The following is a 64,372-nucleotide window of genomic DNA, read 5'->3' as shown; positions in this document are numbered from 1 at the left end:
GCGAGCCCTGAATTTGACATTTGAATCCAAGCTCAAATTGGCAAAAAATGTTATGCTATCAGATGTTAGAAAAATAGTGAAATTTAAAGACACTGGACACTATTGGTAGTTGTTAAAGACCAGTCTTCTCATTTGCTGTATCTCAACATAAGCACAAAATAACAAACCTGTGAAAATTTGAACTCAATTGGTCATCTAAGTTGCGAGAAAATAATAGAAGAAAAAACAAAGTCAAATTCAAATATTTTAGTGAAAAATTACTTCTTTCTCAAAAACTATGTTAAGAAGGAGCCGTTTCTTTATGTACTAACAACAGCTCTCCATTGCTCGTTACCAAGTCATTATTTTGAGTTAATTACCAATAGTGTCCACTGCCTTGAAGGCTGTTCATATCTAGGAACCTGTGAAGGAAGAGATTTTCTGGCGATATGCTAAATTGTAGTCATGATGTTCTTCATTCACTAGTCTTATTTCAGTTGTGTTTTTATTTGTTGCCCCCAGACATCACAATTGTCAAATGATGCATTGTTTTTTTGCAGCAGATTGTAAAATATTGTCCAAAACTGCAGCATAATACACTGATGTTCCTTCAGATTGGAATGGTTTTTCAAAATGAATGGGCCATTTACCAGTTTTAATTTAAATAGTCTGGAATAATGACTTGATTGGCAGGTATAATGCATTCAAATAGAAGCAATCTTTTGTAACTCAACACGTCCTACTTGTACCAGCAAATCTAACTCACAAACGACTTTATCAAAACTGGACGAATCCCAATATATTATTCAATATATATTTTTTTGAAATTTCAATTTTACTGTCATTTTATGACAGAAGGGTCCAATTTCATAAAGCAGAAAATCCTGCTTAGCAATTTTGTTTTGCCAAGCAAAAAAATCAGGGGAGCACTGTCCAGTCATCACAACATAATAAATTTCATGTAATTTTTGCTGGTGCTTTGTAAGTTTTGGTGCTTACATGCTTTATGAATTTGGGCCCATGTCTTTCCTTCAAATCTTATCCAAAATATAGTTCCAATTGTTTAAGTATACAATTACTGTTTTATCAATATGATAAAAGCACATTGACAAAACCATAATGAACAAAAATAGATATCCTAAGTTATACCTATAACATTTATATATACATACATACACAATGCACCAAAAGCGATAAATTATGAAGAATTAAAGGATAATATATTCCATAAATATTCACAAGTTTAAAAGAAACACAATGTACTGAGTGGAACAACACAATAATGTAGCTAAAGACCGTTATCACAGTGGTGTCATATTGCATGTCTCCCATTCAAACCAGTGGCACCAAAGCGAGGCTGGAAGGGAAAACAGTCGGGTCCCTTACTGGCAAAAACGTAATAATGATAATAATAATACTATTGTTATATCGATAAAAATAAGCATTCTGTTATGTGATAAGTAAATCTAAAAAGATGTTCAAGGCGGCAGAGGAATTAAAGCAGACAATGATAACATTTATCAAGGGTGAACTTAACACTGGAGCCCCTCTTTATTTGAAAAGGCACACAGGGAGCTAGTCTGGTGCAATGATACTTCTACCACAGGGAGCTAGTCTGGTGCAATGATACTTCTAACACAGGGAGCTAGTCTGGTGCAATGATACTTCTAAAGGTGTTGTCAGTATGACGTGACTTCTACATTTTATTGGTTGCAACAAGAGACAATACGACAATGACGGCAACAATTTAGGTCTACACTTGTCCAACACATGAAGATAAATATATTTATTGATAACAAAAATAGTTTGTTGGCAATACAATCTGAGGTCACTATAGAAAATCCTATAGATCTACATTGTCATTTGAATCTAATTAATGGGAAGAATTCACATTAGTGAATACCGTCATTTCAAGTAATAAAACACAAGGGAAACTGACTGGGGGGTAAACTTCAAAATTTACGATAAACTTTGGTGTGATCCCTGGCTTAATTTCCGCTAAATGTGCTGGCTCTCAGTGCTGACACATTTAATTGAAGGTTGCAGATTCAAGTCCCCGCTGTGGTAAATTTATCTCTGTTCAAGCCAAAACTAAATAAAATTTACTAAGTGAATTTCCATCTCAACATATGTTTAAAATAACAAACCTGTGAAAACTTTAGCTTAACTGGTCGTGGAAGTTGCAAGATAATAATGAAAGAAAAAACACCCTTGTCACACGAAGTTGTGTGCTTTTTTAGATGGTTGATTTTGAGACCTCAAATTCGAAATCTGAGGTCTCGAAGTCAAATTCGTGGAAAATTACTTCTTTCTTGAAAACTACGCCACTTCAGAGGGAGCCGTTTCTCACAATGTTTTATACTATCAACCTCTCCCCATTACTCGTCACCAAGTAAGGTTTTATGCTTACAATTGTTTTGAGTAATTACCATTAGTGTCCACTGCCTTTAAAGTAGTTCACCAGAACATATACAGATTTGGTTGATTTTCCAGGAACTTTCTGCAGAACCAGGAAGAGAGTTTGCAGCTCTGTAAATGCCAGGAATTTGTTATTTTTAATGCAAGTACAAAGTGTTAAAGTGAGGTCATTGATTATGATAACAATATGGGGGATTATTGCAAGAATAGATTTTCTCCAGGTGACTGAATAATGCTTTGTATTAACCATGTATGAAGGACAACAAAATATTAAATTGTTCATAATCCCAATTGTCATCACATATTTATAGACCAACATACATTGTACACCCACCTCTCTCCTTCACCAAAATTTGCTTTTGGATTATGACATCTGCTCAACATTTATGAAGGTTATGAGTTCAATTCCAGGTAAAAAAAATTCCCCCAAAGTTTTCTATGAACATGGACTCCTTGGTTCAGGTTCACAAAGATGCTTATAAGCAGAAAATATTGCTAAAGTTCTCTGCTAAGCATGAGCGGGCTACCAGTCACGATTGGTACATATGACATGACATATTGGCTGGTGATCGTTCATAATAGTAAGCAAAGTTGTAATAATTGGACCCCAGTAACCACAGCACCTATATGCATGTATGCGTCCTTAAAGGTTCAATTACCAGCGAGACTTGCATGGTCTACAATAGTCATGGTGCAAGACGTTTCTCTCTTCCCTGTCACGCACACCGCGGCCAATTCACCAACAGCGCCTGAACCGACTCACCTGACTTTTAGTCCACTCACTGCCCCGGGGGCGGTGAGTGGACTAATAATAAGTCAGGTGAGTTGGTGCGGGCGCTGTCGGTGAATTGGCCGCGGTGTGCGTGAAAGGGGAACAAGAAACGTCTTGCACCAAGACTAGGTCTACAATGGTGTCTGGTGAAGTTTGCAGGGACACTTCAATCATCAATTGAACATCACCACAAGTCTCGGCTTCTAGATGATGCCTCCATACTTTATTAATATATTCTCTGCCTTGTAATAGCCTTGTTTATTGGTTACAATTCTTTATACACTATTGTTATGGATTTGTACTGTTTTCATGAAGTATGGAAATAAATGTGAGTTTGGTATGAAAACACAAATATTAGAGGTATAGAGGTTTTTAGTCAAAAAGGCTAGAAGACTTCCTTCTTCTGTGACGGCAACTTTGCCTCTTTCAATATTGCCTCTTTCAAGATAATCTTAAGATTTGAAGACGGACCAATAGACCTTTATTGTGCTACCCCCATCTTGGTCATGTTCCTTGTATCGAATAATAATAATGAATGCTAATTATCATTATGCAAATAAGAACCAGACATTTTTGTTTTTCCAGCCTCGGTTTGGTTACATTGTTATCAATGGGGGAAAAATGAAGATGGCTGCACCATGATAAAGGTATATTGAATTATCTCAACATCAGGAGCAACTCCTGAATAAAACAAGACAAATTACACGCTTGCCCCTTTTATATTGACATTTATATTTTAAGGTGGATATAAGCTTACCCAAGATACATATTATAATTGAATTCAAATCTACCACGGATTACACAGAAAGGCTTAAACCTCTGGGTACACAAAATATGATCTCTTCCACATCGCCATGGGAACATCACCACATCCGTCATCATGTTTCCTTCTTGCTCTCCTCGGCAACCGTTGCCGTGGAGACGGGAACGTTGTCCAATGGGATCTGCTCCGGCGAGCCAACCACCGTGTAGGCTTTTTGAGTGTCTGCCAGGCTGGTGAAGAACATGGAATGGTCGGCCATCAGACCTTGGGATTTGCTGGTGATGCAGCAAGCACGACACCACATGTAGGCATTCTGGGCTTTCTCCACAGCTGTATCATCAAAAACAGTAGTGGGTTAAAGTCAGGTTTTTTAATTCAATAAAAGCAGAAATTGAGAAGGAAAGGAGAAGTTAAAAAAAATCAATTCACCAATATTTTGCGGGGAAACATAATAGTTCCAATGTTCCTCATGCTTCGTGTTAATCAAAGCTAATGAAAGTTGTTCAAGAAATTTTTTTTTTTTGATTCTTTAGTCTTTTCTCTCATTTTTTTAAGGAAGGACATATCGCTCTGGATTTCCAGTGATATCAAAAAAAGGCAACCACCTTTTGAAATGAAATTGTTACACGTTAATTTTATTCTGTACATCTACAATCAAGGTATACTTTGCAATTAAAATATCAATCACGTTCGCTGAATATTCAATGATGTCCACAAATAATCTGTGCTAAAGGCTTACCCATCCTTGCTCCCCCATCGACACACATTTTATCTCTTAATAACGCCAACCCCACTCCCAGTTTCTAATAGGGCATAGGCTGAGAAAAAAAGAAGTTGACCGGGATTTTAGTGATGTTTTTTTTTCAAACAAACAAATGACACTCAAAATGTTCAGTTAAGCATAACAAATTATATTTAACAAGCACTCTGTCCTGCTTAGCAGAAAAAAAAGAATGAAAGAAATTGATCATTCCTAAGAAGGGTTAGGTCTGTTTCAAAGGTACTCATTTTGCAAGGAGTCTACTGAATACTTGACAAAACAAATGTAATGTACAGTAAGCGTTTTAGCTGTGGACTAAAATTAATGCCCTGCCCTTGGACAGCTACAAACATGAGTGATTTCAGTAAAACAGGCAAAACTTCTCTTGTAAGGATCAATTTGATTCATTCTTTTTTAAAGATTAAACAGGAAAGAATGCTTGTTTAATATGTGTTTCACTGGGGTTTTGAGTGTCAGTTGTTGTTTTGATTTTAAATCATATATCTCGGTCGTCACTTCATTTGACTCGCCCTGTACAAGCAACTTTTAGCGCTAGTGGGATGCCAGCCTCAGAGGAGTCTAACCTAAGCTAACAAACAACCAGCCTGGCATGGCTACATCTGAGACGTGATGCAATCACCCACTTCAAACATCTAAGAAGATTAATACGGTCTGCTCTCTATAAGTCTCCTCGGAGGCCATTTGCTCATCTGTCTTATGTTTGCTTCCTTTTAGACCCATACTACCCCCTGCGTCTCAACCACTCTAGCGTGGCTTTCCGGCGGGGGAACATTAAGAGTCTTTCCAGCCATGAACCAGTTGGGATGTGTATCAGCTACATACTGGGATGTGATAGGCTGTTGAAAAAAACACCTGAACTATGAGCACAAAGGGTGAAAGCTTGCGAGCGCCAAAGCTGTATGTAGCCTGCTTCCATGCAGATATCTTGGTTTTGAAAACCCTACTCTGCAAACGGGTTGTTCCATATGGTTTCATCTTCATTTTTTTATTAATTTGAATAGTTATTGAATAGTTTCATAGTTATATAAAAAAAATTAAAATCGCATCCCTGTACATATGCGCACTGCAAGGTTAGTCAATCTTGTCAGAGTGTCAAACTCACAAAATGTCAAACACGTATCTTAACAAAACAAAACAACTCAACTGTGTTTGTTTTTTGACAAAGGTGTCACTCTTCCCACAAAAACAAAATCATCAATCGCATTAATACTTCAGTACTGTATAGAATTGAAAGGCATTTTATGACACTCAAAGTCAACATTTGAATACAGTGACTGTGTTATTATTCAAAGTACGTAGTGTTTGCGATGACACATTGTACAATCTCTTTGTGAGTAGTGTCGGTTCTGTGATGAGCAGAGCTGGTTTATATACTGCTCGACGTTTCGATTAGTGTGCTCTGACTGTCTTCAATTGAAAAAACACAAGACCACCGGACTTTTCCAGTCATGAGTTTAACTGGCCAGGCCTATAAGGTTACTGGCCTGAGGCATGTGGTCCAATAGAGAATTTGAGTCCTGTTTAGTCTCATTGTAGATCATGGCTGTATGAAGCCAAGAAAAAATTGAGACAGGCCTAGTTATTATTGTTGTAGGCCTTCCAATGTTTTTAATCAGCTTTTAATGTATTTCAATATTTCGTTGTTTTAATTGAGTACCAGTATTTGTAATAATTATGTAAAGTATATTGAACTTATTCGTTGATTAAATGAGCTATTAACAAATTAAATACTATACCAAAATTCATCACTGCAATTACCTACCATTCTGAAAGTTTGTATATACTCAGCACCTTGAGTACGTTGTTTGGTAGATACGTGCGCTGTATAAGACTTTGATACTATTATTAGTAATATGTATTTCTCCAGGAAGTTTTTTAGTGTTAAATCTTGATGGGATAGTGCCTTATAACTTTTAATTGTTATGTTATGAGTGCTCACTGAAACATCAAACTGGAACGCTGTATGTGGGCAGATTGGAGGTTAAAAACTTACCTGTTCTAACTGGGTCATATAAGTCATTGTCTGTACCAACAAAAATCACATATTTGGTGTTTGGTTTTAAGATTATAATTTAGAGTTAAGTTTTCACCTTATTTTAATTTTTTGAATACACATGTGTGTACACCCTGTGTAAATGGAACCCCTTTGCTTAATCCTATATATTGTTTTAAAGTGCATCCCTCTGACTACACTTAAAGGCAGTGGACACTATTTGTAATTACTCAAAATCATTGTTAGCATAAAAACTTACTTGGTAACGAGTAATGAGAGACTGTTGGTAGTATAAAAGATTGTGAGAAACAGCTCCCTCTGAAGTAACATAGTTTTTGAGAAAAAAGTGTTTTGATTTTGAGGTCCTGAAATCAAGCATCTGAAAGCACACAACTTCGTGTGGCAAGGCTATTTTTTTTTCCATTATTGTCTTGCAACTTTCAATGACCAACTGAGTTCAAATTTTCACGGGTTTGTTATTTCATGCATATGTTGAGATACACCAAGTGAGAAGACTGGTCTTTGACAATTACCAAAGGTGTCCAGGGGTCGATTTCACAAAGAGTTAGGACTCGTCTTATCTCACTTGTCCTAACTTGGGATTAGTCTTAAAGTCTGCATGCTACAGTGCAGGGTTGGGACTCGTCCTAAGTTCTTAGATTCATCTTAAGTTAGGAAGAGCTTTGTGAAATCGACGGCAGTGTCTTTAAGTTTTGCATAGAGTCTTTTCTGTATATGTTAAATATCATACCTATTATCACTATACTTGTTAACGTTCATGTTAGTCCAATGTGTTTTTGGTTTGTCTGAGCTTGCCTACCACAAGCTGTGGCCTTTCTGGTTGTGCCCCCATTTTCAATACAAGTCACATTTGTTGGTACGCAGTTTGCAATCACATTTTGATGTAAATGAACCATTGATAAACAATTGGGTTATTTTCACAGTAAGAAACAAAAAGAAGTAAAATGTAAACAGTAACAACGATGACTTAGACTTAGACTCGCAGGCCTAAGTGATCTTCACTGTATATGTATATGTGTGACAATAAAACAGTTGAATTAAATTGTATTGAATTGAATAGAGCAAGCTAGTTGAAACGTTGAGACCAATTAAGGACCCACTCTGCGGTACTGAAGTTAATAACGATCTTGAAAGCTAAAGAAGTAGTTCTACCTGCCGCCCAGGTATTATGGTCAAAAACAGGAAACTTCTTTTCAGAACTGAGAATTCTCCCAAAAATCTGAAAATGTACTTTGCGGTAGTAGAATACATGGCAAGACAGTTCTCTAAAGTCTTTAAAAGAACAAATTTAACCTGGCAAGTAGACACATACATGGTGTTACTGCAAACCAAATAGCAACAAGGATCTTACCTGGAAGTGTCTTGGGAAAATAGCCGAAGAGAAACAGCACGATGAGAACAATGATGCCGATGACACTAACTATCTCACAGAATATAAGGAAGATGTAAGGCTGTATAGGGAAGAAAACCTGCACAAGAAAATCAAACAACTTATAAGTGTTTATCATCATGGTAAACTTAAGTTTATAAAAATAAATTAAGTAAATAGTTTGCGGTTTTTTTCCCAAAACACTCACAAGTTTAGGTACAATTTTCATTTTTTGTTTAAATTGTATTTGAGTTTGAATACAATAGGAGACTTTCCAACGCTAGGCGGCAGCAGACATACCGGGTAAATTTCCATTGTTTACGTAGTTCTGAACATGCGCACAATTCTGAGAACAATGGATTTACCCGGTAAGTCTGCTGCCCTCTGTCGTCCCAGAAAGTCTCCCATTGACAAACTTTGTGACCCGAAGGTCAAACTACAAAATCATTGCAATAGTCTTAAAAATAGATAATGACATGTACATTTTTTAAATTGCAAAAATAAATAATACAAAAGATATACAAAAGATACAGATTGCACCCTCTCCTATAAAACAAACAAAAAATAACCACATTCACCAAAAGAAACACTGTAATAAAAAAAGGAAAATTGCATTTTAAGCTGATAATCCCCCCCCCCCCTCAAAAAAAAAAAAAAAATAAAATAATTAATTAAAAAATAATTAAAAATACCAATAACATGTAGGCCTACAGTTTTCATTATTTGTATCACAACAAAGTGAAAGGTGGGGATCCCAGTTTAAAACTTCAAAAATAAACTGAAAATGCAACACACCTTGGCAATACAAGTACAAAATGTTAAAAACTGAAACACTCCATCTTGCATTAGACTGGCTTCCAAAAACAAAAAAATATTTATATGTTTTGATAATAGAATTATTGAATCAATATTGGATTAAATATAAATTTGGGTCCATTCCATCTGTTTGAAATAACAGCATACACCAATATTGCCTAGCCATGTTTGCTCAGGTGCCCCCCCCCCCATCAGAACTGGGTCATAAATATTAGTTCATGTGGGACATTGGACAGCTTCATCAAGCTCCCTCAAGGAAACACCTGCATTCTGCAAATTGGTTTGGAAAGAAAATACAGCCGCTAAAAGAGAACCAATAATGAATCCGAGTCTGCTCCAGAAGTTGACGATGTCAGTTTGAATTTGACTTCACGAAAAGGTTGGGTTTTTTTTTCTTCTCATTAATAGGGGAGGAGGTATACCCTTATTCCTGTGATAATAATGGTTAATAAGGCTTTTCTACATGCCAGCTCAGCCAATAAATTCAGAAGTGTTAATTCAAGATAAATTCAAGATGCGAAACTTAAATGTGACGGGTTCTATGTAAATGAGTCGCCAGTCGCCAGAGCTGTTGGGTGTTGGGAGGGTGAACAAAATTAAAAATGAGGTTTTTTTTGTGACTTATGTGGTTTCCTGATACAAAGGGTCAATATTTTAATATTTCCCTTTTTTGTCAACAAAGATGATAACAGTCGGGGTTTATTTCAGACCATTTTTTACTTGTGTACTTTGTTTCCTTTACACTATCTGATGTTTTTATATTAATAAACATTTTCAGGTTATAGTTTTTCTTGTTCAAAAGGTTTTAACTTGATTACAAAAAAATGACACAAGTATGTAAGATGTCAAAATGTAGCTTGTGGTATGCTCTTTTCAGCCAAGTAAAAAAAAGGTTATTGACCCCTGTGACTCTATTTCACAGGTCCCATCACCGTTCGTAGAGCATTTTAATTATTTGGGTTACACATTAACTTTCAGAAGCTTACAGAGCAACTGAGTCACGATTACAGTTCTTTGCCTTTGGTAGGCAGGGCTACAAAGTTGGGCCACATTGACAACACATTGATAAGATGTTGACAAAACATTGATAATATATAGATTGTACATTTATGATATTTTGTGGCATACTAATAAGATATTGATAGCACATAAAAAGATACCAATAGCACAGTAATAATATATTTGATAGCACATTAATCAGATATTGATAGCACATTGATAAGATATTGATATCACAAGTGTGGGTTCGAACCCCGGTTGTGACACTTGTGTCCTAATTGAGCAAAATACTTTACTATAATTGCTTCTCTTCACCAAGGGGTATAAATGGGTACCTGCGAGGGTAGAGGTTGATATTGTGAATGACAAAGCTTTCGGAGCGCCACGGCAGCTTGGGGCTGTATACTCCCTATTGGGAGCTGAGAAAGATTAAAGGGATGTTTATTGACCCAATGACCAGGGGACTAATGTAAAGCGCATTGATACGGTTTATTGTGAAATGCGCTATATAAAAATTTGTTATTATTATTATTATATGGATAGCACAGAAGTAGTACATTGATAGCACAAAAATAAGAAATTGATAGCACAGAAATAACATTTTGATAGCACATAAATCAGATATTGAAAAGATATTGATAGCACATTGAATTGATAGCACAGAAATAGTATGTTGGTAGCACAAAAATAGTAAATGAATAGCACAGAAACAAGATATTGATAGCACAGAAGCAATATATTGATAGCACATTTATCAGATATTTGATAATATATACTGACAACGCATTTCATAAACTACTGACAATGCCTTAATTAAGAGAGCTGCAAGGCTTATCAGAAATGTTCAACTCACCCTTCCTACTAAGACAGGAAATGCCATCTCCCCAGTGGCTGCTCCAATCACCACACAGCTAGTTACAAATCCTGGTCAAGATAAAAACATGCAGTTTAAAGGCACTAAACACTACTGGTAAATGCTCAAAATAATTGTTAGTAAAAAAGAGCATTGGAACACCGTGTTAAAAGTATATAACATTGTGAGAAACGGCTCACTCTAAAGTAACGTAGTTTTTGAGAGATATAGAGTTATATATAAGAACTAGAGGGCGCAAGGGTGATGCTTCTTGCACAAAGACGACGGTACCGCAAGGAGACACGCGCGCGCCATTATGTACGCGCATTGAATATGAAACACACGTTGGAGTTTGTGTTTATTGAACGCTACGCGATGCTGTTTTGTTCAACTTACAAAATGGCCACACAAGCACACGCTGTGGGATGCCAGTTTTGTCAACTTAGAACATGGCCGCCTGCCCGCGTATAAAGGCCAGTGCGCCCTCTAGTTCATATATATAACTCTATGGTAATTCCTCACTCAAATATTAAAAGACTTCGGGCAACTTTGATGACCAATTGAGTCAAAATTTTCACAGATTTGTTATTTTATTGGCATGTTGGGATAAACCAAGTGAGAATACTGGTATTTGGCAATATTACCAACTGTGTCCAGTGCCTTTAAAGGCAGTGGACACTATTGGTAATTACTCAAAATAATTATTAGCATAAAACCTTTCTTGGTGCTGAGTAATGGGGAGAGGTTGATGGTATAAAACATCGTGAGAAACGACTCCCTCTGAAGTGCCATAGTTTTCGAGAAAGAAGTAATTTTCCACGAATTTGAGTTAGAGACCTCATATTTAGAGCTTGAGGTCTCGAAATCAACCATCTAAACGCACACAACTTCGTGTGACAAGGGTGTTTTTTTCTTTCATTATTATCTCGCAAGTTTGATGACCACTTGAGCTCAAATTTGTACAGGTTTGTTATTTTATGCATATGTTGAGATACACCAACTGTGAAGGCTAGTCTTTGACAATTACCAACTGTGTCCAGTGCCTTTAAACAAAGTCATTCAAACAATCATACATCAGAACAAAACAAGCATTTCAGGGATACGTCTTTACAAAATCAAGAAGCTCAAGGGATCTTCAATTCCCTGCAAAGGGCAAGGCCATGTAAACTACAGCCTGGGCGATTTTTAATGGAAGAATTAACCGTGGAATATATTTTTTAAAAGGGTACCAGGGTAGCGACCACTGCCAAAGTGGCAGCAGTAGCGCTTAAAGTTCAAGGTTTTTCTGTATAGGTCAAGAATATTCAGATAGCTATTCAATGCATCATTGGCAACCAAGAGTAGTGACTCTTTCACGTTATTTTCAAAGTTTGTAACACAAAAAGAACCATTTCGCATAGTTTACCATCACTCTCACAGTGACAAAAAAGCAGAATAAAAACTTAAGAATAGTCTTTGTGAGGTGACAAAGTCATACCATATGTTTGTGCCATCCGTAAACTATATAAGCTAGAGTACATTTATGTAATACAAACCACATGGCTGAACTAACATAAATACAGTAAAAACAACTTAGTAAGAAAAACTTCCCAATCTTTTGTTTATGTTTTGCCCCAGCAGATAGGTTGAGATTACAGTTTGGCTCAGTAGTTTCTTCCCTGCCTTTTAAGTCATGTTGAGTTATGATGGACACAATACTATGACACTATTAGGTTGAGTCATTTTTATTGATTTACACCCAAACCAAACAGTGCACTCCAAAAGTGTCCACCATTCCTGAATTTCAAAGTCTCTCTCTGATTACATGGGTTTCCCCATTTGGGGGTTTCCCTCAAACATCCAAAACTGATCTCCCTCATTACAGTTATCTTCAGGCTTACAGGTCCCTGCCCTAGTCACTCTTGAGAGTCCCATGGTATAATTACTGGAAAGATATAACAGCTGCAACAACCAAATCACCAAATGTGATGCAATTATTGTTTGTTTTAATCCTCACCAGTATCTGTCAAAGTGAAACAAATAATGGTCACGCAGCACCCACACAATTAAAGGCAGTGATGGACACTATTGGTAATTACTCAAAATAATTATTACCATAAAACCTTTCTTGGTGACGAGTAATGGGGAGAGGTTGATGGCATAAATCGTTGTGAGAAACGGCTCCCTCTGAAGTGCCATAGTTTTCGAAAAAAAGTAATTTTCCACGAATTTGATTTCAAGACCTCAGATGTGGAAATTGAGGTCCCGGTATCAACCATCTAAACGCACACAACTTCGTGTGACATGGGTGTTTTCTTCTTTCATTATTATATCGCAACTTTGATGACCGATTGAGCTCAAATTTTCACAGGTTAGTTATTTTATGCATATGTTGAGATACACCAAATGTGAAGGCTAGTCTTTGACAATTACCAATAGTGTCCAATGGCTTTAAGGCAATAAAGCAAACATGGCAAGTATTAACTTTGCAGCCAACACAGATGTTATTAAATATCTATTGATATCTCTCTGCTAATATTGACACTGTCTACCTACAGCTGCATTTGTCATTTTGTCTACATATCCTTTCAGCGATAATATTTCCAAACAGAAAAAAAAACTTTGTGGTTTTAGGATGCCTCATTCTGTTATTTGGTGTTTCAAGAGAAACATTCCAGACAGGTCTTGTGCTTTAGCTTTTACAACTAGAAACTGCGCGTTTAATTTGCCCCCCCCCCCCCCAGAAAGTTTTATTAGTCCAAATTTTAAACATGATTGTCAGAACTTTATCTTTCTGGTGTACTTATGGTAGCAATCACAACCACTTTATTTATTAAAATGAAGCTACACACACTCACTCCAAAATATATATATATATATATATATTTAAATTTGCTTCCTGTGACGTTTATGGGAAAAGTTGGTTGCTCATTTCACATTTGAATTGCTTACCCTCAACAAAATTGCTGCCCACATGAACTAACAAGCCTGAATAAGTAACACTTGAACCCAAAAAAGCTGTTGGAAAATGAGCTACCCCTGCTTAAAAATAGGGTTAAAGGCAGTGGACACTATTGGTAATTACTCAAAATAATTATTAGCATAAAACCTTACTTGGTGACAAGTAATGGGGAGAGGTTGATGGTATAAAACATTGTGAGAAACAGCTCCCTCTGAAGTGCCATAGTTTTGGAGAAAGAAGTAATTTTCCACGAATTTGATTTCGAGACCTCAAGTTTAGAACTTGAGGTCTCGAAATCGACCATCTAAACGCACACAACTTCATGTGACAAGGGTGTTTTCTTCTTTCATTATTATCTCGCAACTTTGATGACCGATTGAGCTCAAATTTTCACAGGTTTATTATTTTATGCATATGTTGAGATACACTAACTGTGAAGGCTAGTCTTTGACAATTACCAATAGTGGCCACTGTCTTTAAGCCAGACAACTCTGGGGTTCGCATTTATACAGAGTGCTAAATTTTTAAGGAGAATTGTGTGGAGAAAAGTGTGGAGTTTTTCATGGGCATTACATGTCCAGGGAATTGGTTCAGTCGTGTGACGAGGGTTTAGGAGATGGACACTACAGTATTTAGTTTCTTTCAAATCACTGAATAAATAACGCAAGAGTTCTACCTGACATGTGAATGTACTGTTCAGCAAGAGCGATGACTGTGGGGTAGACACTGCTCAAGGATAGACCGAAGATGCTGGACGCGATGTAGACGACTACATAGTTATCACGCATACACAAGAGGAGAGTCAGAGCACCGAAACACCCAAGCTGCAAAGAATCAGATATCAACATGTTGATTTATATACTTCAGACAAACTGCTTTTATACTTTTGTACATTGAATGTGACCTACCTACCCTACATTTTGACGACATCTCCCAAGTGATATTTTGGTTTTTAGACCAATTACATTACATAATCGAAGTCTTGTATAGCGCCGGTATCCGCCAATGTAGGCGCTTGCTCAAAAAATCTGCACCCTAGTCAGCTTAGCTCCAGGTGCACTGCTCGCGATATCTTATTATAGGTTACCAATAGGGGGGGGGGGGGGGGTGCTGCGCACCACTATCAACCAATCATAAAAGGTCAATCATTGACCTCAGCAAAGGCGCTGTTTGAGCTTGCGAAGTCTTCTGCAAGATGTCTACGTGAAAACTAAACATTTTCCCAAAATACTTTTTAGAATTGTTGTTTCTGAAATCAGAATCAAGACTAAAACAAAACAATACCGAAATAAATGTTTATTGAATTGAAAACCTCTTTGCAGAATTTTGAGCTTTTCATAGCCATTATGTATTTATGATAAATACTGAGAAGTTTGGTTGGGCAAGAGTGGGTCTCAAATATTCCTACAAAATCTTGTGTCTCCTTCCTGAAAAAGTTATAATGACGGCTTTCTAAAGGAAAGTGGTGTCCCATAATAAAACAAAAACAGCAAGCCCAATAATTATGCCATTCAGTAACGGAAACTTGTCTGACTTTTAAGACTTTAAAGTGTTTGTGAACAAAGGAAACAGAATCTCCACCTGTGACCTCCTGATTATAACGAGACGGCGCGCAAACAATTGCAAAATTATTTGGTGGTCCTGTGAAAGACTGCTAAAATACTCCCACGCCCAGACTTACATAAAAATGGACTCCATCACAACAACCCTCAATGGGATAAATCATGCGGAATACATCATTGAACAAAAATCCTTCACAAGTACGCCAACGCAAAAAAACAGAAGCACAGTTTTTGACCGAAGTACGCAAATAAAAACCTCTCCATAATTCATGGAGTTACAAGGATCTGAAGACGAGGAAAACGAAGAGAAACAGATCTTGAGTGAACTTATCAGATTTAAACATGAAGGTTTGAGATGGCTGATTGTGATTAAGGCGTAAGATTTTGCCTTGGGCAGAGATTACTGGATACGTTACATGACATTGCAATAGTCCACGTCGAGTCAGATACGGATGGGAAAATAAAAACCCTCCTCCTATAATAGTTCACAAATAAAAGTCAAGAAATTGGAACTTAAAAGAAATGCTTGGATGAGACCCATTGGATTATGTTAAACTCAAGTATAAAGTCATCTTTCGATAGATAAGCGAGGATTTGTCTTCTCAAAGAATTAAACCTTCACTGATCCACAGGTCTTGTAGCTGAGAACTTGAAAAAACACATGTTTTACAATATATTTTCTTTCCGTTTTATAAAGTATTATAATTTTTGCTATATAAATTCGACCCTTCCTTTGGTCCTAATAGGATTTGCAACTTGACATAAAGAGAGGTTTGCGAAGTCACCACGAACATCAATCTGTAAGTGAGCTGTGGTGGTTCTTGGAAGAACCTGTGTTTGAACAACATGTTTAGATCAGTATACTCTTCTCATCTTCAAACAATACTTGCTCTACTCTCTTAAAGTAAAAGAGTGAAAAACACCACTCTTTACTTTTCGAGCTGTCCGTTATAATTATGGCTCTTCAAAAAGAGTGGTGGTTATTTCACTCTTTTAAGAGGGGTTTCAACCCAGGACAGAGTGAAAAATCACTCAAAAAGATGCAAACTTCAAGGTAAAAGAGTGGAAGACTACTCGAAAAAGAGTTGTCTTTTTCACTCTTTTACATTAAGAGAGTATGAAAGAAGGTGGGTAAGAGTAACAACTCCCTTGAAAGACATGGTATTTTGACTGGTAACCTTATTTTTTCTTTTGCTTCAGAAGCTCTACGAAATTGGGAGGGTAAGGAATGACAAGTCCTTGTAAGAGGTTTTCATCAAAGGTGAGATGACAGTGCATTGTACTATTCAAGTGAATGTATTGTAACAGCTGCTAATGCAAATAGTCCCCTTTCTTCCCCCACTCACCAGATTACACATAAGCATAGCTCCTGGGCTAAGCTTAGTCGATACAGGGATGGACACTAGCCTGCCCAGGGCAAAGCTCCCCCAGTAGACAGACGTGATATACGCACTGTCCGTAGCCGATAGCTCAATGGCTTGATTCTTCATGGCGTAGGCAAAGATGAAACCTCCATAAGCTGCCTGCAAAGAGTCAAATTAAGTCGGTCATGTCACTAAAGTCAAGCATAACATTCAGCCTCCATTAACCAGACACTTTTAAAATAACTTTGTGGTGCCATAAGAATTTCCTTCTTTTTATTGGTGAACCTTTTAACACCATACAATACAAAAACGTTTTATATACCACCATTTCATCAAGATAACAACGGTTTGTGATGATAAAAAAAATATGGAAATTATATGATACAAATTAAAATCATAAACAACAAAAACGTTATTATTTTGTGCAAAAATAGCCTCGGCCCTAAATAAAAATTGTTACCCTTGTCATTAACCATGACCCCTAGGTTAAGCCTACATATAACCCATAACTTTCTCACTTCCTTCACACGCAAAACCTGTTGACTGCTGCCGCATCATTGCATTTCTAAAGATTATAAATGTTTTGTATGAACAGATTTTCATGTTCCCTCCGGCATTTTGAAGGTACTTGTTATGCACCGGTTAACATGACACTGGTGGTATCAAACCAATTTTATATCATTGTAAAACCAGTTCAAAAGAAATCTACAGAACAAAATGATGATGACCCGCTCAAAAAGTATAAACACTATTATCACTCAATAAATGCTTGACAGGAAGATGGCAATCATTAAGGGCCCAATTTCAAATACTGCTGAAAAATCCCTGCTTATAGCAATAATGAGCAGAATACCAGTCACAAATTCTAAATGTAACATTCGGCAACCTAATTTTGGTAAGCACAATTTTTTTGTACTTTTTGTTTATGGGCCCAGAACAAGCAGATACTCAAATGCATAAGTCCCCAATGTTCCATTTGTCTACCTAATGATCAGCAATCAATTTAATATTTTCTATCATTATTTGTATCACCTCCGTTGCTCTCCCTCATCTTGTTCAGATTGTTTGTCTTTGATAGTTGTTTTTAAATCAAATATCTTCAATTGTACCTAACATTGCCTGTTTACATTGTATATTTTTTATATATCAATCATGATCTTGTTGCATGTAACAAAGCAATTTTCATTCCTTTTTATGAATGAATGAGTTTCCTACAAAACTAACATATCCTGTAAGTTGGAAATTAAGTTAAGTACCGCCCTTTGAAGCTCAAAATCCGTTTCAGTGAAATATTAATTTGTTTAACGGATGTTGATGACTGCCTGGGGGTGTAAGCCAACGGCCAAACAGTATAGATGATAATTAAATCACACTATAATTTGTTTTTTACCCATACACCGATGTGTGCTTAAAAGCACTATACTCAGTACTTTCCTGAGTACGCTAGTGAGAGAAAAACCCCCAGCAAATCACTCTGGTGGGATTCGAACCCACAACCTTAAGTGGTGACATCTGCTCAATCAATGCAAAGGTCATGGGTTAAAAAAAGTATAAAAAAAACAAAAAAAAAACAAAGGCAAATCACTATGGTGGGGTTTCGAACCAACAACCTTACGACATCTGCTCTAGCATTGCAAAGGTCATGGGTTAAAAACCAACAAAGGCAAATGCAATCTGGTGGGATTCGACCCCACCACTTTTAGTGGTAAGACCTCTGCTCTAGCAATGCAAAGGTCATGGGTTCAAGTGGTTCGCCTATGATTTTTCTTACAGAGCTTGGGAAAGTACAGTGTAAGGGTAAACAAAAAAATTATATTTGTTTATCCAGATACATAAATTAACATCTATTAAATGACATTCCATGTTCATACCTGAAGTCCATCATAAAGGAAGAGGAGTAATGAGGAGAGGAATGTGACGGAGATGACTTTAGAATGAGTGGATGCGCAGCATAGACTCGCCCTGGTAGTCCCTCCTTCTTTGGCTTTAGTCCCAACCTCATCTGCTTCTGCATGACATAGACATGACAACAAATTAGCAATGCTTTGTCATACAATTGTTCATTACATTTCATGTATTAATGATTACACAATACTGTAAGAAGTAAAACCTGCAGACTTTGAAGCATGCTTTTGGAAATTTCCAGAGATTACGCAGCTTGAAAATTTATGTTTTTATGGTAAAAAGGTCAACACGTTGAAAGCGGATCTGTTCTGTTTTATTTAAAAACAACTAAAATACTGCTTTACTAGTGTCTTCCATCCAATGCAATCTGATGAATTCTAATAACCTTTGGTTGGGCTTCAAGAGTTGTTCAAGACACTCCAGTAAGAGGTGTGCAGTGCGATCAGCTGCACGAGGATCCTCAGCATCATCATCTGAATGGTCTAATGTTATTCACTCCTGCTGTCGTTGTTCACCATCGACCCTCTTCAGCTACTTTCACATCGGCGGCTCACAGCCCCATCAAATGGCCGTTTGAACCTCTTTGGATTTCAAGCATTGAGCGTGAAAACGCCTCCATTACTGCTTTTGTTACCATGGCGGCATAATTGAAATCTGGCATGGGTACTGTACAAGTGCCCTTTATTCATCGCTGTTCAACGGTGTGTTTAATTACTACAAATGATGCAATGCGAAACCTCTTAATCTGAGGAATGTGTTTACTAATAAGAATCTTTTTGGGGGTATTTGAGTGAATTTAATAAATCATAATTTGGTTTTCTAGAAGACTTATCACAAAGTTTAGGGATGATTTAAACTCGATCCTTCGCCATTGACTGATAACTATTGGAAAACAATAATAATAGCTGGCTAATTTTTGATGTTTCATACAAAATAAAAGCAGGCTACACTTAACAGATGCTCATTAAACTTGCATAGTGGATGAAGAATTTTTATTTCACCCTTACAGGCTAAACTTCTTCCGAACATGACTGGCTCTGGCAAAACCAGATTTAGCTTACCAACCAGACGAGCAAGTTGTGTGTACCACTTGTAGCTGCATGGTGTCCTGCTTATTTTTGCTTAGCAGAAATTTCGTTAAGAAATATTTAAGCAGCTCTATCAAATGGGGCCCTGAAAGTAAGTTGTTCCCTTGGGAATTTCTTTGTTTTGTTACCAAGTTTATAGATTTTGCCACCCTGGGTGTCATATCGGCCCATCCATTTAATCAAATGAGTCCCCACTCCCTTTACAATGTTGCTTGACTCTACAGTTATCATAACAAGACAATATTGTCCAGTTCTCCCACAAGTTATCATGTGCTTCAAACGTGGCGTTCAGCTTTCTTCAAGACAACAACGCCAGAGCTACAAAAAAACACCAAAGTCATGCCGCACCGTGAGAGAATGAAGAAATCTCATCCCCAATTCCCGTAGAACATGATCATGCCTGTATAGCGCTTGTCGAAATTGAAAACCAGGGAGTCAATATTGCCCCAACATCTCAGCTCAAGTTGTCAAAGTGATCTGTTCCCCCATTATGCGCAGGCAGCGCCAACGGGACGACCCGGAGTAAACCTTACCTCTATCTAGATCCTCGTACATGGACCTGTCCAGGTTTGCCATGCTGGGATCACGGCCCAGTAGCGGATCCAGACACTTCCGTCTCATCAAGAGTAAAAATACCATCATAATTATCGGAATCTGAAAAGAAGAAAAAATTAATAAAAAAGATTTTCGAAAATTTGTTTACTTATAACGTGCAACATAGGTCTTATAACTAAAATTTCCAATATTTGTCTGAAGTTTTTCTGTTTGTTTGTTTATTTTGTTTGTCTGAGGTCTAAGTTTTTTCCTGTTTTTAGTTGTTTTGGACATCAGGTTTTGGAGGGAGCTTTCTGAAAAAAATACAAGGAATAATATGCTGAGAAAAAATCATGCATGCATTCATACATGTTAATTGTCACGTTGCCCAAACATTTTTTGTTGATAAACAACGACCCCTGCTGGCATGGTCAGCCGAAAGTTAGTAAAAAATTTACAACTGTTTACTAACATTCGACTGAGCCGAGCTGCACGGCCTTAAATTCATGCTAACAGATGATAAGACCAAATTCAAAATTTTTTGCAAATTTTCAATTGAATAATAAAGACACCTCCCATGTTAGGCTGCTTTGTTTCCAACAAGTTCAACACTATTTTTGAATATTAATTTGTTTGTGTGATATTGGTAGAAAATGTAGCCTTCTGCTTTTCTTTTTTGGCTTTCCATAATTTTCCCCCATCAGTTGGCAAAAACTTGCGATAGAAAGGTCTATTGTAGGTTTTTACCATAGAGTTATGTATAAGAACTTGAGGGCGCACTGGAATATGTACATGCCCCAGCATGCGCGCAGGCGGCCATTTTTTAAGTTGGACAAACAGGCATTGCTTAGCGTGTGTTTGTGCGGCCATTTTGTAAGTTGACAATACAGGATTGCGTCAGCGTTCAATAAACACAAACTCCAACGTCTACTTCCTATCCGACGCGCGTGCAGAATGGCGCGCGTGTTTTCTCGCGGTCCCATCGCGTTTGTGCAAGAAGCATCACCATCAGTGCCCCCTCGAGTTCTTATATTTAACTCTATGGTTTTTACCTGAATGGCAGCCATGATCCAGAATGCAAATCTGACTCTGGTGTTATCCTGGGCCTCTTCCAGGGTCGCAATGGACACCGAGGGGAGTTCAGTAGCGTCTAGGGACCGAGCCTGGATGGGCACAACCGGATCGTTAGTCGTTGTGGTGTTGTCAATGAATGGAGAACAGTCTTCGTTAAGTAGAAAAGGCTCGGCTACAATAGGACTGATGAAAGCTCCGAAGCCGTAGCAGAAATGGAGTGCCTGTGAGAAGAGAAAGATAGATTCATAAACATTGTCATGAAACTGGTTCATCCCCAGGGGAAATCATGCAGCTGGCTATTCATTGTTCTATCCCGATCTGAATTCAAGTTCTGAGAAATTTAAGTGAATGTAACCATATTGGTTTCACCCTGTAATAAGTATCTGGAGAATTAAATGCATGGCATAGAACATCATTATGTTGTAATTATCACTATCAGGAACTGGTGTCCTGTTTTTCTCTGCAATATTTTCTGTTGAGGCAGGGCAAATAAAATGGGACCAGGTCAGAAATTCTGAGAAATAAAAGTAATCTCCGGATGTTATCATAATGGTTTCACCCTAATTAAAGGGAAGGTCAAAGATCAGTGTTCTCACTTGGTGTATCCCATCATAAAGCATAACATAACAAACCGGTGAAAATTTGGGCTCAATCGGTCATCGAAGTTGCGAGAAAATGATAAAAGAAAAAACAGCCTTGTTGGACGAATTTGTGTGCTTTCAGATAGGAATAAAATACTTCTAGCTAGAAGTCTTTTATTATTTTAGTGAGAAATCACCTCTTTCTCAAAAACTACGTTACTTCCGAGGGAGTCGTTTCCCACAATGTTTTATACTATCAACAGCTCTCCAATGCTTGTTACCAAGTAAATTTTTAAGTAAATATTTGTTTTGAGTAATTACCAAACGTGTACCTTAATTCTCTTTAAATGCATGGAATAGAACACCAAAAGCGGTACACATAACCATCACTATCTGGTATAGGTGTCCTCTTCATGTAAGAAACATTTTCTGTTTACATGGCTTTTTATTAGGCAGAGCTATAAATATGGGCCCTGAGGTTAGACATTCTGGGTATATGCCATATTGTCAGAGATTGGTGATGAGTGAAAGTGAAAACCACATCAGTGACCACATTAGCCTACATCCATGACTCATCCTTAACATGTGTATGCAATGACTAACCCAAATCCTAACCACTCCAAATCTTCCGTAATCCATCTCAGTTATGCCTTGAATTTGGTGGAATCAGGGTTTCAAACTGACGGGCATTCTCGAACCAACTTTAGGAAGTTTGCTCTAAGCATGCTTAACTGAAACAAGGTCATCACTCCAGAATACATTTTACTTTGTGTTTTTCTTTTAATGTAAAAGTCCTACTTTGCAATATGGCACCCTGTTTTTTTTTTATTTTATGAAAGTGCTCTCATTTCAAGGAAAGTTGTTGTGCCTCTGTAAAAATGATAAGTGACGGTAAAATGTATCAATATAGGCTTTTGTAGATTTGTTTTTAAACAGTTGTTATTCTACCCAAAGGACACAGTTTCATCCGGCTACATACTCGTTTTTCACAAAACAACAAAATCACTGTCAGCATCTACCCTCGTGTGAAATGCTGCCATGCAATCCAAAGACGGAGAAAAAAAAACAATGGTTAATAAAAATCCTACAAACTGCACAAACAGGTCTGAATCCCGTGCGTATGACGTAAATGTGTGAGTAATACGATGAGATAAACAGATAAGTAGAGAGTATTATTGACTGCCGATCTCTACATTTGCACAATCCAAGGCTAGATAGCCGTGAGGCAAACCAACTGATTTACCAACCCATTAAGAAAGTACCACCTGATGTTTGATCCAACGCTAAAAAAAGCACTAATGACCATAGTTGATTTGGTGTTTGTCTTATTATTAGCTTACTCACAGCGCGTTAAGTAGGGGGTACCATTAGTCCGCAAATGAAGTAAAAATTAACGGGGGCTTCTCCAGAATATAACCAGGAAGAAGTGTTTTAATGCGATTTTTAATTTGTAGTGTGGATATGAGAACAAAAAATGGTCACATATAGGTACTCGAACCACCATGTGGACTTACACACATCCACACAGTGTTTTTGAGGAATAGGATTTTCATTAGGTGTACACAACGAAGGAATGTCCACAGAGTGAATGCAACACAGAGCTGTGTGGGTTTGCCAGATGTGAGCGACCGAATGAAAATGTTGAGGTTGCGAAAATGTTGTGGTTGAGGTCTCTCAGCTTATAGATCCTATGCACATGACCTCATTTCAGTAGGGCGCCCTCACCTAGAGGTCAAAAGGAGGTTGTTCATTGGCCAATACTGTGCATATCGATTGTTTTGTCACCATTTTACCTCTAAGATGGCGGCTGGATGACGTCAATGCATAAGGTCTCCACTGCTTGTTACAAAGTAAGTTTTTATGCTAACAATTATTTTGAGTAATTACCGATAGTGTCCAGCTCCTTTAATTTTGTGCATGCTTATCCAAAATAAGCAGGGTATTCCTGTCACAGACATCACATGTTACATGATAGTTTGGGTGGTTACCTTAATCTGGTAAGCAAAGTTATTTTGCGCTTAAAGCCATTGGACCCTTTTCGGTACAGACAACAACAAACAAGTTCACAGATTTACAAATAACTTACAGGGTTTACAGAAGGTAGTGGTGAAAGACTTCCCTTGAAATATTATTCCATGAAATGCTTTACTTTTTGAGTAAACAGTAAAACAATATCAATGTCTCGATATCGAGAATACAGATTTATTTTAAACACATGTCATGACACGGCGAAACGTGGGGATACAAAGGTGGGTTTTCCCGTTATTTTCTCCCGACTCCGATGGACCGATTGAGCCTAAATTTTCACAGGTGTTTTATTGTATATATAAGTTGTGATACATGAAGTGTGGGCCTCGGACAATACTGTTTACCGAAAGTGTCCAATGGCTTTAAAGCAACTCTAGGATATTGAGCAAGGTTTCAGGAACCTTGTAGCCTACCTGTAGGAATGGTGAGACAAGCTTGCCGTATATCTTGAGGAGCGATACATTAGCGACAGTGTCAATGATACCCATGAAGATTCCCATGATGGCCATGTCAATGATGAGGACATAAAGATGCTTACTCAAAGGAATCATCGCTATGGTAACGGCTATCATGATGGTGGAGACGAAGAGCAAAGGGTCCGGACTGAACCTGCAACGAGAATAATGAAGAATAGATGTTTACAAACTAGTGGCTATCATTCACAAAACCAAACTCTGTTTAGAGTTTCGGCCGGAAGTGTTTTGTTTCAGCGTTTTGTTTCAGCTCAGAGCGTCACAGTTTAGATGTTTACATTAAATGGCTACATTCACAAAATCAAACTGTGATATGCTCTGCGCTGAAACAAAACACTTTGAAACTCTAAACAAACTTTAATTTTCAAGTCAGAAACCACAAGGGAAATTGACCTTGTAACAGTATTAAATTGTTCCACAACTTTGGGTTGAGTTTTAATTTCCTCATCAAAACAGACGAGGAAAAGAACTTTTAAATGACACTATGTAGTTATAGATTAAAAAGTAAGTTTTTCTCAAAGAAAAGTTTAATAAAAACAATGTAATAATTGGAAGTAAGCTAGATACAAGCAAATTTGCATTTAGATTAAAAAATTTACTCAAGAAATTGTTCACCAACACACCTAATGTATACTAAAAGGAGGGTTAACCTTCAAAACACATTATTACAAGAGAACTAGCAAATAATTTTAAAACAGAGACAAACCAACAATATTTGTTTATGTTTGTTAAATTCACAAAAAATAAATAAATAAAATCATTTTAAATGCTTCAGATAACATTGAAGAGGATATAAAACCAAACATTAACATCAATTGAAGAACATCCTGAGGACATGTTTCAATTTATTGGGCTTCAAGTGAAGTTGAAAATTTTGGTCCTGAAAAAACCTTGGAAAACTAAGCATTTAAATGTATGGGACAAATCTTTAAACATCCTCTTTTCAAACTTGAGGACAAACCAAACTTGCTCCAGACAAACTTAAACTTGAGAAAATATAATTAGCTGTTGCAAATAGCTTACCAACCAAATGGACCGATGGTATAAATGCAAAAAATAGTAGATTTTTCGACCCAAGCAGAGTCTTTCTCAAAGGCTTTATCAAGACAGCCTTCGAGAAAGACTCCGCTACTAGGGTAGAAACGTCAAGCCATTACTTTTTTTTTGAAAACTTGAACTTCTGGGAAAATTTTGGGGACGTTGTATACAGTGAGGCTAATTACTTATTATGCACTTGAACATCTCCAAATGCTTGAATAATGGCCAGGGCGAGATTTGCACTCTGATTAGTTATGATAGAACCTTTTGTCTGTCCTTATCGATTGGTCACATCTGGTGAATTCAATTGACAGGTCATTCGGTACAGTGAATGTTTCTATTGTACTCAATGATAACCTTTAGAATGCCATTATATTCATGTAAATGTACACTCTGTATGCCCGTGGCTGTTACTTGTTTACACTGCTGTCATTACGCCCATAGTTATCAGGTTGAGGTGGGTTTTTTTTTTTTGGGGGGGGGGGGTAAAGAAATAGTTCTTTGTTTTTTAATTTAATATATATAATTAAATTGTATTTATGCATCTGTCAACTGTTCATTGCGTAACTTATTTGGTCCTACTTCGTCTCTTTGGTGAAATATTCAAGATTCAAATTATTTATGATTATGATAAAATATGAATTTTTTCCCCCTTATTTAAAAAATAAATGTATTAAATGGGTTCTGTTGATAAGGTTTGCTAAAACATTTATTTAAATGGTGTCATATTATTGTTTGGAGTTTTCTATGTTTGGAATTCGTTTGTTAAATTGTATTTGTACCATTTTTCTTTCGCAAACATCAAAAGTCAAAGAACATATTGGTATTTGAAGACATGGAAGACAAGCAAGTCACACTCTTCAAAACCAAGGCCAGTCATCTCGATACTTGCCATCGTGGTCTCCTGCGCCACTGCCTTGGTTTACCCATGGAGCAATATGCTCGATGGGGTACCTGAGTCTAGTAGGACTATGCAACATTGACTGTGCGCTCATATATGCGTAACACTTGCCACAACCACCCTGCTGAGAAGTTGCCTTCTCTTAATTGGCCATGCACTGTTGAGACTTGATGAGGTGCCCCTCGCTGTCTTCTTGAACCCACAACACCAACCGTCAGATTCCTCTCAACAGGGAAGACGCTTGATTGAGCCACACTTACATCTCAGATCAAAATATTACAAAGTCACGACTCCATCGGCATTTTACTCAAGCAGATATCTAAAAAGTATATCATTCAAATAAATATCCATTCAAATTGCAGGGGTTTTAAATTAATCACATGACAGAACACTGCCTGCTAGTTGAACAAACTTTGATTCCACAAAATGGGGGTCCATATACTCCGCTGGTGTGTACTTCACGAGGCAAAGTTTGGAGCTTTGTAGGCACTACTCGCTATTTCAAAACAATGAACTGTAGCTGTTTCAGTGCATGAACAGCTCATGAAAAGGATTAGGAGTAATTCCACACATCCATAATTTGAGAGACTTGAAGGCAATACCACAGGAAGTGGAAAACATCTCAATAATTGCATTTTGGGCTTTCCTGAAGTGCCACATATCCCAGAAGATGCATGTAAGACATTGCGACAGAAGAGCGTAGATGTAGACCAATTATTTTCATGGTTTCATAAAGAGCCACAAATGTCAGTGACAGCATGACCTGACGTTCCTTTTAGATGTAAAAACATGTTATGAGCGTTTAAGTAGGTGGTCATAACACTTGAACGTTTCCTTGAAACAGACACATATTATCTTTGACCGAAAATACCATTAGCCACTATTTTCAAAGAAGTACGTAAGTTAATATGTAGAGATTAAAGTTTACAGAGTCATTATGAGAGGTCTGCAAAGTCTGCAGTGTAAAAAGTAAGTCTGGATCATGCATGTGTTGATATTATATGGCCTTTCTTGAAGACAGTTTAAAACGTATTTTGACTTCCTGACATAGCAAAAGGCATTGACTTGAAGAAAAAGTTTACCCCTGGTTATTTTAACTGTTCAACTGTTTTAATCGATTCATGTAAAGGTAGCTTTTTACACTAAAACTAACATTAATTTGAAAACTTTTATTCCAAAAGGAGGTTGGGCTTTTGTCAATAGCTGCAGCGATTCCTCCAAATTAAGTTTTGATGATCATTAATGTTAGGAGTAGTAATAACCAAAGGTATATTTTCTCTTTAAACCATCAACCTATATGTTTCCCTTTTACAATAGATACATGTACTGAATGGTAGACAGGTAATGTATTTGAATGGTAGACAGGTAAATGTATCCAAGATGACACTCCTACAAAACCAAACTTCTTCCTCCACAAAATAAAAACACAAATCCCCTGTTAGTGCTCGGGTCCATTGCTCCATCATGGCTCAAACACGCTGAGATAACATAAAGTTAAAGAGCCTGAATCTTCAATTAAGTTGTGATGATCATTAATTTTTGGAGTAATAACCAAAGTTTACATCTTCCCTTTAAACCATTAACCTAAGTTTACATTTACATCTCCAAAAAAAAAAAAAATCTACCTCCACAAAATAAAGAAACAAATCCTCTATTAGTGCTCGAGTCCATCGCTCGATTACATTGAGACAACATAAAGTTGAAGAGCCTGATTCCTCCAATTTAAGTTTTGATGATGATGGTGAATATTAGAAGTAGTAATAACCAAAGGTATACTTGTATCTTCTCTTCAAACCATCAAACTAAGTTTCCACTTTACAATATATAAACTGAATGGCAACCAGGTAATGCGTCCAAGATGACAATCCTTCAAAACCCAAATTCTCCCTCCTCAAAATAAAAAAAACAAATCCCCTATTAGTGCTAGGGTCCATCGCTCCATCACGCTCCATCACTTTGAGATAACATAAAGTTGAAGACCCTGAATCTTCAATTAAGCGGAACACTCACAATACCTCCAGGCTTTCACAAGGATGACAGGGGACCATTGATAAAAGAGAATTGAAGCTGATAGAAAGATGAAAGGTGTCTGGGGACCAACTAGGAAGGCAGCTCCTAGGATGGGATCATCACTCAAAATACAGATGGAGAAATCTCCGGAGATTAAGGCCAAATAACACAAAAAACAGTTGATCGTCCCCTCCCTCATTCTTTTTTGATGACACATCCTTTTATACAAACTATTTTTTCTTTTACTTTGTATTTTTCACAGATTTTCTGTGTATTTCTCATAAATTTTACCAATCTTTAAGAACTTGAAACTACATAAAGGAAGTGGTGACTATTAACTGAAGAATAGAATCCATTAGGTTTGCCAAAGACGCACAGGTGAGCAAGAACACGTGAGTCTCTCCAATGCCTTTCTGCACAACTCTGCCGCGCGCGCCAAACATACGCGCACGCATGTCGCATCTTATTTGTCGGACCTTCATTGCGTTTGTCGTTTGCGTTTGGTCAATACGCAATGGGGTGGAGCTTAATGGATCGGTCTATTGGCGGCCAGTTTGAATTCAAATGCTTGCCATTCTTCTCCTCTTTTTGGAAAAACCCGGACCATTAACCTGTATTAATTTTGTTACTTAAGACCCAAGCCATGGCTTTAACTTTCAGATGTAAGACAGAGATGAATTATATAGCAATGACAAATTGGAGAATCAATCATGCCTACCTAAACATCCCTGTCATATTACATTGAAGAGAAGAGGGTGGACAACGCTTTAGGGAAATACATTTGGGTGCTAGGAACGCCGGACTATTTGTTCAGCTATCAATTGCAAGAACTCTGGGACCATCTTGTGATTGTTTGTCGTGTTTGTGTAGAAGTATTATAGAGTAGCCATACAATTGGTATGCTAAGCAAACAGAATAGGCAAATGGGTCAATACTGGATGTAAATGGTCTAATGCCCTAATCCAAATTTGTGTCTGGTGCATTATGCACCACACACAAATTTGGATTAGGGGCTGCAATATTTTTGAAAACAAAACCAAACACTTGCATAGCCAGAAAATAAATGAACTGTAAATCTTTTGAGAATGTGGTTTTGATATTATTATTGTAAAAAACATCTGTTTGTCACAGTCCAAAGGCTAGATTAAATTACAGATTTAGATTTTTATATAACAATTTTAAAAAGCACAGGAGAATATTTATACACAAGAAACATTATAAATTTAAAAGCGAAAGTCAAAAGAGACGTTATGAGAACTACTAAAATTAGATAAAAACTCTTAGTCTTAACTCTTTGTGAAATACGCCCCAGGACTAGTAGCTTGTTAGTGCAGTTCGTATGGATTTTTACATAAAATTGCTTTTTGATACTTAGATCTCCTGGTAATTGGATTCTGTTGAGTGGTCTCCAAAACAATTGTTTAGCAAAAAGAAATTTATAATAAAATCACGCAGATTGTGGTATATTTTTTCAATCTATACACATTTTTCACTCAGTGACCTTTTGATTATTAATTATATAAAATTGCAGTTGACAACTTAGCACTGAGTTGATGTGAAACATGATGTAGTGGTTAGTAGACAAAGAGGTTATTTTTGTGAAGCATGATGTAGTGGTTAGTTTAGTAGACAAAAAGGTTATTTTTGTGAAGCATGATGTAGTGGTTAGTAGACAAAGAGGTTATTTTTTTGTTTCAAATTTTATTTGACTTTCAGCACACTGCCAACATTGACATATGTACGTACTGAAAGATACAATAGTCCCACTAATCTGTATATGCTATTTGCGTTTTCTGAACATCTGGCTGATTCCCCAGTGGTAGATATATTTATAGCAATTAATGGTTTTAAAGGCACTGGGCACTATTGGTAATACTTGTCGGCACAAAAACCAACTTGGTAACCAGCAATGGAGAGCTGTTGATAGTATAAAACATTGTGAGAAACGGCTCACCTTGAAGTAACAAAGTTTTCGAGAAAGGAGTAGTTTTCAAGGTCCCGAAACCAAGCATCTAAAAGCACACAACCCCGTGCGACAAGGGTATTTTTCCCCCCATTATTATCTTGCAACTTCGACGACCAATTGAGCTCAACTTTCACAGGTTTGTTATTTTATGCATTTGTTGAGACACACCAAGTGAGAAGACTGGTCTTTGACAATTACCAATAGTGTCCAGTAGCTTTAATGTAAATGTCAATTTTTTGTATTACTAAAATGTGTTCTCAGTTTGCCATCTGTGAGATGAGCCGTTTCTTTATTTACAATGAAGCCGTACATCAATCTCAATAACGATAATTGCTGTAATGTCAAATATTGGATTACTAAATGAAATTATTTTGTTTCCATTTCAATACCTTGATCTTGTGGTGAGGCTCTTGGATCACAAGCAATGGATGAATTTTAATCTACTCAAAATATTCACATATATTCCTACATTATACTGTCACAAATTTGTTGCCTGTGTGTCTATACGTTTTTATTAACAACTATTTGATATTTAATTCTTTTTATGTAGGCCCAATATATGTCATGTTTTTGGCTGACTGTGATTTGTAAATGCTACATTTTGGCTTTTATTGCAGTATTTAAACAATAAACCATGAATAATAACAACAAATAAATTTTAATCTACTGAAAATATACACATTTCTACATTAAACTGTCACAAATTTGTTGCCTGTGTGTCTACATGTTTTTATTAACAACTATTTGATATTTCATTCTTTTTATGTAGGCCCAATATATGTCAGAATTTTTGCTGACTGTGATTTGTAAATGCTACATTTCGGCTTTTATTGCAGTATTTAAATAATAAACCATGAATAATAACAATAAATGCGGAAGACCAGACACACTTTTGGTGCCCTAACATAAAGTGTTCTGAAATTTATGTTTGGTTATGACTCTTAAAACTAGTGGCTTTGATTAATATAATGCATTTTGAGACACTTTTCAATTCAAAGTACTGCGATTATGCAACAATAATAAATCACTTCATAGGCCGAACCCTAAACATTTGAATCTCTGGCTTAGTGCACCGTGAGTTTAATTACGCTCTAACACAACACACGAGACCATCAGCTTTATAAAATTACGTCCCATCCAAAGGACAAAGCAATAATTGATATTTTAGAGTCTTGCTTAGCCATTGGACTCTTTCGGTACAGAAAAAAAATTTAAAAGTTCACAGATTTACAAATAACTTACAGGGTTTACAGAAGGTAGTGGTGAAAGACTTCTCTTGAAATATTATTCCATGAAATGCTTTACTTTTTGAGAAAACATTTAAACAATATAAATTCTCGATATCGAGAATTACAGATTTATTTTAAACACATGTCATGACACGGCGAAACGAGCAGCAAACAAGGGTGGGTTTTCCCGTTATTTTCTCCCGACTCCGATGACGGATTGAGCCTAAATTTTCACAGGTTTGTTATTTTATATAGAAGCTGTGATACACGAAGTGTGGCCCTTGGATAATAATGTTTACCGAAAGTGTCCAATGGCTTTAAGGACACAAGTGTCACGACTGGGACTCGAACCCACACTCTGCAGATTATTATTGAAAAGCAGAGCTTGAGTCGAATGCTCTTCCCGCTCGGCCACGACACTCCAAATAAAGAAGGTGACATAATCAGACAACCACATCAATGAAGCAATAGCCAAAGGTGAACAGAGTACATAGAAAAAACAATCACCTTTAAAAACCCCAAGGGAGAAAATGTACTTAGTCAAACATTAACACGATTCACAGAGAAAAAAGAGTCTTCACGAAGACAAAAACAAAACGCGAAGTCTAACAACATCTGACACTATAGCCGGATCCGGTGTGCCCTGGATAGACCCTTGAGGTTGGGAACACCAAGACGACAGAATAAAAAGGAAGGCATGTTTGTTTGTCAGCTGTTTTTTTTTTCTTCGCATTTTAACACACAGCGTGCACGTGCTAGTGTGTGTGTGTGAATACTTGGCAACCATTATGAATTACTTTGATCACAACTATAATATAAGATCACGTGCCACAGCCATTATGGCAACTTCCATTTCTCGTTTTTGCAACTACTTCAATCTTTCTGGGTCAAGTGGCGAAACGTTTAGCCTAGATATACCCCCAGTCTAATCTCAACCAACCTATTATTACATTGTAAGTCACTTGAAAGCAGAATCAGGGTTTGTAGTATGTCTCTTGAGATGATCAGTAAAATCACTGGATTTGATTTCCTTCCACCGTGCTATGTAACATGTGTAAGCTAGCTCACAAGTGATGAAACTAGAAATTGTCTGCAAACAGACGAGATTCTTTATACAGGCTGCCTGACACAGCCAGTGCACTTGCATTGAATGCAGTGGCAATAGTGAACTCGGCGCTAATTTTCAAGTCTGCTTGAGTATACTATGGTTCAATATTACAGTGTGTTTTTGTCCCAGTCCCAATGATAACTTTAACTGAAGACAAGTGTCCATCAGTGCTGGAAACTTTTTAGGGGGTCAAAAGGGGGTTGGCATAAAAAAATTCTACGAGGCCACTTCAATGCCTGGCCACTTACATCTAGTTTCTATACATCATACAAGTCCCTTTTCATCACTGTGCCATGTATTTTTTGTCATTTTATAAGATCATTTGACTTAAGTCTGAAAACAAACATTATTGTCTCCATGTAAATGGGAAACTAGTTTGTTTTTAATAATGAAATTATCACATAATCCCTAATATTTTACTTTGGCAATTTCTATTCTCAAAAGTCAAGTTTCAAAATGGTAGGGTACCCCCCCCCTTAGTTAAGCCACTGTGAGTGACATACTAGGCAAGAAACAAATAAGGCTCTGATGTGCACTGTATGGGAAGGGAACATAGGGAACTGAGACGCAATGAAGGGAGCGTGTTAAGAAAGAAGTGCATGGATTGAAAATGGAACACTTTACTAACACCAGAGGGAACTGCATTTCATACATAGGAAACACTTGACCAACACCCTCCTATATAGAAGGAACTGCATTGAATGAAAAGGGAACACAACACCACATGGGGACTGCAAAGGGAACACTTCAGTAACCCTTGAGAGACCTGTTTTGTGTACTTTCCGCATCTTTTCATGTGTTACTAGTTTGTGTGCCTTCAATTTTTTTCAGTCTATTTTTGCATAGTTCTTTCTCAGTGTACACAAATTTGGGGGGGGGGGTCCATCCAACAAGCTTGCTTTTAGGAGACCCTTTTCCATCCCTTAAAGATGCTATTTCGGATTTTGGGCCCCAAACATTAAAAAAATAGATTTTTTTGAGTGAATGGTATTTCAAAGAGTATCACCCGCTCTAACGCAAAACAAGTCTAACTTTTACTTTTAATGGTCAGGAACCATGAAATTCTTTTAAAACGTTTCTTACAAAACCCATAAGAATTGGTCACGTGATATATTGTCAAAAACTAATTTTGAGCACTTTAATTCACTGCTACTAATAATTGGCGGACTTTTTCGAGCAATGGCTCAAATGAAAGCTTGTAACTTTCTCTAGCCCCATCAAAATACCTATTGAATTCTAAATCAAAATTTTTGGGTCAAATCGGCCAAAAATCTGACATACATTTTTGTAGCATCTTTGTTGTTATATTTTGCCATATCAAATGATCGATTGGAAATAAATTGAACTATTAACTATGAACCAGAGAATTGCCTTTAAGGTTGTCTAAAGGAGACTTGAAAGGCGGTTGTTCGGTCTTGAGTGCCTGGAATTGGTTGCCAATAAATTACTTTGAGTGACGTGGACCATGGGAAAATTGCTGAACAGTCATCTAAATGTAGATAAAGAGCGAAGAAACCTACAACGACATCATAGAAAAGACTATGAGGAATTACCATAAGAATGAGCTGGGAAGCTCCAGATTCATTTCATGCATGAGTGAACACCCAGCAGGTTGATACACAAGGTTCTAGTGGTAATATAATAACCAGGCGCCCGATGATTGGAGACACCAGGCGTTAATGAATAATGCATGGTGTAATCATTTGAAGAAGTCAAGGTGATGACTGCATGCATTTCATCAAGATCTGCTGATAAAACTGATCCTGCACGTAATCTCTAGAATACACATCCTGACAAAACGCTGTGAATCATTTCAGGATCCGACCCAATTTCTATAAAGCTGCTTAGCAGTCAGCGGATATCTTAGCTTACTTTTAGCAGAAGATCGAGAAGTTGACAGCACATGCATGTTCACAACAAATTTATATTATTGCATCACCCATCTGCTCACAAGAACTGTTGGCAAGTTAACGTGCCTTTAAATCTGCTTACAGTAAGCAGTGTTTGTGAAATATTAACTGTACTTTTATAATAAAAAAATCTACACGCTACAAAATTATGCTTATTCCAGAACAAAATGGCCGGCCAAAATACTATGGATAATTTCCATTTTTCCAGGTTTTTTAATGAAAGTAAACTGGAAAATCCACCAGGGCCCAATTTTGGGGTGCTGCTTACCATGGATTTCTGCGCTTACCACAACCCATAGACAGACGCGCTCATATAGGGCACCATAAGCACAGAATATTTTGTGGTAAGCAGAGCCATGAGGTGGGCCCAGCTGTGTTCAAGTGCGATGCCATGTAGGGCTACTTTTGATCCCGGCACCTGGTCAATATTTGCATTTAATAGCAAATACTCCAAATACAAATAATGTAAATTGAAAGAGCAGTATGGCAAGGTTTAGTGCTCCGATGAGTCCACCCTGCTGGCAAAATATGGGGGAGTTGAGGGTATTCACTACCTGTAATAAGCAGGGTTTAAGCAAACGTACATTTTTGTTATTGCAAAGTATCGCAGTCAGCAGCACCATCATTTTATTGGATGCTGTGAACTTTTCGCAGTTGTTGTTATATAAGTTATCTCCAAATCTACTCTTATCCCCGAAAGTACAAAATTCTCTTCAAAATTTCGTCACAAAGCAGAATTTATTCTATGTTTTTTTGAAGGTAAACTTTTATGTAGAGTTATCGCTATTTGATCTTGAGTCAGGATGTGTCATTAATCTCTGATGTCATAATAAAGTCGCACAGTTGCTGAATCACAATTTCTTGGGTTGTGCAATGATAAAAAAAAACTAAAAAACAGTTGTATATTAGAGAGATTAAGCTATAAAGGGTATGTTCAGACAGCGTACTAAGTTAGACCCGAACCGGTTTAACTTCTACGAGCAGCAGGGGGTGGTCGTAAAAATAAAAAACCCTTGCGTTCAGACAGCACTGAGTTAAACCCGATACGGTTTATCTTTGGTTTTAAGAGGTCAAAGCAAACGCGACCCCGCTACTCTAACATCCTGTTTATTGGCCTGTTCATTGGTCACCATGTGTTAACATAATGATTACGTCTGTTGTGAGTTAAACCGGATGTGTTTTTTTTTTATATTCTGTCTACACAGTGTTAAAAGATAAACCCGAAGCGGTCTAAAGATAAACCCCCACCATAGGCGGTTTATCTTTTGTAGGTTGAACTCGGTTCGGACTAACTTTAAAACCGTTCAGACAACAGAGTTGAACTCGATTGGGTTTAACCATCAGTTAAACCGACTTAATAGTACTGTGTCTGAACGATCTCAAAGAGATGTTAAATTTGCATCGGGGATAGAGAATATCAATTTTGGTTTTTACCCACACATCGATGTGTGTTAGCACTGTATACTCGGTACTTTCCCGAGTCCTGTGAAAAATTATCACAGGTATGAGATTAAGCTGTTGCCAACTTGGCGTTTATATCCCCAGTTGTGGGAGTTTGCCGAGTTCCCTTGATGGGAAGATCATTTACACAAACCAAGAAATAATATAGAACAATTAGCACACTAATCCTTGCATGTTTTCCAGAAAGCTTTTTTGGCCAACACAACTTAAAAGAGGACAAATCTGAGAACTCAAAATCAAATTTAACTCCACAGTAATAGGAAACTGTTGGCCTCAAACACGATAGGTTACCTTGAGGCTTGAAATCCTATCTGCGGTATTGCTTTTACATTACTTGGTTGACAAAATCGGAAAGGCTGAGTGTTATTATTATTATTATTATTATTTTATTCGCCATAACAGTACAAAACAAAATACATTGACAACATTATACCCCAAGATGGGCAAGGGACAACAAAAGCAAATACATACTATGATCCGTAGATCTGTTGCCCCACACCTGGGGCACACAATAAAATGTGTACCACAAGGCAGTACCAATTTACAATATCTTATTAATATTCTTCATGTTTTTCTCCCAGGTGAGCCCGCCGACTGATTTCAAGAAGTCACTGTATCCAGTTCTTCTTGGAAGTTAACCGCTCACAGCTTCTCAACAACTGCGCTTTAAAGGTATAGAGCTAGCAAACTAATCACAGACAGTGTTCATGTTTTGTGTGATCAACCATAGACATAAAACAAGTAAACCTGTAAACTCTTGGGTTTAAAGACAGTGGACACTATTGGTAATTGTCAAAGACCAGTCTTCTCACTTGGTGTATCCATGGAGGTCTGCATGGTGTATCTAAACATATGTATAAAATAACAAACCTGTGAAAACTAGAGCTCAATTGGTCGTCGAAGTTGCGAGATATGAATGAAATAAAAAACACCCTTGTCACACGGAGTTGTGTGCTTTCAGATGCTTGATTTCGAGACCTCAAAATTCTAAACTTGAAGTCTCGAAATCAAATATGTTGAAAATTACTTCTTTTTCGAAAACTATGTCACTTCAGAGGGAGCCCTTTCTCACAATGTTTTGTGCTATCAACCTCTCCCCATTACTCGTCACCAAGTGAGATTTTATGCTGATAATTATTTTGAGTAATTACCAATAGTGTCCAGTGCCTTTAATCCACTGAGTGAGTCAGGAGAATAATAGAGAGAAACTATTGATGCACAATTTTGAGCGTGTAAACACATTGTCCTGAACTTTGGTTGAAAAACCAAAATCATCTGTTGCAATTTTCAGATGAGTTTTTCGTGAATATGACTTCATTTCAGAGGACAATATTGGTGGGCAACTCTTTAAACTGAAAGACGGGTATTTTCAAGCAACTCATTTTTCCGAATTCCGCTCCAATTTCACTCAAAAAGAGTGACACATATTGAATTTCACTCTCAAAAGAGCGAAACCGACACCACCTGGACAAGAGTGTGAAATCTTCACTCTTTTACAGTGAGCAATACCTTTAATCTTGATTCCTGAGAGCTAGGTCGCAGTATTTTTACCACTGATCATGGACCCCAGTAAACCATCCGTAATAAGAAATGAAATTACCCTGAAGGTGCTCGCTGCCATAATAAGGCAGCATTCAACAACGGATTAAGTTGCATTTCCATCTTAGGTATCTGTAATGCACGCTCGTGGACTTGTGAGTCCCACATAATATCTGGCACTGTGTACTTCCTTGATGATGTCCCTATTTGTACTAATGAAACCCTTGCAAGATATACCCCCCCCCAAGACTGCTCCCTCCCTTATACATGCCTGTGGACTATAGTCTTTATCCCTGATGCAAATTTAACATCTAATAAACTACACAACTTGCAGCTCAAGTTTCCTTAGCTTCCAGCTACTGAGCAATCTCGGTTGTCTAGTTGGTGAGACATCTGCTCTTTCATATGGAAGAGTTTAGTATTAAAGTAAAGTCTCAATAAATCAAAGCGCTGTTTATCATGCACTGAGTGCAATTTTAACACTGTGTGTGATGGTGCGCAAGTGCGGTTGTATATGTATACATTGTAATACAATGTTAAAATGTCTGGCATGCACACAATGCACGTCTTTCCTAACCATGGTGTGAAGTTACACCGCATTTGATTGGACTAAAGTTTTGATGTTTTCACTGTTTTCTCTTGTCTGACAAAAATATTCAGCCAATCATAGCGAGGTACCGAGCACCCTGTTTGTGTAAATCTTTTTGATTTTTAGTGGCCAAGCATTTTGCGTCGAGATACTGATTTTCAGAATGTACTTTGAGTGCGTGTTTAATTATATCGAGCTCAAAAGAGACTACTTTTTCATATAGACAAGCATTGACTGTGGGTTTCGAATCCCACCCAAGTAACAGGCCTGTGATTTGTTCACAGAACACCAAATAATACATTTTCTTTACTGTACAAAGCAAGAATCACAACGAGCGAACATTTTTTTTGTTTTATTTGAACAAGCACTAAGGTTCCCTTCACACTTCCAACACAATTTAGCAATGTTAAAATCTCACTGGTGACCTTAGACAGTCCAAACATTGTTACGCTTTCACAAAGCGCTATTTGTAAGATTGTACAACCATGCTAAAATAAAGCAAGGGATCCCTGCTAAATTGCTCTTATGTCAAAAGGGCTACACACAATGTTTATCTCATTTGTCTCATATATCTACGCATCAGTAAACAGGAAAAAAAAGATCTGGTGTCCGCCTGACTTGTAAAGTCCCGAGTTTACTGCCCCAACACTAAAATCACTGGCCACAAGACTGGGGTTCAGTGTTGGTTCTTTTCACTTTCACAAGAACATAATTTATAACTCCTAAGTACATTTCCTGTTCAGTGTACATGTAGTACCTTTGTTTATTTTTGTTCATCACTTGTTATTGCCGTTTCATTTATTTTCTTACCAACCACTCTTCACAAAGCTGTACACTTTACTTCAGTGAAGATCGTCTCTTTGAAGACGATCCCCCCTTTCTAGAATGTTTCCTGAAGACCGTCTCCCAGACACTAATTATCAAACGGCGCTCACTCGTGAATTACAATGTAAACATGCGTTACCTGACATCCCAGAAAAACAAACCATTTTGGTCAGACAACCGCAAATTGCCTGTTGCCACGAGGATGAATAGCCGGATACAGCCAGCTAGATATAAATTTGAAAGTAAATAACTGTTTTCGGACAAGCGCAATTTGACTTGACAGCACTGATATACACAAACAGTTTGGAGAGAAACAGCCAGGATTTTCCAAACGTCAAATGGTCAATGACTGAACTAATAACAGTTCTTATCGTGTAAGGAAATAAAATAAATGGTATTAAAGCTTTGGTGATTATCATCCAAAAAATGCAAGAATAACCTTCTCAAAATCTCAAAGTGTTTAATTATTTGGTACAAGTACAAACCGGGCACTATCAGGATGTCGTGTTTAGGATCTTACTTATCAATTGCCTTGCCTCATGGCAAGAAAAAACCATGTAGTAAGAATAGTCAAACTATACTAAGATTACAGGGCTCGCGAACAGTGGTTAAAACAAAATATTACAACCCTGGACACTATTGGTAGTTGTCAAAGACTGTCATCTCACATGGTGTGTCTGAACATATGCATAGAATAACAAACCTGTGAAAATTTTAGCTCAATTGGTCGTCAAACTTGTGAGATAATAATGAAAGAAAAAAACACCATGTCACACGAAGTTGTGTGCTTTCAGAAGCTTGATTTCAAGACCTCAAATTCTAAATCTGAGGTCTCAAAATCAAATTCGCAGAAAATTACTTCTTTCTTGAAAACTAAGTCACTGCAAAGGGAGCCGATTCTCACAATGTTTTATACTACCAACCTCTCCCCATTACTCGTTACCAAGTAATGTTTTATGCTAAAAATTATTTTGAGTAACTACCAATAGTGTCCACTGCCTTAAATGTCTGCTTTTCTTTACATAGATCTTCTATTCATGTGTGCCCCACTCCTATTGTGTCTTCATGATACCCAGGGAATCTCAGAAATTCTTTGGATGATTTACGCCAACAAAAACATTATTATTATTATTATTATTTATTTATTTATTTATTTATTTATTATTATTATTATTATTATTATTATTTTTTTTTTTTTGGGGGGGGTGGTATACTTCTGTACAAGAGGAGAATGCATTGTGTAAGTGTGCTCATGGAGGAAGGAAAAGAGTCTGACAATTCTGGAAGGACGTTCCCTCTGATACATTTCAGGCTGGGTCTCTGCTACTCTTTCAAAAATGTGAGCAATTAATTTCATTAATCAAACAGTTGTAAGAACAAGTTGTACAAGTAATCAAGAAATCCAGATGTTTAAATAATAATTATACAAATAACAACAATCTGGGAGGCTAATCATCCTTACTAAGCAGCTGAGAAGCTGAATTGCGAAGGACGCGACTACAGCGTGTTTGAGCCCCAGTCATGCAAGGGCGCCTTAGGCAGCCAGCCACATCAACCCATATGATATAAGAACACGGAGCACAGCCGGAGATCGAGAATGTTTGCATTTTCAGGAGGGAGGAAAACTAGAGGTTTGAAAGGAAAGAAACAAAAACATAGAAGAGAACCAACATGAAACTCTGCTCACAAATGGCCTTAGCCGGGTATCAAACCAGGGCCAGTACATTGGTGAGAGGCGAGCACTTTTCGACGCTATGCCACCCATGCATGCAGCATAGAGCAAAGACATGCACCAAGGACCACCATTATGCCATCCATCTCATCTCGATCATGCAAACCACCAGATTTTGAATTGGGTCCAAATTTTAGCTCTGCTTCAGCAGAAAATATATTTTTTAAGAGTTTGCAGTTCAGCAAAAATGACCAGGATACCACTCACAGATGGAATATGTGACAAGAGCATTTTAAGCTGGTTACTGTATTCTGGTAAGCATCCATGTTTATGCTAAGCTACTTTTTGTCTATGAAACTAGACCCAGTATTCCGGCAGTACCTGGAGGTGTTTGTGCAAAATGTGTCCTTTGGCACTAACCTACACTGACATACTTAAAATGGAAACGGGTCTGGAATCAGCAGATTTCAGTCAGCAATGGGAAACAAAAAGGCATGGAGAACCATGATTCTCAAAAAATATGTTACTTAAAGGGAGCCGTTTCTCACAGCTCTCCATCGCTCTTTACCAATTAGGTTTTTATGCTAATAGTTTTTTTGAGTACTTACCAATATAGTGTCAACAAGTGCCTTTAAGGCAGGGAATACCTGAGAAGACAATATCCCAATCAAAGGGATATTTTGGTATAGAAGCAAAACTAGTTAATGCCCGTCAGTTGGGCACCTAGCAGAGTCTTTCTTGAGGGCTAGACAACACAACACATTACCACAAACATAGTGTGTGCTGTGTTATCATTGGTGAAAGACTCTGGGTCCAATTAAGTTCATTCCAAAAAGACTCTCAGACCTCATCAAATCTTGAGGAGAACCAGCGTGAATGCTTGGAAGAGAACTTCTTGCAGTATTTATAACGCTTGTCATCAGGGACTGTATAAATATTGGCAGGTATTAAAGCAGGTAATCATGAGATGGGAACCGTGCAGTGGCGAATCACTTGCCCGGAAATCAATTGGATCTAAATCTAAGTACATTTCCATTATGCATTGAGCTTCAATTGGATGAGGTTTCGAAAGCAAACAACGTTTCGGCCTTGTGAGTAGTGTAGCTACACTGAAAACAACATACCTGTTACTACAAACCTAGATTGTATCTACATCATGCAAAGTTTCAAATCCAACTCAAGTACTAGTACCTGAGGCCTTTTCAGAGACATTTCTTGGACACTTTAACTTCGTCTGAAATGACTTAAAAGTAATACAAATAATCCAGTAAAAGTTTGTCCCCAAAATATTGTTGGGGTATTCCTGGTACAGAAAATTGAAATGGAGAGGCATTTTTCCTCTTGCCTTTTTTTCTTTTCCCGTCCCTTTTTTATTTTTTGTACCCAGGGGGCACATGCCCCTGGTCCTCCCCCCTGGATCCGCGCCTGATTTGACCATATATATTTTCCACAACAGAAGTTTCTAGATTCTTTACATAAATAGCTGTCAGCTTGGTAAATCAAGTTTTACATAAAATAGGCCCCCTATATTAAATAAAAGATTTTCAGGCACTATAAAGTATAAGACGTAAGGTATTTTATGATGACTAACAAACTAAAAGATTTACAAGTTAGCAAAGATTTTTTTAACAACAAAGAAGTCGTCTCTACACTGATTAGAACCTTACACATATTATTTGTCCGGTGATAGTTTAGTGTCTGCAAACTACTCAGTTTGTCATTACACGCAAGAATGTAATTCATCCCACGTTGAACCATTGGATATGTTGTTTACATTACTCTTTGCGAAATATGATCACCAGTGAAACATCTTTAGTGCAAATGGGTCCCAATCAGTCATTAACAGTATTCTCTATTATCAGGGCTATGATGACGGCCAACATTGGTTATTGTTACCACTTCTTGTGACCCATAAATGAAATAACAAACCTGTGAAAAATTCAAACTTATTCTTTCCAAGAACATCTTAATGTTTTTTTTGTGTGTGTGAATGAAACTTTATTTCAGCACCATGAGGCCCGGCATACAACTTGGGATGAGGATGCTTATAACAAAACAAAAACACTTTTGCTAATCAAGCCCAAATTTGTGGGACCCAGGGATGCTTATGAAAAAACACACATTATTTTGCAAATCAAGCCCAAATTTGTGGGACCATTGTTAAACTCTGCTATAACATAAGTTAACTGTGAAATATATTAAAATTTTACCATGACTCATGGCCACGTTTTCTTTCCAAAAAGTATAACTTTTATAGCCATAAACTAAAGTATTCAAAGAAACAAAATTGCAATTAGTCGGTCCTAATCGTTATGCTTATGATTAAGGACCAACTTGTTCACGGAAGTTTGAATATGCACGAGACATGCCATAGAGATACACAATGAATTGTAAGAAGCTTTTATAACAAGTCATTGATTTACAGGACGACAGTAGTAATGAAGATTGATTCCTCTATTTGGCTACACTATCCTGTTCGGAGGTACCATCGTCATATTTCATATCTGGAAAATTATACCGTACTTTTGACGGATGTCTTTTATACAAGCCGTCTGTCTACAAGAAAAACTCAAGGTTTATGGATCATGGTAATAAAACAACTACAGTCATCATTTGAGTCTCCCACAAGGCATCCTCATTGGTCTAGTGGTTCAGGCATCTTTTCTAGAATATGAGGGTCGATTAATAAAGGTACAGGCCTGAAACTTCCACAAATGTGATTACCTTCATGCCCCCTCGTCATTGCCTTGGTCCCCTTTCAATGTTCTAATAGAAACTTACAATTTATTCATAGGGTGCCCATTACAATGGAGAAAATGCCTAGCCACCCTAGCCCTTTCAGGAACAAAGCATTACAGGCAATATGAGCAGCAGTTTTTTAAAGTTTCTGGCATTGTCTGCAGACTCTGTGGGAGACGGGCGAGTTTTGTTATGGAGCTGATCAATGAATTACACAAATCTAAGTGAGATGAAATGAGAGCATGAACATCAGTTTCTCTGTAGCTGAAAGACTTAAAGGAACACGTTGCCTTGGATCGGTCGAGTTGGTCTTTGAAAGCATTTGTAACCGTTTGTTATAAAATGCATTTGGTTACTACTAATAGTAGAATACAATGATCCACACACATTTACCTTAAATTTGCGTGGTTTTCCTTTACTTTGCGCACTAACCCGGTCGGCCATTTATGGGAGTCAAAAATTTGACTCCCATAAATGGCCGACCGTGTTTGTCGAAGAGGTAAAAGGAAAACCACACAATTTTGAGTAATACTTGTGTGTATTATTGTATTCTACTTTTAAAATATCTTTCTAATCATATGCATTTTATAACAAACGGTTACAAACGCTTTTCAAAGTTAAGCTTAAATTTCTCAGTTGATATCGGACAAAATACCAGAGGGAATCGAACCGGGTTCACCTTGGTGAGAGGCGAGCACGCCACCAATTGGACTTGGAAAGCACTTAGCACAACAGTACAGGCCTGATGGGTACTTCATTCTTGAAGGGAAGACTTTTTTTTCCTCAGGAAAGGGCATCTCTATGAAGAGAATTGTTTTGTTTTACTGGAACGATTGAAATAGGGCACCACAGCAATAACTTGGGAGGGGGGGGGGGGGGGCACGTTGGTTTATGTCTATTTGGTTGGTTTGTTTGTATTGGTCGAATAAATAATAATAATAACAGTTAGTATGTTGCCTTTGTGAACAGACGAGCAGTATTTATCACACATTGGAAAACTGAGCATCCCCCCCCAAAAAAAAAAAAGATAGAGAAAAAAAAGAGGAAAATTCTCTCCGGTGAGTTACCAAACCGGCCACTACAACCCACTCTCCATACCTATCTAGTAACAAGATTTATGTAAACACTTCCCCGTTTGAGAGCCAGGCTGCGAACTGGTTTCCCTAGTGTCCCAGCACAAAGCGTGAACACTATCCCCCCTCGGCAGGGTTGTTTAACAGCACATCACGGCAAAGTGCTTTGGTTGTCCCTGGATACTGCGGAATGACACATTACAGCATTTCAAATCAATACACACGTTGATTTGATCATTTTGTTGAGAATGGAGAGAGTATACAGGGAATTAGGGACAAATTAAATTATACACTGCCTCGCCTTATCTGCTAATCAACTGAATTATTCAATCAATACTTTAATACAATCAAAAATTTGATACTACATGTAGGGGAACTACATGCAGGGGTGAGTGTCATTGCTGATAAATAGGTATGAAACTAGAATGAAAATTTAAGGAGATTTATGATTTGTCAGCGACAAGCATGATTTTAATAGATGTTAAAATATCTGAATAAAAAAAAAACAGCTTCTGATTTTATACTCCTTGGCAGAAATAAACAAATTTGAATTCAGACAGACCTCTTGACTTGAGTACATTCTTCACAGTTCTGGGGTCGATTTCACAAAGAGTCAGGACTAGTCCTAACTTAGGACTAATCCTAGGAGATATCTCAAACGTATAGCTAGTCTTAAGTTAGGACGAATAACTTGTCCTAAGTCGAGATAAAACTAGTCTTAACTCTTTGTGAAATCCACCCCCAAAATCATAAAAAAAACATATCAAACTTGATGTTCAATAGTTTTCAAGTTGCAAACTTTCCCTTGTGGTTTGGTACCCAGGTTGTATCAGATAATCAGGTAAAATCCCTGGCTATATGACAATTACAGGTTGAATGGCTTCTTACTAGCATCCTTGAACAAGTCCTGCCCTAGTCAAATGTTTTGTTCAATCTTAAATTAACAAAATATTTTTCACGACGGGCACTTTTTGGCTGCATCAATCAGACAAAATAATAAAATGTGCACTGAGCCCTAACAAATTAATCTTCTTTCAGTGCTCGCTATGACTGATAAAAAGTTTTTCAACCTCAATTAGAAAATTAAAAGCGATTATCCCCAGGATAAGATGTGTTTTAAGCCTGTCTCGGCCACATCACCGAGGAAGGAAGGAATTTCATCCAGCCACTTTTGTTTCTAGGTAAACTTCCTGTGAAGGTTTGTTTCCGCACGAGTAAACAGTAATTAAACCACTGTCTCTATCACGCAAACTTGGTATCAATAATAGATGTAATCAAGGGTTGCTTTCATTTATTAGTGGGATGAAGCACGTCTTCCCCGTCTCCCCTAGGGAGGAATTAGGAGCAGTCTCTTGTGTCTCTGTCTGGCACCGGGTGGAGCAACACTCATTGGCTGAGAGTTGTGCATGCAGCGAGTATGTGTTTAAATATCCTTATTGTTAAGTTTTATTTGATCTATTTTTTAACATGTTTGATTTTGGCATGTGCAATTCAGTTTTGAACTGCCATACATGTTTTAATGAACCATTTTGTGAATTACATTGAATTGAATTGTACACGCAAGTACTTCTCCATCGTTATTTATATCAAATATTATGGTGGTCGATGACGCTATTATGTGCAATCTGTCTACAGTGTGCATTTGGTGGATGCACGGACAGAATTTCATTGAAATGTTGAACATCTTCCAAAAGTTTGCTACATGTCTAATTGAGGGCGGGGGGTGGGGGGGGGAGAAGAATTTAAAAATAGGTAGGGTCACAGTGACATAGTTAATTTGTATCTTAACCAGCCAATAAAGGATGATCTCAATATTTCAACTATTACCTTTTTATGGCCAAATAGACATCATAGATACCAGTTAATAACCATTTTACTCTCAAAATTTGCATTTAGTAACAAATAACTCGAGTCAAAAATGCACCCGGCTGCGCAGCTTTTTCAGTCGAGAGTCAAAAACAGCTTTTCTATTATAATGATCCCTTGACGCCAGTGACGATTTTCCCCTAATTGGGTTTGAACAAAGTTCTCCAGCTTTGGCAAACTGAGGGCGCTATTTTCCACATCAAATAGCCGCCACTGACGTCAAGATTCCTTTGTCGCGTGGGTTTGTTTGACCCCCCGTTTTTTGAGAAAAACACATTTTTACCATGTTTTAACATAAGGTAAATGACTCGTTATATTTTTTTTATGTTTCCTATGAACTGCAGCTATTAAAAAACTGTAATATCTATAAATTTGAGATCATCCTTCATTGGCTGTTTAACAATGTCTGTCCTATACCCTGTCCTATAGTGTACAAGTTTGTCAATAAGATTTGAGAAAACCACATCATGTGTTGTTACTTTTGTATACTGTTTACAATAACTATAATCTATTGATAATCAATATCATACACAAAGGGGTTTGCCTTGTACAACCATAGAGAGGTCCATTTTGACCGCCTCTATTGTACAATCACGGAGCTAATGGTAGCAAACCACTTCAAATCAAGGCCCGTGAGGCCAATAAAAGTTGATCGTTTCCTCCCTCATCCTTTTTTGAGGCTGTATCCATTTTTGTATTTCTCATTAAAATTACTAATTGTTTCAGAACTCGTAACACATAAAGTAAGTGGTGACTTTAAACTGAAGTATCCAGGGCCACAGTGTGAAGTAAAAAGCTTGGCGGTCACGTTTGGAAGAAATAAGAAAAAAAAAAACAATAAAAAGGCCCCCAACCTCCTCATTTTGGAAAAAAACCTGATGACCAACTGTTATTTTGTTTTCACTTGGTCTAAAACCCACATTGTCCTCAACAGGTTCACGCTTTGTAAACACACACACACAGGTAAAACATTGGTGCACCAAGTATCAGTGTGTGTAAATGGGTGCCTTTCCTCTAATGATTCATGATGCTGTTGCTCATGGAGTTCAGACTCTTCAATTAATAGGATACGTTTTAACACCTTCTCCCTTTGCCCCTGGAGTTTTAAAAAATTGAATTTTGATGAACATGCAAACCACTTGAAGGAAATTGACATTTTTGTTCTCTTTTATGAAGGTAAAAGACCGTGTAGGCCCTATATGAATACAAGTAAAACTCATAAAAATTGTGTCATAATACATGTAATTGTCAAGTGTCAAGCTTGGCAAAAAAAACGCAGTTTCATGAGGGCCTCGCAGCGCCTACAATGTAGGCATTAAAACAGTACTCTGAAGTCACACCATTTAATTCCTACATCCATGGATGCTCTCAATCCACACCAGACGTTGGTACTTTAGTGTCGAATTTGCATTGCTTTTTTAAGGGTCTTTGCTGGGAATTAGCAGTGCACTGCCAATGGTGGAAAAAACACCAGGGCCCAATTTCATAGAGCTGCTAAGCACAAAAAATTGCTTAGCATGAAATTTCTTCCTTGATGAAAACAGGGTTATACAACCAAATTTCCACAGGATTTTCAGGATAAGCAAACAACAGCTGAATACCAGTAACAAGCAATATGCAACAAATGGAAATTTGGTTGGTAATCCTGTTTTTATCAAGGAAGAAATTTCGTGCTAAGCATATTTTTGTGCTTAGCAGCTCTATGAAATTGGGCCAAGGATTTTCCCCCCAGAGATTTCAGAGTGCTTACACAAATCGGTGTAAAGGTAAAACCAACTGGTATTCTTTATCGCCCGATGCAAATTTACCATCTAATAAATTATTTCTTGTTCTCAAAGTTCGCCATGATATAGCTCAGGAGCATACTGTTTCAAAAACAAATAAAAACCGATGTCCAAGTTCTCATAATGAATAAGAATGACGTCTTTGGTCTTGTGTCAGAGAGATAGTGATCATCAAGCCAAACATACATACGTCATAAAGGGCAAGCAATTCTATTTACTCTGGTAGTTAATATGTGTACTGCAGGTTTGGTCTTCTTGATAGTTTTTAAAATTAATTTGCGACAAACTAATCTTTTTGTTCGAAATTGGGCCATGACATCTGTGTGCAGGCTCGATTGCACCAAGAGATAAGATTTGAACTTCTGGGCAAATCTATCTTAATTGGACAGTTGAAACAGGCCTATCAAAGAAATAGATTTATGTCTTGTAACATACTACTCTACATCTACAAAGCTCTGATCTGTCGCCTGTCTACTTGAAAGACTGCATTGGCACCCATGTACCATCTTGGGAAGGCCTGCCATCGAGCCGGGACGTTACTCGTCTTTCCATTGCAAAATAGCAGGCGGATAGGCGATGGATCATTCAGTGTTTTGGGGCCAACTCTCTGGAACACATTACCAAATACCATAAGGTCCTCTCAAACAGTTTCAGCTTTCAAACGCAACCTCAAAACTTATTTATTCTAGTGTATTATATTTGCTATTGTTAGTGTGTAAAGTGCATTGATCATTTCTTTGAAATTGAGTTATATAAGAGCTGGTTTTATTGTTATTTATTATGCTGGGGGAAAAAGGTCAGTAGGTAAAAATTGTTTTTACATATTATGCATCTTCAATACAGAGTTTATTGACCAGAAGAGATGGACCCATGCACACAGTGCTTTTGTTATTTTATTTATTTCATGAAAGCACAATATGAAAGATTTCTTACATTTTATGGAACCAGATTTGATCAAATATTTTTCAAAAATAATAAAACAATTCAAGTAATTCAGTTTAATTCATTGAGAGTATACAGCAAACTTGTACCATCAGCAAACAAAGCTTTTTTTTCTTCTATTTTTGTTATATAATTCATAAACTGGTTTCTCTGAATGGTTGGTCAGGTTCTGGCAACAAACTTGCTATTTTGTTTGGCAGAAGAAACATGATAAGAAATACCTGTGCAAGGCAGAGCACGCCAGTTTAAAAAACATGGACAGAAAAGAAGAAGACAATTCTAAAGCTTGTCAGTTGCTTTTTAATTGTTCCATCCACACAGGATTATAAACGCCATGTTTGGTTTAGAAATACATTTACGTGACTGCTACATGTGAATGCCTTCTTAATGTAATCCAAGGAAATCCCTCTTTTATTAAGCAGCTTTTCTTACAAGATACTCCATGAATATATCTGCAACCCCCCCCCCCCCCCGCCCCAGCTGCCCACTCCTTTGTAAAATGTACGTAAGTCTGTATGAACATGACTATAGAATTGCTCTCCATACTTTCACAACTAGTCAAACAGCTTTTTCACTAGTCCATACTTATGCAGGCATGATACTTCACGAAGGCAACAAAGGAGATTGTCTCTGTTTTGGAAAGGGCAAGGGCACCAAGGCATTTTCTCCTAAGTAGGGCACCCTATGAGGAAATTTGTAAGTTTCTACTGTAGCATTTCAAAGGCACCAAGGCAATGACCAGGAGGCATGGAGGCAATTGTCTTTGCTGCCTCAGTTTCAGGCCTGCATGCTGATTGCTGATAAAGTTTCACAAATTCTTGCTAATGGAACAGTTAATCATTTGTAGAAATGGTCCCATAAGAAGAAAAAGAGCCCCCAAATTAACTTAATCTCCACTTTAAATTGTCCATATTTGTTCATAAAGTACAAGTAGTAGCACTTCACCCTCACGGTAAAAGCCAAAATCCATTTTACAACTTCACTTACAAGAGTATTCTAATTACAATCTTAGTATAAGAAGCTGCAAACGCTAAACTGATGTGACTGTCCTTGGCCACCATATACCATTCATCAAACTCAACTAAATGGATTCAACTTGCTGTCAAACCAACATTAATTTTTCAGGAAACGAGGCAGGATCACTGATGTCTAGAGAAACGTCAAACGGGCTTGCGTATGAAAAGCTTTTATCAGATTAAAGTCATCTACAGCATTTAATCAAACAGTCTTTCATACTCAGTGTCATCTTGACTGAGAACGCTGGGGACAAACTGTCCCCCCCCCCCCCCCCGTCGTAAAGCACGGCAAGCACTGCTAATAATGCCTGCAGGCATACATATATAGTCGGAGTAGTCTCAAGCTGTAATTAAAGTTGGTATTACCCCCCCCCCCCTGTACATCCTGGGAAATCTTCTGATCAAAATTGCTGAGGGTTCATCAATCATGAGTGTGACACAGATCAAACCAGTGCATCATTTAAAAGGCTGTAATTATGAGCATCAACATTGTATGCTTCAAATCACGAAAGTTTTTGTCAGCAACTCAGTTTACCCAATGGTTTCTCCAAGCATTTATAATTAGATAGATCTTCAATTACCAAATACACTCTATAATTTACATGGTTTTTGTATGACACAGATGTACAATTACTGACATGCATATGTGTCAGGGCTTAAATTTGGGGTAAAAATCACGTGCAGTAGCTTAATATGGGCGGCATGGTTGGCTTGTGCGTAAAGCGCTCGCCTCTCACCAAGGTGACCCCGGTTCGATTCCCGGCCGGGGTCATATGTGAGTTGTGAGTTGGTTCTCAGCTGTGCCGCGAGGGTTTTCCAGACCATCCAGTTTTCCTCCCTCGGGAAAAAAAATCAAACACTTTCGATCTTTGGCTGAGCTCCATGGTCATAATGAGTTGATGTGGCTAGAAGCCAAAGGCGCCCTTGCATGCCTGCTTCTCGAACACGTTGAAGCTGCGTCCTTCGCAGTTCAGCTCTTAGCTCTGAGTAAGGATGATTAGCCTGCCCATATTATTATTATTAATTAATTATAATACGTTCATTGGACTAAAAGTTCTTTTACAATATACTAGAACCACAATGAGGCAAAACTTTCTCTCTATTTTTAAAAACATATAAACAGGGACTAGCAGCACAAATTGTACAGACAGTAAAATGAAGTGTGTATAATGAATGTGTAAAAGCCACTTTTAGCAAGTTAAAGGAACACGTTGCCTTGGATCGGTCAAGTTGGTCTTTTAAAAGCGTCCTGTAACCGTTTGTTATAAAATCGATATGGTTAGAAAGATGTTGTAATGTAGAATACAATGATCTACACAAATATGCCTCGAAATTGCGTGGTTTTCGTTTTACCTCGTCGACAAACACAGACTCCCATAAATGGCCGACCGTGTTAGTTCACACAGTAAAATGAAAACTGTGCAATTTTGAGTGATACTTGTGTGGATCATTGTATTCTACTTTTAAAACATCTTTCTACCCATATGCATTTTATAAAAAAACGGTTAGGAACGCTTTTCAAAGACCAACTCGTCCGATCCAAGGCAATGTGTTCCTTTAAATAGAGCCACATTAATGTACTTTCAACCCAACATGGCCGACCACAAACACACGGTAATAATCCTGCATCCGTCTCTTTGGCAAGCGTAAAGAGTAAATGTACCTATCTTAAAAATAACACTCTGGGGATTAAGAGTTGTTATCATTATTTAAGTTGTGTCTCCTTAATGTTGACTTGAGGAACACAAATCAACTTGGGGATATTTTCAATATAAATGAAGCAAGTCCAGTTTCCTGTACATTTTGTTTGTGTGCTGAATGTTATTTGCAGAAGCTACAATTTATCCACAGAAAGGAAATGGAAGAAAACATCTTGTAGTTTGATTTTTTTCTCTTTCATTTTGTAAACATTATTTTCATCAAGTGGTTTAGAAAGTATCTCCTTTAAAATTCGTCCTCATAAATTTCTTTTTCATTTTAAAAATTTGTTTTTACAAGGTATTTATAATTACAGCCTTTTAAATCCCTAGTGCCATTATAGTATGGCAATTAGTTATGCCTTTGATAGCATGGAGTTTGGTATACAGTCAGAATATGTCATGAGAAACTCATTTTGTTAAACGGCTACTGCACATTTGTATGAAGAAAACATGAAGAACAAGCGATTTTCAAAATGTTCATAATAGCTACCACTGTTTGTTATTTTAGCTACATTTTCTCAAAGGACAAGTCTGCGATGGCCCCATGGCCAAATGTCTTTCTCACGACGACGTGCCAAATTCTGTGCTTAAGTATCATTAAAGGCACATTTCCCCTAAATAGTACCCCAACCTATCTATCTATCTATCTATCTATCTATCTATCTATCTATCTATCTATCTATCTATCTATCTATCTATCTATCTATCTATCTATCTATCTATCTATCTATCTATCTATCTATCTATCTATCTATCTATCTATCTATCTATCTATCTATCTATCTATCTATCTATCTATCTATCTATCTATCTATCTATCTATCTATCTATCTATCTATCTATCTATCTATCTATCTATCTATCTATCTATCTATCTATCTATCTATCTATCTATCTATCTATCTATCTATCTATCTATCTATCTATCTATCTATCTATCTATCTATCTATCTATCTATCTATCTATCTATCTATCTATCTATCTATCTATCTATCTATCTATCTATCTATCTATCTATCTATCTATCTATCTATCTATCTATCTATCTATCTATCTATCTATCTATCTATCTATCTATCTATCTATCTATCTATCTATCTATCTATCTATCTATCTATCTATCTATCTATCTATCTATCTATCTATCTATCTATCTATCTATCTATCTATCTATCTATCTATCTATCTATCTATCTATCTATCTATCTATCTATCTATCTATCTATCTATCTATCTATCTATCTATCTATCTATCTATCTATCTATCTATCTATCTATCTATCTATCTATCTATCTATCTATCTATCTATCTATCTATCTATCTATCTATCTATCTATCTATCTATCTATCTATCTATCTATCTATCTATCTATCTATCTATCTATCTATCTATCTATCTATCTATCTATCTATCTATCTATCTATCTATCTATCTATCTATCTATCTATCTATCTATCTATCTATCTATCTATCTATCTATCTATCTATCTATCTATCTATCTATCTATCTATCTATCTATCTATCTATCTATCTATCTATCTATCTATCTATCTATCTATCTATCTATCTATCTATCTATCTATCTATCTATCTATCTATCTATCTATCTATCTATCTATCTATCTATCTATCTATCTATCTATCTATCTATCTATCTATCTATCTATCTATCTATCTATCTATCTATCTATCTATCTATCTATCTATCTATCTATCTATCTATCTATCTATCTATCTATCTATCTATCTATCTATCTATCTATCTATCTATCTATCTATCTATCTATCTACCTTTTGAATGCAACGTGTACATGATGGTTTTTACGTGCATATATATACAACTCAGTAAACCCTACCTCACTGCATCATATCACAGAAGATATTCCACCTTTTTCCCTCAAGAGAAAATGAATTGCGTTTTCATGAAACATGGCACTGCAGCATCGCTAGGGTTTCTTTGTTGATTTTGTAACAACCATGTACTAAGGGAACACAACTCTCGCTATCTCGCTGAAAAAAATCCTGCTCTTACAGACACTGGACACTATTGGTAATTGTCAAAGACCAGTCTTCTTACTCGGTGTATCTCAACATATGCATAAAATAACAAACCTGTAAAAATTTGAGCTCGATTGGTCGTCGGAGTTACAAGATAACTATGAAAGAAAAAAAATACCCTTGTCACACAAAGTTGTGTGCTTTCAGATGCTTGATTTCAAGACCTCAAATTCTAAACTTGAGGTCTCGAAATCAAATTTGTGGAAAATTACGTCTTTCTCGAAAACTACGTCACTTCAGAGGGAGCCGTTTCTCACGATGTTTTATACCATCAACCTCCCCCCATTACTTTTTGCCAAGTGAGGTTTTATGCTGCTAATTGTTTTGAGTAATTACTTAAAGGAAAGGTACACCTTTGATAATCACTCTTAACATTAATGAAAATACAAAATTATACTTGGTTAGAAGTGCAGCAGCTTTTGGTAGAGTGAAGCATTCTGTGAAAATTTCACTTCGAAGTATCATGTGGTTATGGGAAAAAAATATTAGTTGTTATCTCCCAAGATTTTAATCTAAGAAATGTCACTGTCAAAAACGCTTCTTAGGGTCAACTTTCCAATTATTGATTATTCTTCCTGTGTGGACATAAACCCTGGGTTTTTGGTTAAATGAAAAAAAACTCTACCTTTTGAAACAAAATTATCAGAAGTTAGTTTTATCGCATATTGTCACAAACACAACAAACCTAATGGTTAAAAAAAATTAAAGATGCTTTACCTTCAAAACAGACATAAAGTAATTCTTAAAGGCAGTGGACACTATTGGTAATTACTCAAAATAATGATCATCATAAAACCTTTCTTGATTACGAGTAATGGGGAGAGGTTGATAGTATAATATAAAACATTGTGAGAAACAGCTCCCTCTGAAGTGACGTAGTTTCGAGAAAGAAGTAGTTTTCCACAAGTTTGATTTCGAGAACTCAAGTTTAGAATTTGAAGTCTCGAAATCAAGCATCAGAAAGACGATCGATTGAGCTCAAATTTTCACAAGTTTGTTATTTCATGCATATGTTGAGATACACAAACTGTGAAGACTAGTCTTTGACAGTTACCAATAGTGTCCACTGTCTTTAAAGAAGTTTCATTAGTGACAACATTTTATCAAGTTTGAATTCGATTTATTAATGTGTGTCCACAGATTTGCGAGATAACGATGGGTTAACTATTACTTTAATTTGTTATAATCAGATGAAGAGTGCCTAACAACCAACCTCTGCTAGAGCCTGTTTATTTAGACATGACTAGTACTGCTGAAAAAATAGTCGCAGGATTCAAAAAACCTTTGAATTGGTTGTTAAAAAAAAAAGGAAAAAAAACACTTAAAATATGCACACTGGGTTCCACATGGGTTTGAGATAGAATATAGATGTAGATATCTCATTATCTATTCATTTATTAACTTGAAATCGACTATCGCCAGGACTAATGCTTTATCAAATTTGCTTTATCAAAGTTGCTTTATCAAATTTCGAAAGGAGGCGAAAGGTTTGTCCGACAATAGTCATACATACATGTACAATGCACATTTGATGAACATGTTGCATTATTCAATAAGTGAAAGCTGCCGTTAACAGGGTCTAGACAGGAATAATTCAACAGATAATTCAAAAGGATGTTGAGCAATGCCTGTAAACAATTTAAATATAAATGAGGTTATTAATATCAATTCACAAGCGGGCCAAAGGGGAAAACAGATTTCAGCGGCCTTCATTTGTCTTCGCAAACTATGAATGGTTTGTACTCCGGGTGTTGGGGAAATGATTCATCAGACAACTTTAAGAAGAATCGGTTTCAAAAAGATTGAATTCAGAAATGCTATTAATTATGAAACAACTCCAGCAAATCAGGATTCAGAACAGTGTGTAGGACCAATCAATCAAAGAGAGTAGAGAGATCATGCATGAAAGATATCCAGTTGAAAAACGCACATCCCTGTGTGTACAACAGGCTCTGATCCGCTTTCAACACAGCAAGGCCCTGCCTTCCCATCAAATTACAGTCAATTAGTACGCCCACGAAGGATGTACTCTAGCATAGATTACTTCCCCAATCCGCTGGCGTTAAAAGCCGTTATTGCATTGAAACTTGCACTCAAGCGGAATACAGTATATGCCTGGTAGCCCAAGTTATCTCTGTACACAATTTCACCAGCCCTGCGTCTATGAATCGATAGTTTTTAACATCGCAGAAACTCCACTATAAAGATGAGGATTTTTTAATGTCTGGGACCCAGCGATTGATGTGTAATAAGATATGGTGAGGGTACAATAAATGTCTATGTGATTGCCTTTAATGACCTGCCTAGTACACGTAAGTGCACCTATGATCCGACTAAATTATTGACTTTTCAGTTTGACAGAGTGACTTTGGAGTCCATGTTAGAAAACAAACCATAGCCAATATTTGTAGTATTCCCTAGAAGAAATGAAGAGATTCTGAAAACTTACTTTAAAGGCAGTGGACACTATTGGTAATTATTCAAAATAATTATCCTAAAACCTTACTTGGTAACGAGTAATGGGGAGAGGTTGATAGTATAAAACATTGTGAGACATGGCTCCCTCTGAAGTAACGTAGTTTTCAAGAAAGAAGTAATTTTTCACGAATTCGATTTCGAGACCTCAGATTTAGAATTTGAGGTCTCGAAATCAAGCATCTGAAAGCACACAACTTCGTGTGACAAGTTTTTTTTCTTCTTTCATTATTATCTCGCAACTTCAACGACCGATTGAGCTCAGATTTTCACAGGTTTGTTATTTTATGTATGTTGAGATACACCAAGTGAGAAGAATGGTCTTTGACAATTACCAATAGTGTCCAGTGTCTTTAAATTGTACAAAATGGACCTCTGCATAAATGACTCACAACCTCAAAAAGAATGGCTCTAATAAAGTTACAAATGCAACTCTTTGAGATACACAGCTCTGTACATATTATGTACAGTTCAAACCATCAGCTTAGAACAATAAGGTGCTTTATTGCAGTTTGTAATGGATTTCATCAAATTGCTTTTGAAATTTTTTGGAGCTTCTTGTAAGTGAAGTTAATTGATCAAGAGTGGTCTCCATTAAAGACTCTGGACACTATTGGTAATTACTCAAAATAATTATTGGCATAAAACCTTTCTTGGTGACGAGTAATGGGGAGAGGTTGATGGTATAAAACATTGTGAGAAACGGCTCCTTCTGAAGTGCCATAGTTTTCGAGAAAGAAGTAATTTTCCACGAATTTGATTTTGAGACCTCTGATTTAGAACTTGAGGTCTCGAAATCAACCATCTAAACGCACACAACTTCGTGCGACAAGGGTGTATTTTTCTTTCATTATTATCTCGCAACTTTGATGACCGATTGAGCTCAATTTTTCACAGGTTTGTTGTTTTATTCATATGTTGAGATACACCAACTGTGAAGGCTAGTCTTTGACAATTACCAATAGTGTCCACTGCCTGTAAGTAAATTATGTTGGTAAAAATAAACATTCAGTTTCTGAAAAAAAAACTTTGATACACATTTTTCACTTAATAATGTTTTTGTTAATGGGGAAAAAATAAATTGCACTGAGCCCACAAAATGTACTTTCTGTAACTGCCTGTATGAGGCTGTTACATTATCATAACACTTCAGTCAGTGAAATATTATTTGCCCCTACTTTGAATACTTTGCTACATAAGAGCCCATATCTTTAAAGTTTACTTAACAGAGCTTCCATCTTAGGTTTAAACACATAACAGGACTTAGAAAGACCATGGAAAGACCTTCTAGCGTACAATCAATACTATTGACTGAACTGTGATGTCTGCACACTGCTTTTAGAGGGTTTTACATTCTGTATAGATCTGCTCAGTTACTGAATAATGCATAATGCATGCTGGTAAGGGTAGAAGTAGCGTGTTGCAAATTGAAAACAATGCACAGCAAAGTCCAGTGCTCGAATGATATGCAATGCGAGTTGTGTGTTATCTTTTCATTATAAAAGGGAATAGAAACAGTTCCTACGAGCATTATGGCAGAGCTGGCCAATAACAAACTATGATCTCGGACCCTAAACGATGTTTCCCTTGTCGCTACCATGCAACCATTGGGATTCAGACAACCATAATAAACTCAACAAGTAAACCTAAAATGCTGATGTGCACCCAATCGGGATTCAGACAGTCACAATAAACTCAACAAGTGATTCACCTGTGAACCCAAAATGGCGTTTGTGCGACCAATCGGGAATCAGACAATCACAATAAACTCAACAAGTGAACCCCAAAATGGCGCTTGTGCGACCAATCGGGATTCAGACAATCGCAATAAACTCAACAGGTATCCCCAAAATGGCGCTTGTGCGACCAATCGGGATTCAGATAATCACAATAAACTCACCAAGTGAACCCCAAAATGGCGCTTTAAAAACAATGGACATAATTGTTCAGAGAATATGAGTAAACAACATAATGGTGTTCTATTGCCAATCAACTTGTACACGACTACTTAAAATGTTGACCCCCCAACTTTAGACACATGCTGTTTCAAAACAAACAAAAAGTAGAAGCAACTTTCGTAAAATAAAATAAATTGATGTACGTGGCTGATGGATTTGACTGTGAGTTAATAAGTTTTAATTTTTAATCAAGTACCGGTATCAATGGTATATATATGCCATTGATTTGTTTGTGCAATAGGGCCTACCTAAAAAAAATGAAAGCCTTTAACTTTCCTGAGTCTATAAAAATACAAATCATCGTCACTATGAGAGCTTGTATTTCACTAAATATGCTTTTGGTAGTCTTAAAATGCACTACCAGCACCATATTTGTTTTGAGTAATTATAAACGCTTCAAAATATAATTCATGGTAGTATTTTTCAATTAATATTCAATGTCACAACTCTCACTAGCATACAGTCAACAGTCATTGACCTTAATTCTATTTACGGGTAGGGTATTTTTAAGAAGGACCATACAGTGTAATTACAAGGAGCGAGTCCAAGTCAGTTATCAGGCCTTGCAAATAAGTTTTTTTGTAAAACAGCCCCCACTAGATCAGTTAACTGCATTTTACTTGCCCCAACGAAAATTAAGTAGCCCAGATATTAAAGGCAGTGGACACTATTGGTAATTACTCAAATAATTACTAGCATAAAACCTTTCTTGGTGAATAATGGGGAGAGGTTGATGGTATAAAACATTAAAAGAAACAGCTCCCTCTGAATTGACATAGTTTTTTGAGAAAAAGTAATTTTCCACGAATTTGATTTCGAGACCTCAGGTTAGAATTTGAGGTCTCAAAATCGGTAATTACTCAAATAATTATTAGCGTAAAACCGTTCTTGGTGACGAGTAATAGGGAGAGGTTGATGGTATAAAACATTGTGAGAAATGGCTCCCTCTGAAGTGCCATAGTTTTCGAGAAAGAAGTAATTTTCCACGAATTTGATTTTGAGACCTCTGATTTAGAACTTGAGGTCTCGAAATCAACCATCTAAACGCACACAACTTCGTGTGACAAGGGTGTTTTTTTCTTTCATTATTATCTTGCAACTACAACGACCAATTGAGCTCAAACTTTCACAGGTTTGTTATTTTATGCATATGTTGAGATACAAGTGAAAAGACTGGTCTTTGACAATAACCAATAGTGTCCAGTATCTTAAAATATGTATTGTCATAAATGTATCTTTCTGATGTATATCTCTTTCTGATGAACATCTACATGTAGTACTACATTGTATGTTTAAAACCAGTTTTAAAATGGTCAAATAAGGTTACATTCACACACTAAAAAAACAAAACACATTTTCAAAAAGTAATTGTATTAGGCCCTTTGTGCATTTGAAAATGAAGATTGTATTATGAGCATTTTAATAACAATTGTTTAGTAGCCCATCCAAGGCAAGTTGACAAGTGGTGTTAACTAGCCGGTAGCAGTTTTTAACAGACAATGCTGGGATGAAGTGCACCCTGCATGATGTGGTGATAGCATGTAATTCAGTCTTGTGCAGAGATTTGTGTTGTTTTTGTACTCTGAACAGCATCACTTACAGATAAACAGTTATTGAATCACCTGCCTGCTTATAGTTAATTTTGAAACTTATATTCTTTTTTAGTTTGAAGAAAATCTCTGATACAATCATACAAGTTAGTGTATTACCGATAGTAAGATTTGGGCTTTGTTTTCGCTTATAGAAAAATAAGTTAGTTTCTTTCCCTCAAAATTTGAATCTGTGAAGAACTACTGATAATAAAGTCAGTTAAAGATATAGTAGTGATAGTAAAGATCATGTATTCCAACTACGGATTTGGAAAGGTTTGCGGTAACACCATGTAAAGCCTATCTCTAAATGAGTTAGAAGGAAGTGTTTTATACTAAATTTCTAATCAATGGGCACTTTAGACACAATTTTAACAAGATGCTTGCTTACATTGAAGTAGATTTTGGATAAAAATACATTTTCTTTTCTGTAAGAGGGGGGGGGGTGGTATTAACAAATGATGACCCTAAATTTATCCCTTACTTGATTTTGTTGTCACCAGGCATACAAAAAGTTTTGATTTCAGATCAAAGTCTGAAATTTCTAAGCCCTCATTAATCACATCTGGGGAAAAACAAAATCTTACCCCATCTCAAAGCTCAAACACCATGGACACGCCAGAGCAATAAGGACCATACTTTGAACACGGTGAATGACATGAGTGTTTGCTATTCAAAGCTCAAGCCACTTAGTGTAAAAAATTACATCAATAAATGTTTCATCTCATCTGGCCTTCCAATCATAGCCATGGTAACAATAATTCAATATGGGTAAAAAATTCATCTCAAAAAGTAAGGGTATAATTTGGTTGCAAATATAGGGTTGCCTGCAATTAGGGGGTTGTTTATCATTGGCCAATAGCATGGCTCATTGATGATCACATTGAAGCTATCAGAGAATTCACTTAAAGGTAGTGGACACTATTGGTAATTACTCAAAATAATTATTAGCGTAAAACCTTTCTTGGTGACGAGTAATAGGGAGAGGTTGATGGTATAAAACATTGTGAGAAATGGCTCCCTCTGAAGTGTCATAGTTTTCAAGAAAGAAGTAATTTTCCACGAATTTGATTTCGATACCTCAAGTTCTAAACTTGAGGTCTCGAAATCAACTATCTAAACGCACACAACTTCGTGTGACAAGGGTATTTTTTCTTTCATTATCATCTCGCAAGTTCGATGACAGATTGAGCTCAAATTTTCACAGGTTTGTTATTTTATGCATTTGTTAAGATACACCGTCTGTGAAGGCTATAGTCTTTGACAATTACCAATAGTGTCCACTGCCTTTAACAACACCGTTAGCACATTATACATTAGTCATACATGTCATCTATTAACTTATAAAGATATCATTCCCTAAAAGAAAAGTGCAACGGTAATTTGTCTGACTATAATCTTGCCCAAGGGAGTTTTTGTTGTATTATCTTAAGAACCTGAATCTAAGCATGGTCAGCTCAGCAAGGCATCATACAAACTTTTAAGTCAATGATGAAGATATGTCAGCTGTGTGAGGAACATATGGTCCGCCATTTTGTGGATTAAAAAAGGTTGTAACTAATGCAAAGTAACACAAATTTGTAGAATAATGATGTGAATGATTATCTTCTGTTTTTAATATATCTTTTCAAACATGTTTATTTCATAACAAACACTTTGTTATAAAACAAAGCACCCAACCTGATATTTTTACAACCAAAACTTTACAAGGGATTTGTAATACTTTTGTGATTGAATAATGGTCTTTATTTTCCTAATTTCTTTGAATTCCTCTTGAGGAACTGGTAGCTTAAAAATGTAAGATAGTTGACCTCAAGATATTTTATGACCAAAATAAAATTGATAAGAAAGGCACATTATTAACTGCCATTTTCAGAACATTTTCACTCTTAAGAATACACAATAGTATTACTAAACAGGAAGGTGTTTAAAACAAAAATAAACAAGCTTTCCCCCCCCCTTAATTGTGTTCTTTGTAAAAGTTCAGCTCCATTAAAAACCAGTACATGTCCTAAAATAACCAATCAACAATTGAGAAGTCTAGTCAAGGACAGGATCAAACTTAGCTGTTTGCTGTCAGCTGTTTGACCTTCTTCACATGATTGGGCAAAGTTTGGTTGCATTCCTATGGTATTGTTGCAAATGGGTGGAAAGCAAGACAGACGATTAAACTTATTTGAACTATTACCTTGCTCTATGAATTAACCAACCACACCCACCACATTAATTGATGTCGTGCCCAGGCTGTTGCTATGGTGCCCCTCGCAAGGTTTTAATACAAATTTACATTTTCCCCCTAGAAGTGCCCCTTGCCAGAGGGAAATTGCCGTGCCAGTTCAAGAGCATGTTAAGGCCTGCCCTTAAGGCTTAATGGCTTTGCCCTTAAGGCTTAATGGCTTTGCCCTTAAGGCTTAATGGCTTTGCCCTAAAATTATGAAAGGGGTACTTACATGGCCTACCTGTCAAACAGGTGAAACACAGAAACAAATGAGGGCACCAAATGAGTGAAAAGCTGCACTCTTGATGAGCTCCTTTCCCAAATAATAAACAAGAATGAATCTGATAATACACTAACCTGTCAGACAGCAACCCCCCAATCATTGAACCGATCAAGGTGCTCAGAGACTGTGATAGAAAAGCAAAACTCATACTGGCGACACTGCTCCCAGTTTGGCAACCCAAGTCCAGCAGAGTCGGCCCAAGAAGAGCCACACACATCCCAAAACTCCAGAACACGCTGCAGTAAGTTACTGTGGCCTGTAAGTGGTCGAAAAACAACGATTTGGCAGTGTGTGTTTGCTTCTGGCGCCTGGACGGTGAAGATTCCGCTGTGTTTTTGCCGTCACCATTCGGTGACGACTTCTCTGAGTCCGTGCCCATGCTTGCGTAGCCTGTTGACGGTCTGCCCGGGCCTGACGTCCCAAGCCCAGTAGACGCCGTCGGTCCTTCATCGTCAACCCTTCCCGGACTTCTTTCACGCAACATGGCAGGCAAATGTCCTCTCACTCAGTCCGAAAGCATGGTCACATCTGTCCTAAAATACCAACAGACTTTCAGTGTGCAATTTTCAATCCACGCATTGCAAATTTTCAGTTCCGAAAAGATGAAATAGGAAATAAGTTAACAGTTACAACCTGTCTCCATTGAATCACACAGCACAACGACCTCGATCGTCTGATAATGAACGTGTCACTCTATTTGCACACACTCATGTGTGATGTGTGGGCCGTTCGTTGTGCGTTATGTAGGTGTGTGTGGGGGTTGCCCTGATTTCAACGTAGAAGCGTGAACAATAAGAGTTAACAACAACTTTGGTTTAACCCATTCTATGTCGGGGGTGATTTTCCCTAATCAAAAGGTGATAATATTGCACGGGACGGGTGGATAATTTTTTTGTCAGAGAACTTCCAACGGAGGGAGGGGGAGGGGGGGGGGGATTGGGGGACGGTAGCACATCCTCATGCGGGAAAAACGCACACAACTGAACCAAGGCAAGCCTAATTCTTGCAGAGAATGACCCTCGAATAAAAAATCAGTAGTTTCTTAAAGGAACACGTTGCCTTGGATCGGACGAGTTGGTCTATAAAAAGCGTTTATAACCGTTTTTTATAAAAACATATGGTTGGAAAGATGTTTTAAAAGTAGAATACAATTATCCACACAAGTTCGCCTCGAAATTGCGTGGTCTTCCTTTTACTCTGCGAAATAACACGGTCGGCCATTTATGGGAGTTACTCCCATAAATGGCCGACCGTGTTAGTCGACGAGGTAAAAGGAAAACCGTGCAATTTCGAGGCATGTTTATGTGGGTCATTATATTCTACTTCTACAACATCTTTCTATTCATATGCATTTTATGAAAAACGGGTACAAACGCTTTTCAAAGACCAACTCGGCCGATCCAAGGCAACGTGTTCCTTTTAGTTCCCATTGGTCGGCGGACAGAGGCGGAGGATTCAAAAAGAGGGCGCTATCAAAAGAAGTTTGTGCACAGTTCGTTTGTGGGGGGGGGGGGGGGGGGGCACACATAATCTTCTGCCACAGCGGCTATCTGGAGCATGCATAAGTAAGATGTAATGTTATATAGCGCCCTCACAGGACAGACCAGAGATAGGGGTTGTATGCACCACATCGAAAGCATGGCCTCTGCTTTGGCCTCAGCCTGGGCTTAGACTTGATCAAGTCTGAGATCACGATTACTTATATGCGTCAGCCATGCAAAATGCCCTCCCCCTCCCCAAGTTGCCCCTCCCTCCTATCAGATTGGCTATCACACGCGCCGAACTCGCAACCTCAGAGGGTCATCCACAAGAGGGCGATATTTAAGTGCTGTGTACTCTCCTCTCCTGATAGTACAATGGTTTAAAACAAAAGTGCTCGACCCTACATTAACTTAAACGCACACAGCGAATGAAAGTATTTTTATGTGATAATTTTGAATCCCCATCCTCCTTTCATTGCAAGTCGTTACAGTTGTTGTGAAAATAAAAATGTTGTTTTCGCGGCCGCTATTTCTCAGAGTTGCTTCTATACAGCACCTCTCCACCCTTACACTTATGCACGAAGTCTCACGATGTCCACATGATGGCCAATGCAAGGCGTTTAT

At 37.2% G+C, this 64,372-nt stretch overlaps 1 protein-coding gene across 1 annotated transcript; it reads right to left on the bottom strand.

The window, feature by feature from the left end:
- Positions 1-3,746: 3,746 nt before the first annotated feature.
- On the bottom strand, positions 3,747-62,751 carry LOC117305204 (major facilitator superfamily domain-containing protein 4A-like). The gene is made up of 10 exons (XM_033790024.1): positions 62,342-62,751; positions 24,255-24,450; positions 21,211-21,453; positions 20,158-20,278; positions 18,503-18,639; positions 16,614-16,790; positions 14,382-14,529; positions 10,765-10,835; positions 8,079-8,196; positions 3,747-4,262 (listed from the first exon to the last, which is right to left on the bottom strand). The coding sequence occupies exons 1-10, from the start codon at positions 62,749-62,751 to the stop codon at positions 4,048-4,050; spliced, it is 1,836 nt and encodes a 611-aa protein (XP_033645915.1). The 3' UTR covers positions 3,747-4,047.
- Between the last annotated feature and the right edge of the window lie 1,621 nt (positions 62,752-64,372).

This window comes from Asterias rubens, chromosome 2 (assembly GCF_902459465.1).
Source record: "Asterias rubens chromosome 2, eAstRub1.3, whole genome shotgun sequence".
Lineage (NCBI taxonomy): Eukaryota > Metazoa > Echinodermata > Asteroidea > Forcipulatida > Asteriidae > Asterias > Asterias rubens.
Note: the sequence above shows the minus strand (reverse complement) of the source record. Positions and strands in the feature narration are given on the sequence as shown.

Bases quoted from the DNA above. Each gene is read 5' to 3' on its own strand.
- LOC117305204 (XM_033790024.1), bottom strand. From the start codon at position 62,751: ATGTTGCGTGAAAGAAGTCCGGGAAGGGTTGACGATGAAGGACCGACG. The intron at 21,454-24,254 runs GTAGGCTACAAG...CTCTTCTCACAG, and splicing joins TTGTCTCACCATTCCTACAG to GCACTCCATTTCTGCTACGG. The intron at 20,279-21,210 runs GTAAAAACCATA...TCTTCTTTTCAG, and splicing joins GGATCATGGCTGCCATTCAG to ATTCCGATAATTATGATGGT.